We start from the raw sequence: 64517 nt of genomic DNA, 5'->3' as shown, positions 1-64517 counted from the left end.
CGTGCACTCCTACTCTTTGCTTCCGGTCTGCCAACCAATTTTCTATCCATGTCAACACCCTACCCCCAATACCATGTGCTCTAATTTTAGTCACCAGTCTCCCGTGCGCGACCTTGTAAAAGGCTTTCTGAAAGTCTAGATACACTAGATCCACTGGCTCCCCTTCATCCATTTTACTTGTCACATCCTCAAAAAATTCCAGAAGATTAGTCAAGCATGATTTCCCTTCCATAAATCCATGTTGACTTGGACTAATCCTTTTACTGCTATCCAAATGCCCCATTATTATCTCTTTAATAATTGGCTCCAGCATCTTTCCCACCACCGAAGTCAGGCTAACTGGTCTGTAATTCCCCGTTTTCTCTCTCGCTCCTTTCTTGAAAAATGGAATAACATTAGCTATCCTCCAATCCACAGGAACTGATCCTGAATCTATTGAACATTGGAAAATGATCACCAATGTGTCCACTATTTCTAGAGCCACCTCCCTGAGGACCCTGAGATGGAGACCATCAGGCCCAGGGGATTTATCATCCTTCAGTCCCATTAGCCTACCAAATACTATTTCTCGCCTAATGAAAATTTATTTCAGTTCCTCTACCCCCTTAGATCCTCTGTCCTCCAGCACATCTGGGAGATTGTTTGTGTCTTCCTTAGTGAAGTAAACATACAACATGGAGTGGATGAGGGTTGCATCGATGAGAAGGTGTTGCTTGGGCGATGAAGCCCTTTCATGGACATAGACAAGGTGGTAATGTAGTGGGAGAATGCAAAATCCTGGAACATGAATTGGACAAAATTGCTTGCCAGAGATAAAATTTAAATCGTGAAGCAATTGGTTACAAAAAAAAGGTTGTTTCAATGGGATCATCTAACTGCACTGATTATTTGATCGAGATTCTTAGTTCTTGTTTCCATTGTTGATCCTTTCTGCTCTAAAGCTTCCCTTGTTCTCACTGCCCCTAGGTTTGAGATAAATAGTCACTTCCAAAATACCAGCCAGCAGCTTGTGTGGATCAGTGAGTCATAACTGACATGGACTTGTTTGTAACACTGGACACAGGCAGGTAATATATTTTTCGTAGATAGACATATATGCTGGAGCAACTCAGCGGGCCGGGCAGCGTCTCTGGAGAAAATGGATAGGTAAAGTTTTGGGTTGGGAACCTTCAGTCTGAAGAAGGGTCCTGACCCAGAATGTCACCTATCCACTTTCTCCAGAGATGCTGCCTGACCCACTGAGTTACTCCAGCATTTTGAGTCTATCTTCAGTATGAAACCACCATCTGCAGTTCATTTTTTTATTATATTTAAAATATTTTTCATTTGTATCCGTTTCAGAAACTTGAAATGAGAATATCCAGTCATTGTAACTGATTTCGGCTTTCATTTTATAAATTTGAGTCCTCATAAAACAACAAAATCAGACTGTTCAAAGAGGGTCAAAAGTTATAATCTACAGGTGAAGTTTCAAATAAGTGATTAATATTGTCGCGTGTAATCCAGATCTCACAGTCAAAATCCAATTGTGACTTGGAACTTTATGAATACACTTTCAAATGCAAGAGCGTTTCTGGAGTATTATGTCAACGGTCTGTGGTATATCTACATGTTTCTGAAAACTACTGTTAAACTGAAGGTTGGCATTAATTGGCATAAAATTCCTTGCATGCAAAATTTCCTTTAAATGTTTTTGATGCCATATTTGCTGCATAAATGTATTTTAATGTATTTAGTAACGGTGACATTAAGTGGCAGATCTGAGCTGGGAAGGAGCTCCATCTTCAGCTGATCCAAAGACTCAGCCACTTAGTCTATTGCCAAATCACGTGTTGCTGTCTGAAACAGTGAGAAGTGTGTTTATATTATGAATATTGAATATGAATATTCCAGTGATTAATATGCCAAAAAAAAACCTTCCTGAATGAGATTGGAGGAATAATAGTGAAAATAGTCTAAAATACTTTGTAGAATCATGTAATGTTTAAGGTAGTACAAATAAAACCTGTTCTCTGTTAAGTCAATTTAGTGCATAATGAAGCTCATTTCCATCAGAATTCTTTAACATGTATAATATTTAGTATATACTTTGAAATATTTCAGATAATTGTACTTGCTTTAAACGAACATGTGATGTTTCAGAATTACTTGGCCATCATCTAATTAGCCCCCAAGGAAGGAAAAATCATGCAAGCAAAGTCTGAGTTTAAATGTAATTCTCTGCGATGCTGGCGAATAGTCATTCGAAATTCAGTTTTCTTCACTGCATAACAACTCCAATAGAAACACCAGGAGCGACATCAACATTTTACCTCCCCGTAAAAACTCAGACTTGTTATCTGAGTGCAACCGTGGAGCATCATTCTCAAATTTGCTAGAAATACATCTGCATCTTGCATCTGCTGCGACGAACATTTTGACCAGAGGATGCACAACAAACCCAAGTTCAGTGATGGCTTGTGTCAAGTCCCAACACTTTTTTTCAGTTTACCAAGCCAGAATATCACCTACAACAAGTTTTGCCACTGGAATTTAGCTAATTTGCAGGACAAATAGTACCATTCCAGCACCAAATCACATGATCTTCAGTATACAAATGACCCCAAAGGATTCTTCAAATCCACTGGCAAGATTATGTAACCAACATCAGAGTCTACTCCAAGGCCCCAAGTTCACTCACTCCAAATATCACTCGCATGCTTGGCACCAGATTCCTCAGACATTCCAAACTCTCACAAGTATGAGAATACCAGAGTAGTCAGTGGAAACAATTAAATTATCTGAAACGCCTTCCTGGAAACACCAATTCGTGCAGATCCCTGGCTTGTGACTGTTTTAAAATAAAGAAGCATTTAGGTTGGCATTGGGCATCTCAAGTCTATTCATCATGTCATACAGAAGTCATTGTAATGGTGGAAGGAGCGCACCACCTCCCCAAACACCATCTGCCCTTCCTGTGGCAAAGTCTGCATGAACCAGATTGGTTTCATCATTCACCTTAGAACCTACAGATATAGTGAAAGAAAGTCATGGGATCTCCTGACAATGTTGTAAATATTGAGCATTGTGGCTATGATTAGTTTGATAAAGGTACGACACTAAAGCCACACAATCTGTATGTTCTTGACTCCCAGCATGTCTGACCAGTTGTTGACATTTAAAAATGTATTACAGTTTTAACACCCCAAACTACAGTATTGTCATTATTTTTTTAAGTTAAAATTGAAAATGAGAATACTTGCTCTTATATGATGCCATTTCAATCTATTAGCTGATTACTTTAGAAAAATGTCACTATTTGCTAAGTTAGCCGTCATCGTATTTTTCATAGACCAAAAGGTAGCAGTAAGTCTGCTTCAGGTGGTGTCGATTCTTACCATATTGAGGAGATTTTATTTCATGGAAAAGCAAAAGACCATTGAACTTTTCAATGAAAGGTCGTGTTTGAGATCATGGTCTTTCGCTCCAGGTGCTGCATTTTCCATATTTTATTTCCTTTTGTCATAAGATTGTTTTACACCCACTTTAATAAGGATATGTGGCCACATTGTTCTATGTACAAGTTTCATGTGCCTTGGTCTGCGATTCTCAACAAATCTTTCTATTCCTCTTCAATACCATCATAAAAACACACCACTTTGAGAAAATGCATTTTTTTTAAGAGAGCAACAAATAAAATGTCAACAAATAAAAATTAGGTTTACAATGGGTATTATAATTATATCTTAATTCCATACAATAATTATATAATACAATCCCCCTGGCTAAGTTCTAAGTAAAGCTGTCCTAACCAGTTAGTCTGCCGAGCATGTTCACAACAGTGACTCCTGCATTTGTTTCTCATCAACTCCTCTATTTCCTCAACAACTCCGACAACAGAGGTAATTGATGATAATATAAATTGACCATCCAGCACAAATTTGTAACGATGGAATCTGCAGTATTGGAGGGGACTCACATGGTCACTGGGCTAATGTGAATTCCATATAGACAGCATGGCCGATCATGAATGAGGTCCGCAAGATAACAGTACTACCTACTGGAATAGAATGTAGAAACAAGGAAATGCAGATTACAAATCTACTTTGACACAACTGATTAAAAATAAATCACAGTGGTGTGGGAAAGGTGTCACACTTGAACCATATTGGCTGAAGCCAGGAGACTTCCCCAAAGAATATGACATTGCAGTTTCATTGCTATTCATTTTTTTTTAAATGGACCAAATTTTCAAACTTAAATGATGAAAGTAAAATTGGTGCAATGTAACCAACACACTTTAGAGTCCATATGTGTAATAAATGATACCATATTTTCATTTTTATCATTTTAATGTTAACAGACTTGCATGTTTACAGCAGTGATGGTTACTCAGTAAAAATTAGGAGTGCGTACAAGTACAACTTCGAAAATGAATAAAGAGTGTTCTCTGAGGGTGTGGATAACATAAATATTTCCCAATGACTGATAACCAATCAATCCTTTGTTATTCCCAATACCAATATAGGATCTGGGATCTTTCAGATATCTCCAAATTGCTAATTTGTCTTGACTTTAAATTCATAATTCAATGGGATTGGAGTGTACAGAGTTGCCAAATATTCCCAAGCAGCCAAGTCAATCTAAAGCTTGGCTGTTGACAATGAAATGTGCACAATGAATGAACTATATTTGTACATTAATGGGTCTGGGCAAGTTGATCACACGTAACACTTTTGACTGATCCACATGAAGTGATCATTATTGACATTCCCATTAACAACTGAGAAATCATGTTCCTCTAACTTAATTATTTCTTCATCTCTGAGAGTGAGAGCATGTTCTGTAATATAACATTGCTGTTTGGAAATGAAAAAGAGTATTGAAGGTCCTCACATAAGGTGTATAACACTGACTTTTAAATCTTATAAAATTGGTACAATTGTGGCTCAAATATACGTGGGAATTCACGTACATCGTTCATTAAAACACCATTGACAGGTACAAGATTATAATCAAAAGCCTAATTAAATGCTGGCCTTAATATCACACTCAAAGAGCGTTTCTGCTCACTACATGTTAAGGACAGATATACTGGCCTCTGGTATCGTTCCAATATATCACGCCGCACTTTCCCAATGTATTAATCACAAAGATATTAGATAAACTCAGGCAGATTTTTAAAAATTTAGAAAACATATTACAAGACAGTGCCTCATATTAGACAAAATGTCTGAAGAAGGGTTTCGGCCTGAAACGTTGCCCATTTCCTTCGCTCCATAGATGCTGCCGCACCCGCTGAGTTTCTCCAGCATCTTTTGTCTAGCCTCAATATTAGAACTGTTTTCACAAAATTTAAAGTATTGCAGAAATTGGAAAACCTTTCGACAAACAGCAACTGGTTCTGTCATCTATTTACTTTAATCTGATTAGACCGATAGCTTTTTATTATGTGATATGGATATTATGCGAGTGTATGCAATTGGGTCACAATCATGATTTCCACCTCAAGGGAATAAATGGCATTTGCATCATGTCAACCTTGCATTCTTCATTATTCTTGAGATGAATGTCCTTGTCACTTGATACATGTTACCTGAAGTACCATAAGATAGATATAATTTCTGGATTCAAACGTGAACAAATAATGCTTTTTCCACTCTTATTTGCTTATAATTGCAATTCAATTGCAAATTATTGATGATTTAAATTCAAATCTTGATGGACAATTTGATTTAAGTAATTCCAAAATAATTTACATTTAATTTCTTTGAGATTCACTGAGATAAGAACCATTTCTACCAGTGTGCTCATTGACAAATCTGCTTCTAGTTACAGTGCGAGTTCATTCGGCATCGGCTCTCCCTTCAGACCAGCCAGGATGTTTTTTGCTGTCAGTACAGACATGGTGTTTCGAGTTGCATAGGTGGCACTTCCAATGTGCGGCAGTATAACTGAAAGAATCACAAAATTGAATTTTCACTTTTCATAGAAGCAGTGAAATATATACAACAGAATGATGCCTTTGATCTTACCATGTCCATGACAGTAGAAAAAAAACATTGGTTAATCCTACTTTGTATGTTGTGGCACATCATGTGGTCCTCCAAGAACTTAAAACGATGAGGGTTTCTGCATCCACTCACCATTTGGGAGTTTTAAACCTCTACCACCCTCTTGATGAAAGAAATTCTTCACAATTGCTCTCTGATCATTCTACTAATGACTATATTATTGACCCCTCTGCTGGACTCTATGTCAGGAGCCTCCAAACTTTTCAGCATGAGGCCCACATTTTTGCGGGCAAGAAATGTCAATTTTGCTGTACGGACTCGATCTTGGAGGGAATATTCCAGTTCCGATGCATAAACGGGTAGTGGATAGACAAGGTAGACGATGCCGTCCGCGGGCTTGGAATGGACTTTGGTCACTTTGAATCGGAGATAGAATCGGCGAGAAAGCAAAGGGAAGAGTCGGGGCTCGAGCAGATGAAAGTGGGAGCTGGTTGGAAACTGGCAGTGAGGGAGATGAAGCGTTAAAGCGGTTAACGAGAGCAGGAAGCAGCACCGATACAGACATGATGTACCTGAGGGAGAGGTGAGGGAGTGGATTGTGGCGACTGAAACAAGGAATGATCTACGTATTCTACAGGGAGAGAGACAGAGCCTGAGCACAACGGGCTCCCACCTGGAACCGGGAATTCGGTTTGAACCCATTCTTCCAAAGATCCGTTCCGAAGAAAACAAATCTGTTGCGTGGAAAGCCAATGCGGCAAACACGCTACAAATTCTCTGTCGCTGGACTTTAGGACCCGGGGGAGCCTGGAGCTCAGAGCTTGCTGCGGGCTGGGTAAAATCTCGTGGCGGGCCGGATGTGGCCCGCGGGCCATAGTTTGGAGACCCCTGCTCTATGTTATACACCTCAATTAAACTTTCCTGCAGCCTCCTTTTGTCCAGACCTGTAAATTAGCCCTGGGAGAGGTTAGTGGCAGGAGGATCAGATTGGACTTAATATATAGGTTATAGTGATGGAAAGGGATTGGCTGAGAGCTAGCTTAGACTTGATGGTCTGAATGGTCTTGTATCAAGAAAATAAGAGAAATATTATTTTCCTTTATTGATTGACATGGAATATTTCTCTTATTTTCTTATGATACACTTTCTTTACACCGTATCCACGTCCTGTCTTAAGGCAAATATACACAAACATACATATTCCTCTGTACTTTGCACTTCTCAACATCTTGGTATTTATTGTGGTTCCCTTGCCTCATTGACCAGCATAAATGAACTACCTCACATTTCTCTAGACTGAAATTCAATTGCTACTTTTCTGCCCAGCAGTCAACCCATTGATATGTTTCTGCAGGTTGCAGCTTACTGCCTATCACGCACATTGCTCAATCACGGCCTCTACAGCAAAGGAAATGTAGAAGAAAAATATTATGGAACAATGGCCACTATTTGAAAACAGCTTTTTCCTAATTAAGACCACCTTTAAGTCGGTGGCTCTGCAACGTGAATTAACGTGAGTTATAACTTACCACAGTTTTTCAGTGACAATAGAGGGTGGTCAGTGGGCAAGGGCTCAGGAACGGTGACGTCCAGTCCTGCTGCGGCGATCTGACCAGTGGTCAGAGCCTTGTAGAGGTCATCCTGGTTCACCATTGCACCTCTGAGAGAAATCATCAGAAACAGGATCAGCTTCAAGAATACATTTCATCTTGGCCAAACTTGCATATAGGCTGCTCAAACTCCATGGTTTTCAGCCAAAATATTTAGCATTCTATTTTATCCAAGATCTTGCCACTCACTAATGGTTTAGTGGTTGTATCTCAAGACATATCATTTAACTTTAATCACTCACTTTGCCCAAGTACCAAGTACTGACCTACACTCTCTGCTACTGTCTTTCTGATAACAGTTGTTGTCAGGCCGTAGAAAACATTAAAGCAGAGTCTGGTCTTAATCACGTCCATATTCTGTAGCAGGTGTTTTTTAGCAGCTATTCCTGGCTGAATTTACCCCGTCTCCAGCATTCTTTTTTTCCAGCAACACCCTCACCTGTACCAATAGCAGCCACTTCAGGACATGAGAGTTAGAGGAGTATCAACACCAGTGCCATTCTGTATGCATTTCTGCTTTAAAAAGGCATCAATTATACCGGTGCCCAAGAAGAGCAAGGTGACGTGCCTCAATGACTATCGACCAGTGGCACTAACGTCGGAGGTGATGAAGTGCTTTGAGAGGATGATCATGGCGCAAATCAACTCCTACCTCGACAAAAACCTGGACCCACTGCAGTTCGCCTACCACCACAACAGATCAACGGTGGATGCGATCTCGCTGGCTCTCCACTCCACTCTAGACCACTTAGACAACAAAAACTCATATGTCAGGCTGTTATTCATTGATTACAGCTCGGCATTTAATACTATCATCCCCTCCAAGCTGGTTACCAAACTCGCAGAACCGGGTCTCTGCGCATCCCTCTGCAATTGGGATCTAAGAGGGGATCTATCGCAGTCGCTGCCTCAAAAAGGCTGGCAGCATCATCAAGGACTCACACCATCCTGGCCACACACTCATCTCCCCGCTACCTTCGGGTAGAAGGTACAGGAGCCTGAAGACTGCAACAACCAGGTTCAGGAATAGCTACTTCCCCACAGCCATCAAGCTATTAAACTTGGCTCGGACAAAACTCTGAACATTAATAGCCCATTATCTGTTTATTTGCACTTTATCAGTTTATTTATTCATGTGTGTATATATTTATATAATGGTATATGGACACACTGATCTGTTCTGTATTCATGCCTACTATGTTCTGGTGTGCTGAAGCAAAGCAAGAATTTCATTGTCCTATCAGGGACACATGACAATAAACTCTCTTGAACTCTTGAAATTAAGCAACATTTGTCAATAATTCTTTCCATCAATATAACCCCCGTCTTCTGTTTATATATTGTGAACAATCAACTTCTAATTTAATAAACTAATAACTAAAAAGTAAATAATGAAATTTGAAAACTAGAAATTTAGTTATTAACTTTTTTGAGGTGCTGGTACTGTCACAAAAAAGCACGGGTTAATTTTGAACTGGAAACTTAGAGATCAACGGATCCAGTCCCAACATGGAATGTTCTGAGATTTGAGAAGACCAAAACAGAGTCATTTACAGGGTACGGATATCTTTGGCAAGAGTTACTCCAGCTTTTTTATGTCTATCTTCAGTTTAAACCAGCATCTGCAATTCTGTCCTACATATTCCTTCTCTCCAGAGATGCTGCCTGTCCCACCGAGTTACTCCAGCTTTTTGTGCCTCTCTCTGGCAAGTGTTTGCTAAATTGGATGCCAAAAACCCAGTCCCTGTGGCTATATTTACGAGTCACTGTCCTGCAGCAAAAGAGCATGTTGCATACAATATCACAGAATCAGAGTAATTCATGGCACGGGAGAAGGCCATTCAGCCCACTATGGTATGCTGGCCAAAATGACTCCACCAGGAAGGACTCAAGGCTATCCGGTTCTACCTTGAACAGAGACCCAATCCATTTCCCTCTAATAACACTCTGCCTGGCAGAACTTGTCCTCACCCTCAACAACTTTCCTTTTGACTTCACTCTCTTTCTTCAAGTTAAAGGTGTAGCCATGGGCACTCCCATGGGCCCCAGCTATGCCTGCCTTTTTATTGGTTACGTTGAACAGTCCAGACGTATACCAGCATCATCCCCTTAACTCTTTTTACGCTACATTGATGACTGGATCGGGGCTTCCACCTGCATCCATGCATTACGATAACGTAACCACTGTTCCTGTACTACCTCCCTCATCTTCATCCACTGGCTTAACTTTCACACTTCTAATTCACACTTCTATCCTATCTCACACCTTGCCATCTCTGGCCTTTATCCAACCATCTGCCTATTGAAACTGCCACTGACCTGTGTCCATCTATTGCGCGACAGGCTCTATCTTGCCCTTCCTCTTCCAGCTTCTCCCCCCCTCCCCCCTCCACCCCCACCACAATCAGTCTGAATGGTCCCAATCCAAAAGGTCACCTATCCATGTTCTCCAGAGATACTGCCTGACCCAGAGTTACTCCAGCACTTCGTGTGTTTTTTGTAACCAACATCTGCAGGTAATCTCACTTATGAACTCTTGCCTTTTAACGTTGTAGGTTTTTATCTAGACGGCTTTTAACTCTCCATTCTTTAACCCATTCCTTCTCTCCAGTGATGCTGTCCCGTTGAGTTACTCCAGTATTTTGTATCTACCTTCGGCTTTTAACTCTCACTATTCTACTGTGCTTCATTGTGTTTATTAACATGGTGAGGGTTTCCATCTCCACCACCCTTTCAAGCAGTCAGTTTGAGACTGCACTACTCACTGATTGAAAATAAATTTACCCCAACTCCAATCTAATCCTACCACCAATTATTTTGAATCTCTGTCCCTTGTTATCATTCCCTCTGCAAAGGGAACTGTGCCTGAGCTTTCAGTTTTATACATCTCAGTTAAATCCCCCACAGTGGCACAGCTACTGTTTCACAGTGCTATAGTCCCAGGTTTGGGTGCTAATTGTTTAGAGTTTGCACATTCTCTCTGGGAACTCTGGTTTCCTCACACCCCAAAGTCATGCAGGTTTATAGGTTAATTGGACTCTGAAAATTGTCCGTAGTTTGTAGGTAGTGGATGAGAAAGTGGGATAACATAGAACTAGTGTATACGTGCAATCGATGATCAGCATGGACTCGATGGGCTGACCCATTTTGTATCTCTAAACTGAACAGTTTTGTTTGTCCCAAAGAAAACTATTCCATCCTAGCCAGTCACTTTACATAATCATAATTCACAGCCCTGGCAACACCCATGCTACACTCATCTATGTCATCTCCAAGTCCTTTCTGTGTGTTGACCAGAACTGGATGCAGTACTCCAGCCATGGCCTAACTAATGCCTTGTGCAGTCCTGCATGACACTCCCTAGTACTGGCTTAGTCACAGCACTACCTCACTTCTCGGGCTGCATTCTCTTTACTATGTTTTTTTGTACCTACCCGATGAGTCCATTGATATCTTCCTACAGCACAGGATTTTGTTCTTCACTATCAACCACATTGCCAGTTCTGATATCATCAGCACACTTTTTAATAGTGGTTCCTGCACTGGAGTAAGTCAATTATAAATACCGATTCCTTAATCTCCATGCACTGGCAACACCTTTATACAAAGTAAGCTGTCTCAAGTAGGTTGATACGTTTAGAATCAGAGCTATACAGCACAGAAACAGGCCCCTTCGACCCAACTCACCCATACCTGCACCTGGCTCACAACCCTTTAAACTTTTGTATCCATGTACCTGTCTAAATGTATTTTTAAATGCCATATTTGTACTTGCCTCCATCACTTCCTGTGACATATTCCATGTACACACCATCGTCTGTGAGAAAAACTCTGATCTTGTACATGTGTACATATGTATGTCTTTACATCTTCGCAAAAAAACTACGTGGTAACGATAAATTTTTTACATATTCCGGTTGACATATTTCCCGTCGAGGCCAGGTCACCTTATCTGAACATTTCATGCTTTATTTCTCGACATTACTGAAAATGTTTAAAAATATCCAAAGACTTTGAATTTAAAACGAGGAGCTTTTGCTGATGACGTCACAATGGGTCTGCTCGGTGCCGTCTCACACAGAATCTTCCACGCACTTCAAGTGACGTCACCCCCTCCCCCACCCGGGTTATTCAAAAGACGCCAAACTCGCAGTCCTCAGGTCGACGCCCACCCGCCTCCTCGCACGGGGTCCTCAGGTCGACGCCTGCCCGCGGCCTCGCTTGGGTCGACGATTGCCCGCAGCCTCGCTTGGTCCGGCGCCTGGTGGGGAGGCTGTTGCTCTACAACCTGGGTAGGTGCTGCCTCTACCCCCTCCCCCTCCCACTCTACCCCTCCCCCTCCCCCCCTCTCACTCTCTACCCCCTCCCCCTCGCTCTCTACCCCCTCCCCCTCCCTCTCTACCCCCTCCCCTTCTACCACCTCCCCCTCTGCCCTCCCTTCATCTCTGTGCCCCTCTCTGCTCCCCTCCCTCTCTGCCTCCCTCCCCGCTCCCTCTCTCCCCCCCTCTCTGCTCCCCCTCCCTCCCTTTGCCCCTCCCTTCCTCTCTGCCCCCCCCCGCCCTCTCTACCCCCCCTCCCTCTCTAGGGAGTGGTGAGTATTGGGACCTATGGGTAAGTGGTGGAGTATTGCGTTCGGGAACCAGACCTCCCCTGTGACTCGGCGCACCCCCCCCACCCCTCAATCTCTACCCTTTTTACCCCCCTCACCCCCTCCCACTCTACCCCCCTCACCCTCTCCTCTCTACCCCCCCCCTCTCTAGCCACGCCTGCGCAGTTGGGGGCTATGCGTGAGTGGATAGGGCGGGGGATGGGGTAAAAGGAGCGAATGAATAATATTAATACAATATTGGGGGGGGGGGGTTATTATGTGTGTGTGTGTGTGTGTGGGGGGGGTGGTTAGTGTGTGTAAACGCCACTGGCCGCCCCCTTCCCGCAATCGCGTGTTGAGGGGACGGGACCCAACTGGTCCCACTTAGTCTAGTAATCCTTTTAAATCTTCCGCGTCCAACTTTAAACCTAAGCCCACTAGCTTTAGACTCCCCTTCCCTTGGGATCGGGCTGTGGTTATTCACATTACCTATGCCCCTCAAGATATTATAGTCACCCCTCAGCCTTCTATGCTCCAGTAACATAGCTGAAAAACTTTTCCTGCACCCTTTCCAGTTTATTGCCATCCTTCCTATATCAGGAAGAACAGAACTGTCCAGAATATTCCAAACGTAGCCTTACCAAAGTCTTGCACAGTTATAACATGACATTCCAACTCCTGTACTCAATAATCTGACTGATGAAGGCAAGCATGCTGAATGCCCCTTGACCATTCTGTTCACCTGTGCCACCAACTTCATGGAACTACGCACCTATTCAAGAACACTCCCCGGGGTTCTACTATTGACTGTGCCAGTCTGCCCTGCTTTGTCCTATCATCTCATCTTTAGCCAAATTAGACTCCATTGCCATTCCTCGACCAACTAGCTAAATTGATCAAAATCCTGTTGTGATTGCAAATAACCATCTTTATTGTTCATTATACCTTGAATTTTAGTGTCATCCACAAATTTGCTAACCATTCAGTCTACTTACACATCCAAATCGTTACTATCAATAATGGACAACAGTGGACACAGCAATAATCGCTGGGGTATATACCACTAGATACAGGTCTCCAGTCTGAAAAACAACTCTTGACCACCATCCAACTGTTTACCATCTTCAAGCCAAATTGTATATCCATTGGATAACTCACCCTGGATCGCAGTTGACCCGCCCTCACATGTGTACCATGTTAAAGGCCTTGCTAAAATCCACATTGACATTGCCGCATCAATCTTCTTGATCACCTCTTCAAAATTTTCAAACGGATTTGTCAGACGCGATTTCCCGGGCACAAGCCATTCTGGCCATCTGTAATCAGTCCTTGCCTTTCTAAATGCACGTAGATCCTATCTGGATCTGGATGTAGTACACTGAAAAGCTCTAGGTAGAGCATCACTCAGCCCTTTTTTAACACTATCCCAAACCCACTAGGGACACATTTTACATTTACCAAGCAAATTAACCTACAAACCTGCACGTCTTTGGAGTGTGGGAGGAAACTGAAGATCTCGGAGAAAACCCACGCAGGTCACGGGGAGAACGTGCAAACTCCGTACAGACAGCATCCGTAGTCGGAATCGAACCCGGGTTTCCTGGCGCTGCATTCGCTGTGAGGCAGCAACTCTACCGCTGCACCACCGTGCCGCCCTCTCTCAGATTCCCCTTCAATAACTTACCCAACAATGTTACAAGGACACATGAAGACAGACACAGGAAGCTGGAGTAATTCAGCGGGTCAGGCAGCATCTCTGGAGAAAAGATCTGAAGAAGGGTCTCTACCCAAAATGTCACCTACTCCTTTTCTCCAGTGACCCTTCTTCAGATCTTTTCTCCAGAGATGCTGCCTGACCCGCTGAGTTATTCCAGTTTTCTGTGTCTCTTTAGTTTAAATCACCATCTGCAGTTCCTCCCTACTCACTGATGCAAGGCTCACTGGTATGTATTTCCCAGGCTTTTCCTCGCAGCCTTTGTTAACTACAGCTACCCTCCAGTCTTCCAGCACCTCACCCATTGCTATTGATAATACAAATATCTCTGCCCTTCAATTTCATCCCTGCTTCCTGCAATGTTCTAGGATGCACTTGATCAAGTCCCAGTGATTTATTTATCTACTTAATACGTTGTAAATCCACCTGCATCCATCTTCTACAGTGGACTCTCCCCAAGACATCACAATTAACTTCCCCGAGTTCCCCATCATCCACATATTTCTCCACTATAAAGACAGACGAGAAATATTTGTTTAACATCTTGCTTATCTCCTGCAGCCCCACATAGATTACCTTCCGAGACAATATTACTGATGCTAGATAAAAACATTAAAAAAAAAGATCAAAGTCTGTCCAGCTGGATTTCTATAGAAACATAGAAAATAGGTGCAGGGGTAGGCCATTCGGCCCTTCGAGCCAGCACCTCCATTCAATATGATCATGGCTGATCATCCAAAGTCACTACTCCGTTCCTGCTTTCTCCCCATATCCCTTGATTCCATTACCCCTAAGAGCTAAATCTAACTCTCTCTTGAATACATCCAGTGAATTGACCTCCACTGCCTTCTGTGACAGAGAATCCCAGATTTACAACTCTCTGGGTGAAAACGTTTTTCCTCATATCAGTCCTAAATGGTCTACCCTTTATTCTTAAACTGTGACCCCTGGTTCTGGACCCCAACATCGGGAATATTATTCCTGCTTCTAGCCTGTCAAATCCCTTAAGAATTTTATATGTTTCTATCATTTGTACAATTGTAGAAAATGTTGACTAACGATGGCAAAGAATTTATCAATTATCCTGCATCGATCCAGATGTAAAAAGGCGAGGGCTGGAGACTTTGGGAGCCACCCACTGAATGAGATAATGTTTGTACAGGTTAACATTGAACAGGTCCCATGAAAATTACATGTACACAGCTCTGTAAAGATGACTTAAAATTGGCTTCTGTGATACATAAATTGAGACGAATTTACAGGACTGCACAATGATGTCACTCACCTGCTTGTGTTGATAAATATTGCTGTCTTCTTCATTTTGGAAAACAAGTCCCCGTTAAACATTCCCTTGGTTTCAGGACTGAAGGAACACGATACGGAAATGAAGTCTGATTCTTCAGCCAATTCATTCAAAGTCACTGTGTAAGATGGGAACACACTGATTTGTGGATAAAATAGAAAAAGAAAGCCTGACAGACACTGACATGGAAAATAAGTAGCTTTCTATTACAAATAAAAACCATGGAGACATGTGATACAGAGGTTGGACATGAGGCTGTTAGCAATTTCCTAATTTTCTCTTCTTACCGTATTCACCCTGTATCTTGGCAGCAGCTTCTGGCCTGGGCTGTCGTCCAGTGTACAGGAATCGCTTCACTCCAAATGGCTTCAGTCGCTGAGCAATTGCAAGGCCTACAAAACAGCAGAGTGCTTAAAAAAACTACAAAATAAATATTGTGCATGTCAACTCTCACATCCTCAGCACCTCACTATAAGATGTAGTATCTGTAATGCAGGCACCCGTAGTAGCCAGGTTATGCAGAGGAAGTTCATTAATAGCAATATAAAAAGCATTATAGTTTCAGGCTTTTGTATAGTTTTGCATTAATATTGCTTTTTTTTAAATTAAATAATCTTTGTTAGTTTGTAATGTTATCTATTGAGGACTGTGTTTACAGAGCTGTTATGCTGCTGCAAGTAAGAATTTCATTGTTCTGCACGTGACACTTAAACACTCTCGACTCTTGAACCAACAGCCAGCGCTTGTGTCACAGGCTACACGATCTACTCAAGTCCTGAACCCAGGATCATCTTTGTTAAGCAAATGCCTCGTGAAGAATCACATTAATTGGAAGAAGGACATGATCATACCGATGACTCTCTGTATCACTGTTCTAACAACAGGATTTACATAACTCACCAATGATCCTGTTGCACAGAAAGGAGGACACGGGTGAAAATCAGAGACTGCAGCTTGCTCACAGGACCTGGTTACCCAATGGAATTGGCAGAGGCGAGGGATGAGGGAAAGCTAGGCCAGAAAGAGCTTGTCATTCTGTAACACAGACTTGTTTTGTATCACAGTGACTGTCTGTACTTTGTTGATAAGGAGGCAGCTCACCAAAAAATGATTATTGTTGGAGGTGATTCCTCCTGCAACCTCTTTGCAAAAGCAGTCAGCAGTTACAGTCGGCGTTGAAACCAACGGACAGGCACTTTAATCGTCTTCCTTAATGCACAGATGCTGAACATTTCCAGCATTTTCTAGCACTGTCCAGGGCTGTTTATCCTTTAAAATTCATCTGAAGTAACAACTCTTTAGAAATACTATTTTGCTACCGCCGTACAACCCAAACTAATAACAATCATAAAACAAAATGCTACCAATTCTGTAAATTCAGGGACATCACTTGTAAATTCTTTGGTTATTTAATAAGTGAAGTCTAGGCCAGGCAAATAAAGCAATTGGACTTTCACTTGATATGAGCAGCACAGATATGAGAAACTAACTGAGCCATGAAATGGCTTTGCTCAAAGATGAAGAATTCTGCATTTTTATTTTCTTGTCACAAGGTTCAAACAGTTGCCCGCTTCCTCTGGCTGTACCTATTCTTCCCAGGCCCACAATTCCCACGGTGCTCCCAGCCAATCCATAGCCGCACATCCAAAGGGGTTTCCAGGCAGTCCATCCTCCACTGAAACAGACAAACAAGATGGTGACCCGCTGAAACTAGCCGACTTTTCAACAACTTTGCACTTCCTCTGATCGCCACCTACTTTTTCGCCTCTTCCGCTGCTTCCATCAGTCGTCGAGATGTTGCAAGGAGTAAACCCACAGCGAGTTCAGCAGTGGCATCGGTCAGAGCATCAGGAGTGTAGCCCACACGGATCCCCCTTCAAACATAGGAACACATTCGACTGTTAAAGTAATGCATGTGGGAGCGTGGAATCACCAGAGAACACTATCTAATGATAAGGGTGCAGCACTTGCTCTTAAACTGTTTTCAAAGCAGAAATAAGTTTTCAAACTCAGACATAAGTTAAAAAGAATCAGACACACCACTGACAATGACAACATAGAGAGTGACTATGCACCATGTAGAGATAACAGGTCAGAACAGCCAATGAAAGGGAGTAGTACAGGAACAAAAGGAGAGAGAACAGGAAATAGATCTCAGGTTCCAGTGACTCTGTCAAGTTTACATTACTAAAACAGTTGTTTCAAAAAATAAAATTGGTATTTTAGTTGAATGCTACCTGATAACAAATTAAATGTGTGGCCTGCTTCTCTACACCTAGTTTCAGCACAATCATGGAATCACGGAGTTACCATGGCTGTTTGATGGTTCGTGAGTGGAGGAGATGTTTCTGTACTATATCGCTATATCACTCCATAGATAAATATTTATTAAGTAGCTTATCAGAACTTTTAATGCAATCTCCTAATTTCTTCTATTATCTATGACATGGGCAATTGAGAAGCAATTAAAATGAATAAAAGCATTCAGAAAGATGAAAGGATTTTGGAGCAAGATATTGAAAAGTGCGAGAATTTCAACAAAGGGTATTCCAAGGTTGGCATTAGAGAATACTATGTTGAATAGAAGAAAATATAATATATCTATTCCCATAAAGCAATTGTCCTTTAATTATCGCATAGAACCATGCAAGGAGAACATTAGTTTGCATCCATCCTGTGTTTTATCTATTCTGGGAATGTTTAAGACAGGGTTCGGCAACCTACGGCTCCCGGGCTGAATGCGGCCTGTAACCCGAAATCTTCCGGCCCGCAAGCGTATTTTTTCCCCCGTAATCATCTGGCCCGCCGACTTCCTTCATCTCCGGTACCTCCCGGGCTCGAGGCCGCGGCGTCCATGCGCGGTGACGCAAGGATGCAAGAAGGCCTGCGCTGGTGGCAGCAATGGCGGAGCGCTGAGCAGTGCCGAACTGCCGAGCAGCTGAGCAGCGCTGAGGAGCACCAAGCTCTGGCCGTACCGCATCCTGCGCAAAGCCGCCGGCACTGCCGCGCACCTTCTGTGTCTGTGCTTCACTGTCGGGATCGGAGGTTGACAAAAAGCTGGAGAAACTCAGCGGGTGAGGCGGCATCTATGGAGCAAAGGAAATAGGCGAAGTTTCAGGTCGAGACCCTTCTTCAGAAGCGGTTGATGCTGCTCTGAGACTAGTCTGAAGAAGGGTCTTGACCCGAAATGTCGCCTATTCCTTCACTCCATAGATGCCGTCTCACCCGCTGAGTTTCTCCAGCTTTTTTGTCCGCCGTCGATTTTTCCAGCATCTGCAATGTCGGGATCGGGGTTGTCAATAGGCTGGGGACGAGTGAGTAGGAGTATTTGAGCCACCGCCTTCAGGACAGAGCCAAGGCAATGGTCCGTAGGTGCGCCATGTTCGTGAATGCCCGTAACCATCGTTGCCTGTAACTAGGGGCCAGTGCTCCGGGTGGCGTGTTAAAAGTGAACACGTTATTTGATGCCTGCCATCCGGGGCGTGATCCATGTGCACACGTGATAGATGTGGCTCACCATCCACTCACAGACATGCATCCCGGCCCCTATGCAGCACAAGGTTGCCGACCCCTGGTTTAAGAGGTGGCCATTTGACAAGACAGAAAGAGCATCCCACTTCTTGCCCACGTCCAATTCCAAAGCAGGAATGAGGCAGTCGCACTGCGTAGCTGATGTGAAGGCAGCAACAGCCTTGTCCATCTTAACCTTAAACAGTAATAAGTTGTTTTACCGGTTTTTAATTTCTCCCAGTGAAAGATGGTCGAATCCCACAGACAAGGTGCTGATGACTTTCAAACACGGCCCTGGAACAGAGCAAGAACAAACAACTCAGATGTGCAGCACTGCTCCTGCCATCCATCCACTGACACCTGCAGGAATATCTCTGGCAAGGAGCTGGCTGCCCCAGCTCACGGTAGCGGGTAAACAGAGCAGAGCCATGTGTACAGTCGTTCCCTCTCACCCTCACCTTTTCATCAGGAATATACAGAGCAGCCCTGGAAATGCTGCAGCATAGCTCTGCTCCTCAACAAAAGGAAAACAAACATTGTTGGATTATATGTCTCCATTTCTATTCCACTGGAGATGCAAAATTAATTACTGCCATTTCATGGAAAATTAAGGTGCAAAGAAATAAATACTACTCTCCTGTACAAATCGGGAGTTCATCTCTGTGACACTGTCTGTGACATTTTACTAAAAACATACTAAACATCAGTGGCCTACCTGCCGCTTGCAAAACCTCACTGTCGATCTTATCCGTTAGCATACAGTAGAGGCCCTGAGCTCCCGCAACTCCCTTCAGCAGCTCTTCCTTAGGAACTGGCTCCTCAGAGTCCCATTGCTCAACGTTGCAACTGAAACACAACAGAAGTGGGCAGTGTGTGAGGTGCTTTAAAAGGTCGCTGGTAAACAAAGAATTAAACAATATAAAAATGGGCTAAATGCAGGGTGACACAGTGGTGTCGCCTTGTGTTGCCATGACAGTGCCAACCCTCAGCTGGAGCCAGCGACTGTGCACGGTGGAGGTACCACGCCGGGTGGGAGACATGGCCGTGCACTACGCATCGATTGCCTCACTAGCTGCTCAGGAGTTCCAACAGGTAAGGATGGAGGGGGAGGGGGGGTGTGACAGTTGGGTGCTGGATATTATTAGATATTAGATAAGAGGACAAGATTATTTGACTTAACAAGTTCTTTGTACTTTCTACAGCTTTTTCAACGAGTGAAAAAAAAAATCGACATTCTGCATAGATAGATGCTTATATAAACCAAAGATAAACAAAAAAAGCAGCATCTCTGGAATAAAGTAAAGGCAGATTAGACTATTTTGTATTGTTAAAAGATATGAAAAACTGTCAGGACATTTGGTGCCCAACCAGAGAACAGCACAAAAAGCAGAGCCTTGCCTAATTTTTGGATAAAGTTACCATAAATTACCAGAGCAGGCGAATAGGACCGTGGCAACAGCTCTTTCGAGCTGTGGCTAGATAGGCAGAATGATCTACTTTGATAAACTGCCGTGTGTGTGTGTATAATCATATCTGCTCGAAAAAACGAAGCCCTAACGGTAACATTTTTACGTATTCCGATGGATATTTATCCCGTGGACTCCGAAATTGCCTCATCTGAAAAATTAATGCATTATTTTACAAGTTATTAATTAAAATGTTCAAAAATCTGAAATAACGTAAAATTAAATAAAACTGCTGGCTTTGGCTGGAGATGTGATGACATTACAATAGCTACACGTTATGGTCACGCGCTGCGAGTGGCGTCGCCCGGCCGTGCCGCTCGCAAGCCCAGCCCGAGTGTTCACAAATCCCGCTGTCTTCTTGCTCGCGCTGCGAGTGACGTCACCCCCCGACCACTCCCCCCGTTCTCGGGCCCTGCCTGGAGTCGGCAGCGAGGAAGTATTGTGTTCGGAAACTAGCCCTCCCCTCTGACAACGCGTCCCCCCACCCCTCAAACTCTACCCCCCCTCCCTCTCTAACCGCGCCTGCGAGTTGGGGGCTATGCGTCAGTGGATAGTGCGGGGGATGGGGGTAAAAGGAGCGAATGAATAATATTAATATATCAATGGGGGTGGTTAGTGTGTGTGTGGAGTTGGTTAGTGTGTGTGTGTGGGGGGGGGGGGGGGGGTTTGGTTTTTAGTGTGTGTGTGTGTGATGCCGCAGGCCTCCCCCTCCCCCTGCAACCGTGCGTTGATGGGACAGGCCCACTTGGTCTAGTTAATTATATAATTGGAACATTTAAACATTGATGTTTTGGGATTATGTTTGTAGAATACTCATTGAAACAGTGCTTTCAGAATGAATAATACTTCCCAGTTTTTTTATAACCTTCAACAAATGCAGAAGCCACTGGAAGACACTAAGCAGGTTAAGCTGCATCAATGAAAACAGTGTCAATGATCTACTTACATCATCCATTGAATGACCTCAATGTGAAATACTGACTCTTGTTCCACCAGCTCGATTTTCTGCCCAGATTTCAAAGTCACATGGACTGGTGGGTCAACTTGTTCCCAGTGTGTTGGTGAATGGTAAAATTGTGGGGGAGTTGATGGAATGTAGATACATTTCAATGGGAATGATCGGGGTTGGCGTAAGTAAGTGGTTGATGTAAGCAAGTGGGCCAATGGTCTGCTTCCATTCTACATGATTCTGACTTCAATTGGAATATCAATTCCTGTAATCTCCTTTAAACTTTCCCCCTCTCCTTAAACTTGTGCCCCCTGGTCTTTGATAATTCCAACCTGAGAAACATGACTCCAACAATCTACCCTGCTGTGCCTCTCAAAATTTTATCAACTTCTATCTCCAGCGCTCCAGAGAAAACAATAATAGTTTGTCAAACCACTCCTTATAGCTCATGCTCTCCAATCCAGGAAACATCTTATTGAACCACTTCTTCACCCTCCATAAAATTTCCACATCCTTCCCATACAGGCCATCTCTAGGTTATGACTGTCCTGCGATACGGATATCACTAATAATGAACAAGCTTCCATAATGTTATTAAATGCAAAAGTCCGGTAGGATAGTTCCCATGTACACAAAACTAGTTTTCTTTCTCCCTCCATTTTTAGTAATTGTTATTTTAATCAGGCTCTGATGTATTTATGTCAAATTAAAGTCTCTGGTGCCATTCATAACAACACAGTAGAGGAATAGGTGATTTTGTGCATTTTCCAGCCTGAGGACATAACGGATAGATGGAAAACGGACAGAGGTAAAAACGGAATCCATCCTTTACCTGGGAATGGCCTGCAGTGCGGCAACCGGAACTGCACACAATACTCCAAATGGCCTGACCAAACTGTTATACGGCTACAAAATAACTTCCCAACCTTTGTACCCAATGCCATGAATGATTAAGGTAAGCATTCCTTCTTTACCACCCAAGCCACTTGTGGTCTTTCACCTGTAGATTAATATTCCAAAGGGTCCTCTTACATTGCACATTCCAAATGCAACATCTCAAACTTGCCCAATAAATTTCAACCGCCTTTCTCCACCAACATTTTCGACTGAAATATGTTCTGCTGTATCCTTTGACAACCTTCCTCGCCACTGTTAGGTCTCCTCTCTCATTAAATACAGACGAAACACATGACAAGGCACATGATGCAGCACATCAGTTGCTTAAACGAGCAGAATATTAATGCTGTAAAGAGGCCACTTTTGCAGAGGTGCTGCAGTAGTACACTACCCATAGTAAGTACAGTCATTGCAATATCTCAGCATAGATAGAGTGTATTATTGTTCAACAGGGCCTACTCTCCCTAAAGCAGTGTTCAATGCTGGACAAACCCACTGCCAGTAAATGCGGTGCATGCATTCACACCAGAACTGCTGTATTAATGCAACGTGTTTCCCTCCCAGCAAGAACACGAAGTTGCCCCAGTTCCACGATTAAACTTTGTCCTTCCCGCGGGAACCGCGATGAACCTGATTCGCGCTTTAGCCGCCAATATGTCCTCACATTCCGGACTCGGTCAATGTCCTCAACCCGTCCTGCGGGATCCGCCGGGTCACGAACACCTTCATTAGTTTCTGCGTGGCCTTCATCGCTGCCGGAGCTCGGTGATCTTTGCTGGAGAGCGCGGCTCAGGGCTGGGGAGAGGAGGCGCTGCAACAGCGAGCGAGGCTCAAGGCCACCCCCTGCTGGGGAGGGGAGGCGCTGCAACAGCGAGCGAGGCTCAAGGCCACCCCCTGCTGGGGAGGGGAGGCGCTGCAGCAGAGAGCGCGGCTCAAGGCTACCCCCTGCTGGGGAGGGGAGGCGTTGCAGCAACGAGCCTGGCCTGTGCCACCCTCTGCTGGGGAGGGGAGGCGCTGCAGCAGAGAGCGAGGCTCAAGGCCACCCCCTGCTGGGGAGGGGAGGCGCTGCAGCAGAGAGCGAGGCTCAGGGCCACCCCCTCCTGAGGAAGGGAGGCGCTGTAGCAAGCCTGAAACCTGAAAATGTTTGAGAAGCTCAGCAGTGTAGATTGCATCTCTTACAAGAGAAATAGTTAACATTTCTGAACTGAGACCCTTCACCCAAACCCTTCCATCACCTACAGATTTTCATGTTCATAAGTTATAGGAGCAGAATTAGGCCATTCAGCCCATCAAGTTTACTCTGCCAAATGCCAGGTGCGTCTGGTGTGGTTGGAACATCTTGGTCAGCATGGGACAATTGGGGCAAAGGCCTATTCTCTGCCGTATGACTCTATGACACACAACCACAATTATTGAGTCTGAAGAAGGGACTCGACCCGAAACGTCACTTATTCCTTCTCTCCTGTCCTGCTGCCTGTCCTGCTGAGTTACTCCAGCTTTTTGTGTCCATCTATCCCAAATATTACTTGCATGTTTGGCACCAGATTCTCCAAACAGCCATTCCTAGCTTAGTTTTTTAGTTTTAATAAAACAGCGTGGAAACAGGTCCTTTGGCCCACTGAGTCCATGCTGACCAAATTTACCCTTACACTAGTTCCATCCTACACACTGGGGACAATTTACAGAAGCCAATTATCCTACAAACCTGCATGTCTTTGTATTGTGGGAGGAAACTGGAGCGCCCGGAGAGAACCCATGTGGTCACAGGGAAAACGTACAAACTTTGTACAGACAGTACCTCTTGTCAGGATTGAACCTGGGTCTCTGGCACTGTAAGGCAGCAAGTCTACCAATGTGCTGCCCTGCAAAAGCTCTGTGCTAAACCTAATGTTTATTTGAAAATTATTAACGAATAAACAATAGATTTACCACAGATATTATAATTAAAATTAACTCCATGTAATAAATATATGGTACAATCTCCCCGCAGAGTTCATCTTAAGGACATACTAACCAGTTGGTCTGCCAGGCATGTTCACAGCAGTGTCTCCTCTAGGGCTTGTTTCTAATTTCTATCAACTCCTCAACTAAGCACCTACAGCAAAAGTAATGTATAGTATAATTGACCAACCAGTGCAGATTTGGAATGTAGATGGATGTATAAAGGAACCACAGTATTGGGGGAAATCCATGTGGTTACAAGGAAAACATGTGAATTCCACCTAGTTGGAGAATGAAATTGGCTGCTGGAACTTGAGGTACTACCTACTAGACTACCAGTGTCTGAGTAGCCTTTATTTTTCTTATCTGTCTGCAGAATCATTGTCTGAACAGATGTCCCTATATTCCCCTGCAAATATATTCTAAACCCACAAGAGCATGCAAAGGGTCGCTGGGCCGCAGTCCAACTAGGTTTGTCCAATCAGGAATGTAGTTTATTCACTGTCCAAGTTTCATTTTGGTGAGAATCCACCTTGGAATGGTATTTTTGATATTTTTCTAATCTGGAATCTCTACCATAAAAATCAAGTTCTCTGTTAAAAAGCAGCCTCTTAACGCCACGGAATGCATGCTTTATTTTTTACCCTTTCCTTTAGCAGTGCCATGTACAAACTACATGGGTCAAAAGCAACATTGAAATGGATTTTGAGATTGTGTCAGTCAGGGCAGGAATTTATTGCTCATTCGTTCCCGCCTGTAGAAAGTAATATCTTCCTTTTTAAACCACTAGTATCAGTTTGACACTACATGTGTATGTGTGTACGTATGTGTGTGTGTATATATATATATATGTGTATTTGTGAGTATGTGTATACTGTATATACACACACATTGAACTTTTTTTTCTCGTTTATTATATTGTTTACAGTGTACTATGTTTACATATTCTGTTGTGCTGCAGCCAGTAAGAATGTCATTGGTTTATCTGTGATGACAATAAAGCACTCTTGACTCTCTTGATTGGTTTGTTAAGTCAGTTCAGTAATGTGTTAAAAATACACCACATGGTGTGGGACTGGTGCCACACTTGAACCAGATTGGCTAAAGGCAGTTGACATCTCCACAGTATGTGACATTGCAACAGTTTCATTTCTGTTCGTTAACAATAAAAAACATATTATATAGTCAATTTTTCAAACTGAAATGGTGGAAGTAGAATTGATATAATGTAGCACCTAAATGTGCAATAGTGTCCCTGCAACAAATGACACTAGTTTTTCTTTTTTATCTTTTTAATGTTAACAAACTTGCATGTTACCTTTTCAATGTTAACAAACTGAACACTGATGGTTACTCAGTAAAATGAATTAGTAGGAGTGTGCGTGCAAGTACAACTTCCACAAAAGAATACAAAGAGTGCCCTCTGAGGACGTGGATAACATAAATATTTCCCAATGATTGATGACCAATCAATCCTTTCTTGTTCCCAATAACAATGTAGGATCTGGTGATCTTTCCGATATCTCCAAATTGCTCATTTGTATTGACTTTAAATTCATAATTTGATGGGATCTGGGCACTGTAAAGCCCAAGATTGTAGTGTACATATGTTATGCGCTCCCTCTGCTGGTGTTATATGGTACTCACCTGTTTCTCTGTTTTCTCCCGAGTGCAGGCCTCGTGGCTGTGAGTCAGGAATCACGGGGTTAAAGGCTCCTGGTGTGAGCTGTGGGGGTTCTGGCCACATGGCATAGGAGTTTATGTATCTTCCTCTGTACATGTTAACAAATATTGACTTGGGACGGATGAGGGTTGGCTTCACTGTTTTCGTGTGTTTGTTTCAGGATTACATATCTTTTAGGCAGGTTTAGAGTCTCCGGTCCGACGGCCCATCGCGTGGCTGGCTGGAGCAACTGTTAAAATTGTTAGTCAGTCCATTCACCTTCCTGACTGTGTTGTTGGAATCAGGTTTGGGTTTTTGTCCTCAAGTGAAGTAATTAAACTCTTTTTGAACTTAAACCTGGTTGTTGACTTATGTTACTCGGCTCTAGGGGCGCTGCACTGGCAGCAGCCTCTACCTACAGCCTGTCTGTATTTCTATCTTTTTTTTTTTTTTTAGTTAGTCCAATGTCTGTTTTGGGGGGAAACTTTTACTTTTCTATGTGGGGGAGGGGGGCAGGGTAAGGGGGAAACCGTTTCCCAGTCTCTTCCTGGCGGGGACGCGACTATTTCTCCGAGTCGCGTCCTCGCCCCCCACCTCGCGGCCTACCAGCTGGATCGGAGCGGCCTTTCCTACCGGGGACCGGGAACCGGATCAGGGCTGCTACAGCGGTGGCGCAGCGCTGGAGTCACCGTGGAGCGGGCGATGCCTACCTGGGTCGCCGTTTGGAGCTCCGGAGCGTTGGGCCGTTGCTCCAACATCGTGGAGCTCTGGTGCGGAGAGCTTCCAACGCGGGCGGCGCTGACCGTCATCGTGGAGTCCTGGGGCGCCTTGCAGAGGGCCTCCAGCAGCAGTCTCCACCCGGCGCAGTCTGCGGACTTTGGAAGCCGCCGACTCCGGTAGGAGGGGGCCGACTCTGGTGTCCACGCCGCTGAGGACGTCCCGCAGCCCCGACGTCGGACTTACAACACCCCAGCGAGCGGTCCTGGACATCGGGCCGCCCGTAGCGGCAACTGCGGAGGGCACGGGGAGGCCCTGACCATGGGGAACAGTGGAGGAAGAGACTGACTTTGGTGCCTTTCCACACAGTGGGAAACTCTGATTCTGCTGTGTGGGGATGTTTTATGTCAAACCCTATAGTGTGTTGTGTCCCTTATTTTATTGTATGGCTGTATGGGAATTTCATTTCACTGTGTCATCTGGCACATGTGATGAATAAATCTATCTTGTATCTTGTATCTTGAAGTACCTGCTTTCGGGAGTCGTAACAACATATAGTTGCCAAATGTTCCCCAGCAGCCAAGTCAATATGAAGCTTGGCTGTTACAATGAAACTTGGACAATGAATGAACTACATTTGTGTGTTAATGGGTCTGGGCCTAGTTTGCTTTCAAACTGATCACATGAATTGATCATTATTGACACTCCCATTAACAACTGTGATGCCATGTCCCGCTAACTGAATTATTTATTCATCTCTTTGAGAGTGAGAACACATTCTGTAATATGACATTGCTGTTTGGAAAATGAAGAGTATCAAAGCTCCTCACACGAGACTTAATATTTGTATGTAGGTGCATAAAACTGAGTTTTATATCTTATAAAGTTTGGTACAGTGGAAGATCAAATATATTTGGGAATTCATGTACATAGCTCATTAAAATGCCAGTTGCTGGTACAAAATATAATCAAAACCGAATGAAATGCTGGCCTTGATATTACACTCGGAGTGCAGTACTGCTCACTACATGTTTGGGACAGATATACTGGCAACTGAGTTCAGGTATCGTACCGCACTTTCTCAAAGTAGTAATTACAAAGATATTACATAAACTCAGGCTGATTTCCTGAAAGTTAGAAAATACACTCGTAGACAATGTCTCAATATTAGAATTGTTTCTCAGGATGCAAAATATAGATATTGGAAGACCCTTCCACAAACGGCAACTGGTTCTGGGTCATCTATTTACTTTAATCTGATTAGACTGATAGCTTTTTATTATTATATGATATGGATATTATGCGAGTGTATGCAATTGGGTCACAACCACCTCAAGGGACTAAATGGCATTTGCATCATGTCAACCTTGCATTCTTCCTTGTTCTTGATGAGACAAATGTCCTTGTTACTTGATACAAGTTACATGAAGCACCATAAAATAGATCTAATTTCTGGATTCAAACATGAACAAAGAATGCTTTTTCAACTTGCTTATAATTGCAATGTTTTTTAAATGTTGTTATAGTACCCGCCTCAATTACTTCCTATGGCAGCTCGTTCCATATATACACCACCCTCTGTGTGAAAAAGTTGCCCCTCAGGTTTTATTAAAAAATCTTTCGCCTCTCATCTTAAACTGTGCCCTCTGGTTCGTGATTCCTCTTCTGTGGGTAAAAGACTGCGCCTTCACCCTACCTATTCAAACAGAGAGAGCTGCAGATCAGCTATCACAATATTCAGCCTTGGATGTAACATTACAATGCTTACTTTGCATGTAAGCCTAGTAAACCTTATTTCACCCACACCCACAATCTATTTGTTATGATTATCTTATGCATCTTAGCTAATACACTTCAATATCTCGAGTTATAGAATCATGGAAATTGTTATCTATTAATTCTATACATTTCTACCATTTGGTCAAGTCTTCATCTTACCTTTGGGTACTTTTCACAATTCAGAAGGAACTTTAATATGAACTGAATAACAATATGTGAAGAGACAATATGTGAAGCTCTGCCCATGTTGGCCCTTCCAAAGAATGTTAAGGTGACTGCATTACTTGATAGCCCTGGATGGTCTACTTCTGGCAACTGGCACTCCTGCTTGTTGCAAGGGTATAAACAGATTTCCGAGCACAGGAACATTTATAATATCGCAGACTGATTGAATACACTTTTTAACCTGCATCTCTTTGCATGCTTGTGGTGATGGACATTCAGCTGTTGCTCGTGGTCCAGTGTGAGCAGATGCCCACTTTCAGCTGCCTCTCCAATTTTGCAGTCAAGGAGCATCCTGGACCTATGACAAGAGATTATTCAGCCCATTGACTTCATGCTGATAGAGCAATCTATTCAGTCCTATTCCACACTATTTCTACATTGCCCTGTAAATTATCTAAAACTTCTGTCTATTTCCACTTTTGAAGCTCTAATCATTTCTCTTTCTATCGCATTTGTTGGCTCAGAGTTCCTGAAACCCAACCTAAGACCAGGGACAGCAGTGCTGACAATGGGCTGGGCTTCATCGCTATTGAGTGTGGACCTTTGTGTGAATTTTTGATACAACTGAGAGACTTGCTCAGCCTATTTTGGAGAACAGTTGAATATCAATCACATTGTTGCAGGTGTGGATTGGAGAGATTATCAATACTTGCCATTTATGTGGCTTTAACAAAACAAACATGAACCACAAATGGAGACCAATATGTACAACATTTGTGTCTTTGAGACTTGGTCAAGGTGCTTAGATTGAGGAAGGGTTGGAGGTGGTAAGGGAAGGACATTATGTATTTAACCCAGGCAACTCCAGATAAAGGCAGCGTTAAAAGGAAGAGTACCCTCACTAAATCATGAGAAACATTCCCAACCTCTCTCTATTAACATGCGTATTATTGTGAGTACAATATAAAGAAAAGGACATAAAGTGCTGGAGTTACTCAAAGGGTCAGGCAGCATCTGTGGAGAACATGGATAGGTGGTCAATACACAAAGGGATCCCCCGAGTTTCTCCAGCATTCTTGTGTTTTCACCACCAATCCATGTTCTCCAGAGATGCTGCCTGACCCACTCAGTTATTCCAGCAGTTTGTGTCCTTTTGTGTATCAACCAGCATCTGCGGTTCTTTGTTTCGACACTCTCTAATATTAAAAAATCTGGGACAGGATTGAAAAGCAACGGGAGATTTAGAATAGATGCCACAGGAGTGATCGGTACTTGGTAAGCTTCCAGGCCTGGGCTGTCGTCCAGTGTACAGGAATCGCTTCACTCCAAATGGCTTCAGTCGCTGAGCAATTGCAAGGCCTACAAAACAGCAGAGTAAGCTTCCAGGTGGATTCATTGAGGTTACATTTATCTCAATTTTTGTGAGATTGGTAGTGAAATGTCAAAGGCAGAGGGACTGATGTTGGAGTGGTGCAAGCTGATATGATTTTGGTTTATTTTGGTCGTTACTTGGCTCGGGAAATTCACAATATCTTTAAGCGGCCTTTTCACGGGGCGAGTTGACGCAAGATGTCACAAGAGTGAAGAGGTCGTGGTCCAGCACGAGTCTCGCACGATATAACGGGGATAGATAAAGAGTTCCCACGGTACTCGGCATTTATGTTATGTGTGCGAGTGACTTGGCCGTTTCCCGAGCTTTCGCGTTAAATCTTGAATGAACATCGTGAACTACACGTGACACAAATGATGTAACTTTTTTTTCACACACTATAAATATCCTCCCTTGGTTGAATTGGCTCATTTGGAGACATATTTTACTGTGTATGTGGGAGACACAGATGGACTGAGCACAGTACCTCGGTCTTACTGTGTGTGGGAGAGGGGGAGAAAGAGACGTACACTCACAGAGGCAGAGTCTCTCAGCCTGTGTAAGAGGGAGGGAGAGAGAGAGAGAGGCACACACAAGGTGGATGTGAAATCTCACCTGCCTGTTTCAGTGACAGACACCCGCCGCCAGTAAATGAAGACACCCCCATCTGTCTCCCCCTCCTCTCCCTCGACTCTTCCACCTTTCGCTCCCAACTCCAGTCCCGTCCCGGCCCCCTGGGAAACTGAATAGAGCTACAATATAGATATAGAAACTGAAACAATATAGAAACTGAATAGCGCAACATGGCAAAAACATCTCTGACACGCTTTACCCCTTTCTTTGAGATTTTCTGGGAGCCATCTCTGCAAGTGTTCCTGTTAAAAAGATTATCCAACAATGACAATTAGGTGGGACGTCCTCGAAGGACACATGTTCCCTTGTCGATATTTTTACTCACCTTCTGTCCCCTCTGTCCAGCTTCCGGGTTCACCGTTCGCAGGAGTTCCCACGGTACCCGCAAGAGTTATTACGGATATCGCACTGGCCACTACGTCCATATAATGTTGCAATACTCAACCACAAGTGTACAAGTCAATCTTGGAGAAATTCAAACTTTCTTGAATTTTCTCCCGAGTGACCAAGTTACACGATGACCTGCCGTTAGCGCTACGGTGGTCCATGGTGGTCCACGAATGCCGTACTGTTACCGCACGAGGTTCCCACGATGTTAAACTCCGGTTAACTCTTGCGTCAAGTCGCCCCGTGAAAAGGCCGCTTTACTTGTCAGAGGACTGCAGTTTAGAATTTAGAAAAATGTACTCAAGCAAAAGTAAACAAAAAGGGGAAAAGTGTGCTTTTTAAATGTGAAAATTCACTCACTGTCACTCTCACCAATAACGTGATAACTGCAAGATCGGAACAGCTTGCGGATGAGTTTCACAATGGCTGTTCCAGGGTATTCAGCATTGCTATTAAAATATTTGGTGAAAATTTATATCGTACAAAACATAAATTTTGGTGACCGTTGAATAAATTAATTGACGTTATTTGATTAGATATTTGTTTCTGCACAACAACTAAACAGACATTGCACTTTCAACATTGTACTTTAATCATACAACCCATGGGAGTCCAAGATGCATGACCAGGTCTGGGACAGAAGCACCTCTAGCAGCTAAATGGTTCCTTGCACATTATAGGATCAGCTCTTTAGGCATGGGTTGATCTTTGAGACCAGCCAGGAGGTTATTGGCTGTCAGCTCAGCCATGGCGGTCCGAGTGGCGATTGTGGCACTCGCAACGTGTGGTAGAATGACTGCAGTATAAAATAAATAGCTATTAGACAGTGGTCATCATTCACTTTAAACAATTTCTAAATTGTGTAGAAACCTGAGAAATTTAACTTAATTGATGTTTTGATGTTGCAACGAATCAGAATCAAAACAGCACAGCAGTCTGGTTGCCCCATCTGGAAGGATGTGGACGTTTTGGAGAGGGTGCAGAATTAGGGGGTATTAGCTTTCAGGAGAGGTTGGACAGACTTGAATTGATTACTCTTCAGCATTGGAAGATGACGGGAGATCTGATTGAAGTTTATAAAATTATGAGAAGCATAGATAAGGTAAAACGGTCAGAATCTTTCTCCCAGTGTAGAGATGTCAGTGTGGAGACCAGAAGGCATAACTTTAAAGGGGCGTAGCTTTTACGTGAAAGTTTAAAGGAGAAGTGCAGGGTTTTTGTTATAACACAGAGAATGGTGGGTGCCTGTAATATGCTTCCAGTGGTGGTGGTGGAGGCAGATATGATAGTGGCATTAAAGAGGCTTTCAGATAAGCACATGGATATGCAGGGAAGGGAGGGATATGGATTATGTGCAGGCCGTTGAGATTCATTTAATTTGGCATCATGTTCGACGCAGTCATTGTGGGCGAAGAGTCTGTTCCTGTGTTGTACTGTTCGCCATTCCAAAGCATTACTGAACCCGCTGTTTGTGGGTCCACTAGTCACTTACCACAGTTTTTCAGTGAAAATAGAGGGTGGTCAGTGGGCAAGGGCTCGGGAACGGTGACATCCAGTCCTGCTGCGGCAATCTGACCAGTGGTCAGAGCAGTGTAGAGGTCATCCTGGTTCACCACTGCTCCTCTGTGGAAGACCAGGTGACATGTTTAATTTCAGCACTGCCAACGTGAGCTGAATTATTAGGCCACTATTTTGTTTTACAATCTGAAAGCCAAGTCGAGTTTATTGTCCTATGCACAAGTACGGCGAGGAATGGGCACAATGATACATCTTGCTTGCAGCAGCACCACAGGCATATTGATTCAGAATTAATCAATTTAGATTAACAAATTAGACATAAATTACACAAAATAATAAGAAAAAAAGCAAGTCCGTTGCAATACAAGAGGTGGACCGATGTTTTCTGACATTGAGGTAGGATTGGGATTGTGCGGATTGGTTCAAGAACCTGATGGTTGTTCCTGAACCAGTTGCTGTGGAACTTCAGGCTTCTGTACCTCCTGCCTAATGTTAGCAGTGAGAAGAAGGCATGGCCCGAATGGTGGGGATCCTTGATGATAGACGCTTGGCTATGGCAGCTTTCGGCCTCGTGAGTGTTATTAATATTGACCTCGGTCAAAAAAGCTGAAACAGGGCAGGTGACATATTTAACAAAGCAAATTTGTATTTCCGTACGAAATATGGAAAATTAACGCGGGGCCCAATTGCGAGAAATCGGTCCAATCGGCTTAAGGCCGGCCCTGTTCATAAGGTTATAAGGTCACAAGTGATAGGAGTAGAATTAGGCCATTCGGCTCGTCACAGTTTCAGTTTCTCTCATCATCCAGGTCTTTTTACTCCCAGTTCATGTTCATAGGTCATAGGAGCAGAATTAGGCCATTCATCCCTTCGAGTCTACTCCGCCATTCAATCACGGCTGATTTATCTTTCCCTGCCAATCCCATTCTCATGTGCCATTTTGCCTTAACCCTTGACACCTTTACTAATCAAGAATCTGTCAACCACTGCTTATAAATACCCAATGACTTGGCCTCCAAATATATTGCTGCAGATCAGAACATTCCCTGTATAGGAAGCTCTTTATTCAAGGTATGGTTGGCTAGTTGCTCACAACTGGTGAAATGCATTCCTGTAAATGTATGGAAATATTATAACTTATCTCTAAAATAAAGAATGAAGGATTGTACTCAATTCATATGGATTTAAAACATCCACTCAGAAACTGATATAACATATAACATATAACAATTACAGTACGGAAACAGGCCATCTCGGCCCTTCTAGTCCGTGCCGAACACTTATTTTCCCCTAGTCCCATCTACCTGCACTCAGACCATAACCCTCCATTCCTTTCCCGTCCATATAACTATCCAATTTATTTTTAAATGATAAAAACGAACCTGCCTCCACCACCTTCACTGGAAGCTCATTCCACACAGTTACCACTCTCTGAGTAAAGAAGTTCCCCCTCATGTTACCCCTAAACTTCTGTCCCTTAATTCTCAAGTCATGTCCTCTTGTTTGAATCTTCCCTACTCTGTGGGAAAAGCTTATCCACGTCAACTCTGTCTATCCCTCTCATCATTTTAAAGACCTCTATCAAGTCCCCCCTTAACCTTCTGCGCTCCAAAGAATAAAGACCTAACTTGTTCAACCTATCTCTGTAACTTAGTTGCTGAAACCCAGGCAACATTCTAGTAAATCTCCTCTGTACTCTCTCTATTTTGTTGACATCCTTCCTATGTACACCATACTCCAGAATTGGCCTCACCAATGCCTTGTACAATTTTAACATTACATCCCAACTTCTATACTCAATGCTCTGATTTATAAAGGCCAGCACACCAAAAGCTTTCTTTACCACCCTATCTACATGAGATTCCACCTTCAGGGAACTGTGCACAGCTATTCCCAGATCCCTCTGTTCAACTGCATTCTTCAATTCCCTACCATTTACCATGTACGTCCTATTTTGATTTGTCCTGCCAAGATGTAGCACCTCACACTTATCAGCATTAAACTCCATCTGCCATCTTTCAGCCCACTCTTCCAACTGGCATAAATCTCTCTGTAGACTTTGAAAATCTACTTCATTATCCACAACACCACCTATCTTAGTATCATCTGCATACTTACTAATCCAATTTACCACACCATCATCCAGATCATTGATGTACATGACAATCAACAGTGGACCCAACACAGATCCCTGTGGCACCCCACTAGTCACTGGCCTCCAACCTGACAAACAGCCATCCACCATTACTCTCTGGCATCTCCCATTCAGCCACTGTTGAATCCATCTTGCTACTCCACCATTAATACCCAACAATTGAACCTTCTTAATCAACCTTCCATGAGGAACCTTGTCAAAGGCCTTACTGAAGTCCATATATACAACATCCACTGCTTTACCCTCATCAATTTCCCGAGTAACCTCTTCAAAAAATTCAAGAAGATTAGTCAAACATGACCTTCCAGGCACAAATCCATGTTGACTGTTCCTAATCAGACCCTGTTTATCCAGATGCTTATATATATTATCTCTAAGTATCCTTTCCATTAATTTGCCCACCACTGACGTCAAACTAACAGGTCTATAATTGCTAGGTTTACTCTTAGAACCCTTTTTAAACAATGGAACAACATGCGCAGTACGCCAATCCTCCGGCACTATTCCCGTTTCTAATGACATTTGAAATATTTCTGTCATAGCCCCTGCTATTTTTACACTAACTTCCCTCAATGTCCTAGGGAATATCCTGTCCGGACCTGGAGACTTATCCACTTTTATATTTCTCAAAAGTGTCAGTACTTCCTCTTCTTTGAATCTCATAGTTTCCATAGCTACTCTACTTGTTTCCCCTACCTCACATAATTCAATATCCTTCTCCTTGGTGAATACCGAAGAAAATAAATTGTTCAATATCTCCCCCATCTCTTTTGGCTCTGCAGATAGCTGTCCACTCTGACTCTCTAAATGACCAATTTTATCCCTCGTTATCCTTTTGCTATTAATATAGCTGTAGAAACCCTTTGGATTTACTTTCACCTTATTTGCCAAAGCAACCTAATATCTTCTTTTAGCTTTTCTAATTTCTTTCTTAAGATTCTTTTTACATTCTTTATACTCCTCAAGCACCTCATTTACACCATGCTGCCTATAATTATTGTAGATCTCTCTCTTTTTCCGAACCAAGTGTCCAATTTCCCTTGAAAACCATGGCTCTTTCCAATTTTTACTATTTCCTTTCAACCGAACAGGGACATAAAGATTCTGTACTCTTAAAATTTCACCTTTAAATGTCCTCCATTTCTCTTCCACATCTTTCCCATAAAACAAAATGTCCCAATTTACTCCTTTTAAATCCTTTCGCATCTCCTCAAAGTTAGCCTTTCTCCAATCAAAAATCTCAACCCTAGGTCCAGTTCTGACCCTCTCCATAATTATATTGAAACTAATGGTATTGTGATCACTGGACCCGAACTGACAAACCATGGCATTAGTGGAATCCCCTCAGTACACGTCAGCACCCATGGACAGCACCTCAATAAACTGCTACATCTGTGATTGACTTGAAAATAATGTAATAAATTGCTGGATTCATTTCTTACCTGCTCGTGTTGATAAATACTGCTGTCTTTTTCATTTTGGAAAAAAGTTTTTTGTTGCACATGGCTTTGGTCTCAGGTGTCAAAGCACAATGCACTGTCACAAAGTCAGATTCCTCTGCCAGTTTATCCAAAGGCACTGCAATCAAAGAGCCAACATCAGTACATTGATTCACAGAAAAGGACTAACCCTAGCCAGGTTCAATCTTGACCTCAGGTGCTGTCTATGTGGAGCTTGCATGTTCTCTCTGTAACCGTGTGGGATTCCTCCGGGTGCTCCAGTTTCCTCACACTTCCCAAAGATCTGCAGGTTTCTAGGTTAATTGCCCTCTGTAAATTGTGCCAAATATGCAGAGAGTTGATGCAAAAGTGGATAAACATAGAACTTGTGGAATAGATGGTCAATTGAAGGAATGGACTAGGCGGTTCGAAGATGCTATATCTGTGAACTAAACTAAACTAGACTAACATTTGCAACATATTCCGTTGTCTATTTGACTCTTTGCCTTGTTCTTCCATCCAATGCAACTGTGCAGCTTTCATAATAACGTTGCCAGCACGGTAACCAGGATATTAATTTAACAAAGTTAGATTTAGCTCTTAGGGCTAATGGAATCAATGGATATGGGGGATATGGATATGGGGGAAAAGCAGCAACGATATTTGCATTTGTTGCCGCACATTTGGAGGGTTCCTGATCTCAGCAATGTACATTGTTAGGATAGTCAAAACCTATTTCCCAGGATGGAGAAATTAAATACGAGAGGGCTTAGCTTTACGTAGTGAGGGATAAAGTTTAAAGGAGATGTGTGGGGCAAGTTTTTTTTACACAGAGGACGGTGGGAGCCTGAAATGTGCTGCCAGATGTCGTTGGTTGAGGCAGATATGATTGTGGCATCTAAGAAATATTTTTTGAAAAGGCATATGTATATGCAGGGAATGGAGGGATATGGATTATGTGCAAGCAGCTAAGTGTTGGTCTTGGCATCATGTCTGGCACAGACTTTGTGGGTCAAAGGGCCTGTTTTGTACTGTACTGTCCTGTACATGTGCTTTCCTGTTCTATAGTCTACTGTATGTTCTATGTTTAATAATATTGCATTGTTGGTGAATGAGCCACAGTTGAGATAAACAAATAAGGAATTTTATTTTAAAATAGCAAGTAGGGGGGAAATCTTAATTCAAATTAAATATAAATATCTTGTGATGATTCAGAGGATTGTACTGGAAGATTCCATGCTCAATTCCTAATCTGTTTACATATCCTGTTGTGATGCAGCAAGCAAAAATGTAATTGTCCTATCTGGGACACATGACAATAAAACATTCTTGACTTGACTTGATGATTAACAATTCCCAGTCAAGACGGCTGTAAAGATGCTACTTCAGATTCCATAAAGCTGAGGGGTTGAAAACCCCTGAGGGCAGGATTGGCAACAGCTCTCCCGGGTTTGGCAAACCCTGGGCCAGACTCAATGCAGGAACAGCTACAAGAGCAGTCGCAAAGGGTGACCTTTTCCAAAATATGAACTCAGCAACATCGAGCAAAAGGGCATGTGGGAAAGCTGAAAGGATTTGAAGGAAAATTAAACATTAAAAAAACATTTTTGTTAAGAACCTATGGGTCTAATAATGGTCATATTCAGATTCAGATTCAGAAAACTTTATTGTCTGTCGTAACAGAAAATCTTCTTTGACGTGGCTCAACATACAACCAGGACAATGTACTGATAAGCAGTCATACAACACAGATTTCTGCGAGCACACACAGTGTGTATAGATCTTAAAAACAAGTATAAAGATTAGAAACTATAAAAATAGACAAGATAAAAATTGTGGATGCGTGTAAAGTAACAGTGCGTCAGGGTTAATTTGTCCCTTGTTCATTTTTTATTTAAGCTGTTTATGGCAATGGGTATGAATGAGTTTTTGTGGATGTTTTTCTTGGATAGGGGGACTTTATATCGGCGGCTTGATGGCAGAAGTTGGAAGGATTTGTGCAGGGGGTGGGTGGGATCCTGTGTAATGAGGTTGGCTTTCCTTTTAACTGCCTGGGTGTGGAGTACTGATAATTGATTTTGAGTTTTGCCAGTTATTTTGCTTGCTTGCTTGATGATCCGGGAAAGCTTTGATTTGTCTTTGACAGAGGTGAGGGTGAACCAGGATGTGATGTTAAAGGTGAGTACAGATTCTATAAGTGATTTATAGACAGCTGTTAAAATGTCCTGTCTGACATCAAAGCTCCTGAGTTTCCTCAGCAGGAACAGGCGTTGCTGTGCCTTCTTGTACACAGAGTCTGTGTGCTGGGAGAAGGACAGGCGGGTGTCAATCTCTGTGCCCAGGTATCTAAAGGCCTCTACCTGCTCAACTGTATGCCCATTCAGCCTCAGAGGTTCAAAGAGAGGTTGGGGGGAAGATGTTCGCCTCCCCCCACAACACAGCTCCTTGGTCTTGGAGATGTTAAGCTCCAGAGAGCTCTCTTTGATCCACAGCATCAGGGTGTTGACCTGCTGATATAATGCTGGCATGGACCATGAGACAAGAAACATTAAATCATTTCAATTTGGAATTTGATAGAACCTTATCATGGAATGAGATCAAGATGAAAAGTCCAAGCGTGGATGTTTGACTTTAGATCTCCTGCTGCCTGTACCTGTTGTAATTTTTTTAATAAAAATAATTTGTGTGAATTACTGATGGCATTTATGTACTACCAATCTCACACTGCACTTGACAAGGTAGTGTGGGTTGTTTTCTTGAACTTGACTTGAAATGGATTGCAAGGATGAAGCAAGACTATGGTCACAAAGGCCAGAAGGAGGATAATGTCCTTCCTTAAAGCACATTAGTAGATCAGTGGGTTTTACTGAAAGCCCAATTGATCCGTGTACTCTGAACACCCCCTGCAACAACCTTGTTTCACTACAACGGGCCTGTTGCCCACTATCACTGGAGCTCACCGTATTCAGCTTGTATCTCGGCAGCAATCTCTGGTTTTGGCTCAAAATCTGTGTACAGGAATTTCTTCACACCAAATGGCTTTAATCGCTGTGCAACAGCTAAGCCTACAAGGCAGACAAAATAAGCACAAGTGTTAGACACTTACACCCAGGCACTATACACACAGATTCTGTCATACTTCACCAACAAAATAATACTATTGAAATTAAATTATAAAGGAACCAGATCTGAAAATCTGTCCGTATCAATGACAAGGAACACATCCAAGTGCTGACTTAGCACAATATTGCAGTCTCTGAAATGACAATCGACATGAAGGGCCTCAACCTGAAACATCACCTATTCCTTTTTTCCAGAGATGCTGCCTGACCCACTGAGTTACTCCAGCATCTTGTGTACATATTCGCAAACAACTAGAATTGCATTGACTTGTGCGTGAAAAAATCAACGTGCAGAAAAGATGAGATTTAAGTTTGAGAGAGATCTGAGTTTGGACCTAGCAATTCATCTACACTTGCAGGTTGGTTGCTAGATACTGCTTGGAAATTCAGTGGTGCCCAAAGTGCAAGAAGCCAGGCATTACTGATTTGGCCTTGCATTTTTCTTCCATGCGTTGTAATAGTGTAAAGGACACAAAAGAAAGCAGATAAGTTGGGTCTGTGATGCAGGGTCAGAAAAGGCCAGAGATAGTTCAGTGCTATGAGAAGGAATAGCAATGGAACAAGAGGATCTACCCAAGTCACAACACCAGGAGGGACTATTCATAGACTGTGATGGCAAGAAGCAAGTAGTGCTAGTAAAATGTCGAGTCATAGAGCTGTACAGCATGGAAACAGGGCCTTCATTCCACCTAGTCAATACTGACCAAGATGGCCTTCCAGACAAGCCTACCATGTGGGACCTTGACAGAAATCTTGCTAAAGTCCATATAGACAATATCCAGTACCCCGCCCTCATCAATCCTTTTTGTGACCTCTTCAAAAAATTCTATCAGATTTGTGAGATACAATTTCCCCCTGCAAAAAGCCATGTTGCCTACCTCTAATGGGTCTGTGTCTATCCAAATGCCATCTCACCTTGCCCCTAAGAATTTCTTCCCACAACTTTCCCATCACTGACGTCAGGCTCATCGGCTTTAGTTCTCAGGCTTGTCATTGCTGCTCTTCTTACATAACATACAACATACGGCACCCTCCAAACCTTTACCTGTGGCTAAAATGGTGCAATTATCTCTGCAAGGAGCGAAGCAATTCCCTCCCTAGTTTCCCACAAAGTCCGTGGCTGTAGTTGGTCAGGCCTTGGGGATTTATCCACCTTAATGTGCTTTAACAGCACAAAGACCTCCTCTTTTGTAATTTGTTCATGATCTAAGACATCACAGCATACATCCCTTAATTCATTACCTTCCATGACCTTCTCCTCAGTAAAAATGGATGAGAAGTATCAATTTAAAATCTCCCCCATCTTTTATGGTTCTACACAAAGACAACAAATGCTGATCTTTTACGGGACTATAATTTCCTGAGCTACCCTTTTACTCTTAATGTCCCTGTGGAATCTCTTGGGATTTTCTTTAACTTTGCCTGACAGCTCCGTTTCATGTTCTCTTTTTGCTCGCTTTTGTTGGGCTGTAAGCACCCATATCAGGCACAGGAGGGATTAACATGGCCTAATTTCTCCCAGCGTTGATGTAAATGAATGTTACACGGAGAATAATAGATGAGGTGAAAATGGTTAAAGCGCAGCAGCACGATAGATGGCAGGAAGTGGATGGTGTCTCTCAGCTCAGGCAGTATGGTGACCATACTCCATCCCGGGAAACATTGTTTTATATACGTGTGTTACACGGCTGAGTTTCTAGACCACAAACTGTCCAAAGACTTTTATATTTAAACGCAGCCTTTTTCATCTCAAAGCTGTACAAAATCTCCAACATTCGCACTATCCCCTTTGTTACTTTAAACGTATATATTTCCAAAATATGAATTGTGTGCCATATTGAAATTCCAGTGGGTGTGGTGATTCCTTTCTAATTAAACATTTGGTTTTCACTTCCAGGCTTCTTCAAAGTGTAGAAAAATAGAAACATAGAAAATAGATGTAGGAGGAGGCCATTCGGCCCTTCGAGCCAGCACCGCCATTCATTGTGATCAGGGCTGATTGTCCCCTATCAATAACCCGTGCCTGCCTTCTCCCCATATCTCTTGACTCCACTAGCCCCTAGAGCTCTATCTAACTCTCTCTTAAATCCATCCAGAGATTTGGCCTTCTCTGCCCTCTGTGGCAGGGAATTCCATAAATTCACAACTCTCTGGGTGAAAAAAGTTTTTTCTCACCGCAGTCTTAAATGACCTCCCCTTTACTTGTAAAGTGTAATTGTGTTTTCTTCCCGAGCCGTACTATCCTTGCCCTGGGAATGACAGGGAGACTTATGTCCACTCTGCCCATGTCCATGAAAAGCTCAAAGTGACACCTTCACTTCCTTCCTCTCAAGGAAGATCTCTAGAAGGATAGATTAACGTTGGTTCAAATGGCTTTTCAATCCACAATTATTTTGAGACTTTAACAATGACTCACCTATTCTTCCCAGCCCCACAATCCCCACGGTGCTGTGAGACAGTCCAAAGCCACAAAGCCACAAGGGTTTCCATGTGCCCCAGCCGCCACTGGAAGTAGAGAAGTTTCAGACATTGAGACATTGAGCAGACAATGTTCTGCTATGAAAGATTCAGAAAAATTGGTTGCTCTGCCCATTGATATAATCCGACCATTCTCCTCATTCAAGAGGATGTTTCTTCAAAGCCTACTTCAAATGAAAATTCAGAATTGAATTGTTAACACTTCTGCCTGAAGATGGCCAAAAATAAAATTGTACTGAACGCAACTCCTGACAAAAACAATGTGGAGGAAAAGGTAAGTGGTAGCTACATTTTAAATGTATTCAGGGGATAAGGACATCACTGCCATAGGAACATTTTATTCCTTATTGATTGTTGCCCCAAGAAGGAATTGGTGAGCTTTCTTCTTAAACCATTTGAATCTGTGTAGAGTGATGAAGGTGCTCCCACGATGATGTTGGGCAGGGAGCTCCATGATTTTGTTCGGGTGACAATGAACGAATAAACATATATGTTGAAATTAGATTTTGCTCACAAATTTGCATACGTAATTCACGCAACCTGAACCAGAGTCCTAAATAAATATAAAATGTTTTGCTAAGGACAATACTTCAATACACTTGAGCTTTCAGGTGTTCAAATATTGCAAAATTTAATATTTAGTGTTTATCTCACATAAAAATCAAAGTGTACTGAAAGGCAGAATAAAATGTATCTCTCCTCTGGAGAGATACATGTTGACTTAGACACTGCTGACATGTAACTACACGTAGTTGACTGTAAACACCTTTACTTTAAATAAAAATGAACCATTTTAGGAAACAGTCAATCTTTTTGTGAAGAAACAGCAAACTTACTTCTTGGCTTCAGCAACAGCTTCCATCAATCGCCGAGATGTAGCCAAGAGCAAAGCCACAGTGAGCTCGGCTGTGGCATCGGTCAGGACATCAGGGGTGTAGCCCACGCGAATTCCCCTAAAAAACAAAGCAAGTATGAAATTAGTATTCTACCCTACAACAATGACAGCTGTCAAAATTAAAACATGTATGTTTTAAAAGTAAAGGAAGGGATTGTCTTCATGCCTGTAAAGTCAAGATAACTAGCAGGCACCAGCAATCAGCACAGCAACGCATCCTTCACTTTTTACCCTCAGTCAGTTTCGGTATCCGTTCTGCAATACATCTCTGACTGGATTTTACCCATAAGCTGAGTCAATAAGAGACAAACAGAATAACTCCGATTTTCACCCATATTGAACCTGTAATGATAGCTGGACTAGTGTTGAAGAAAAAAGTACAAACAGGGATGATTTTGTGTGGTGGGCAGACGGAGTGCTGCGTGAATGAACAAGGGGAAAAATAGACCAGGTGAAGAGTTTCCATGTTTATTTATAAATTAAAAACCAATTTATGGAAATAAAGGCAGCGTTCTGTTGAAGGTACAGTGAATCATTTAAAAAATTGTGCTTTATGTATGTTTAAGAAGGAACTGCAGATGCTGGAAAATCGAAGGTACACAAAAATGCTGGAGAAACTCAGCAGGTGCAGCAGCATCTATGGAGCGAAGGAAATAGGCAACGCTTCGGGCCGAAACCCTTCCTCAGACTGAGGATCAGTCTTTGTGTGCGTTATGTACGCTTCAGCTTGACTTGAATGAGTGGTATTGGGATTAATGTCATCTGGGACAACTAGGAATTAAACTTGCAATTTGGTTTGGGAAACAACAATCAGGGGAATCTAGTTTTTTGGAGAAATCTGATAAGATGCACCTTCAAAGTTGAAGGGGTCACAAGGCCGACAGTGACAATATAAAACAATTAAAAGTACAACCAAAAGAAATAGTAAAAAATCTTGTATTTTATATTGCCACCAAAAAAAACAAAAACTATCTAGGTGCACTTAAACATTTCAAAAATGAAAGTTGTACAGGGAGTATCAATTACTTTTCCATTGAATAATTATCACATTTTCATCGTTATATTTGAGCACAGACAACGAACCGATCCTGACAGCTAAAAATGAATACATTTATTATAACAATGAGCTGGCTGTGTGCTGGTCAGCTTGTTCTTGACTCCCTGAATTATGTCAGGAAATGAGAAACACATCTGACCTAATAGTCTGCTGTGGACAGAGCACAAATCTATTGAGCTGAAGTAATGGATGACGTTGCAGATATTTGATTCTTTCATTTACATAATATTTTCAATTAATTTCTAGCTGTCAATGGCTATTGGTGCAGTTTTAGGGCAGTTACAAGATCCACCTCCCAAGGAGTATGGGCCTGTCCCACTTAGGCGATTTTTTGGGTGACATGTTCACAAACATGTTGAAAATTATTCGGCGACAGTGACGATAATTTTTGCTGTCGTAGGTGCTGTCGTAGGTTGTCGCCAGGTGTCGTAGGTGAATTCTATTAAAACTACAGATGCTGGTTTACACTGAAGTCAGTTAACCTGTTCTCTGACTAGTCTGCCTGTCCTCCTGATTAAATTACATCTTTCTATGCTTTGTTGTCACCTTCTCCTAGTTAACAATGATCTATTCTACATTCTCCCTGAGCTTTGTCCCCTTTGTTCCGTCGCTTTCACACCTTACCCTTCCATATCTCTGTGTCTCCCTCTCCCCTGACTGTCAGTCTGAAGAAGGGTCTTGACCCGAAATGTCGCCCAATCCTTCTCTCCAGAGATGCTGCCTGTCCCGCTGAGTTGTCCAGCATTTAGTGTCTAGCTCAGTCACTACTGAGAGATCCCTTCACTCAGGATGGCCACAGTAGCAATGCTACACTCACGTGGACCTGGAGAACTGTAGAAAATGCAGCTATAGGGAAAGCACGGGGATGATTCATTATGATCACTATTTTGCATGTGATGATCATATCTATTTTATTATGGGTTAATTCCTTAAGAGGAAGGATGTAGATTAACCATATTAGTCTGCCTTTATTATATCTATCACCACACATATTATGCATGCTGCACAATCCATTTGGAGTCCAGTCCTGATCATTTACAGGCATTTACCTGGGCTGGAGCGTAGTGGAATCAACGTGCACGTCGAATGGCTTCTGTACCAGCCAAATTGAGGAGGATAGAGGCACGAATGTCTGGTGCCGCAGCATGATGTGTTGCACAAATATATAGGGTGAAGTCCTCTCTGACTGGAGGCGTGGGTTCGGATCCCACTTCTGACACCATGTTGTGTAATGAGACCCATACACAGGAGTAATAACTCATAGACTTTATTGTAACACAAGCGGGGGGGAAATTACATGCTATCGTCTCCGTGGTCAGCATCTAGTCTGACAGTGAGACAGTGACGTGCTGTATTAATAGTCCAGGGTAGGGATGAAGATCTGGACTGGACTACATATGGAATGTGCAGCATGCACAATATGTGTGGTGATAGATATAGTAAAGGCAGACTAATATGGTTAATCTACAATCACTAAACAATCCGTGGTGATAATTGGTGAATGACCCATGTTTGCTGGTGTTCTTAATAACACACATGTGCTCATTTCTGTCTCCTAGATGCTGGGTCCCTTCATTCCTCAGAGGCAAACATCTGAGCCTCCCACCGAAGCAAGAATATTCAGTAATGAGAAAAATACAGATGGGGGAAAAAAATCACATGGTTTGTAATTAATAATTATTAGTTTATAACTAAGCTTATGATGCAGGAAATCATTTTAAAGGTTATTTGTAACAACTACATGAAATTGGGGATGTACCAACTGGATAACTTATTGAAATTAATATTTTACATTGATTGCATCAGACCCAGTGGTCAGGTTTCAAGATGATCACCAATTGGTTACCTTATTATTTGCTTTATCATTAAAGAAGCAAATATCTCTTGTGTATCTCTTCCAATTCCAAGCAACCAATATGAGCATGAACACCTCCATGTACATCACATGTTCGATACACAGTAACGACCATGTTACATTGTCCCAGCAATTGCTCTCAGGACACGTGCAGCACAGATTTGATATGAGCAAAGCTTCTTCTAAACTGTCTCAAAACTTCCGACTGCAGTATAGTTAGATGCAGAGAAAATCTTCTTCTACGCCATCCTAACATCATACTTGGATCTGAAGAATATCACATGCTGTACAAATCAAAAAAAAAATTGTTTCCCATACCACCCATTTTGAACCCATGTTTGTGCCCATGCTCTCCAGAAGCTCAATTCACAGAAGATTCCGACAGGGGAGAGCTAGGAAGTTCTTGTTCTCATTGGTTGTGGTGAATTTGAACCATGGTTCCCGAGTTGAAAATCTGGGATCTAATCCAATGTGTCACCTGATTCAAGATTACCATACCATGCTTACAAATAAACAATGTTCAGGCAATAAACGTTGCACACTACAACTTTCACCTCTTAAACAATGCAACATTTAGCCTATCACTAATGTATTTATAAAAAAGACATAAAGTGCTGGAGTACTCAGGAGGTCAGGCAGCAATTCTGGAGAACATGGATAGGTGACATTTTAGAACTCTTCTTTAAACAGTCTGAAGAGGTCCTGACCCGAAATGTCACTTATCAGAGTCTGAAGAAGGGTCCCAATACGAAACGTCACATATCCATGTGCTCCAGGCATGTTGCCTGACCCATTGAGTTCCTCTAGAACTTTGTATTTTTTTTTATAAAGCAGCACCTGCAGTTTCTTGTGTCTCCACATATTTAAATAACATTGTTCCATGGAGACTCTCGTGCAGAATCAATAATAATTATAATAAAATGCTTTACCTTTTTTTGATTTCTTCTGGAACGAGATGATCAAACCCCACTGACATGGTGCTGATAACTTTCAGGTTAGGTCCTTTATTGGGAACAATGTTAAAATATAAGCATTAACAATGTTTATATATAACTAGACTAAGTGCGACCCGTTGGGTCCCATGTTCACACGGGAGGGCTGGTCTCCCAACGCAATATTCCACCTCTCCACCAATTCCAAGATTCTTGAGGCGGCAGCTCAGTCATTCAAGCCTGATGTGCTGGCAGCTCACTCACGGCTGGTGGGCTGGCAGTTGACTCACGGCTATTCCTTGAAATTCCATATCAAGCAGGGTGCAAGGCCACCAAATTCAAGTGTAGTTTCTTACCACTTCAAGCAGTGTGCAAGGCCACTGAATTTAAGTGCAGTTTACGACCAATTCAAGCAGGGTGCAAGGCCATCAAATTCAAGTGCATTTTCATACCATTTCAAGCAGGGTGCAAGGCCAACAAATTCAAGTGCAGTTTCATACCACTTCAAGCAGGGTGCAAGACAACCAAACTCAAGTGCAGTTTCATACCATTTCAAGCAAGGTGAAACCACCATAAAACCACACAAAACCACATAAACACCACACTCACAGTTCAGTAGACATTCAGTGTGTTCAGTTGATTCGCAGCTCAGACAGTCGTAGCCTCTCCCTCCCCCATCTTGCAGAGATTCAGCCACACCCGCACTTCCAGGTTTTATAATCCCTCCCCCTCCCACCGGAAGGGGCATGGCCTTCATGGCGTGATTGACAGGAGAGAGATTCTCAACATTTTTTAAACATTTTATTTTTATTGATGAGCGGAGGGGGACTGAGTAAGATGGCCAAAAATCACAGCCGTAATTGGTAGCGTTTATCTAAAATCAATATACAGTGCAAACAGGAAGTTGTCAAGTTTAGACTTTTAATCATTTGCCATTTCAAAGCAACCACCACCAACAACCATTTGCAGTGCAGTATTTCAAAGCCGTTACCACCACCAACAACCATTTGCAGTGCAGTATTTCAAAGCAACCACCACCAACAACCATTTGTAGTGCAGTATTTCAACCCAACCACATTTTCATTTTCAAACCACATTAAGTGCACTCAAGGTCAGTTAAACCACATTCACAGTTTAGTAGACATGTGTTCAATGTTATTCACAGCTCAGACTGAGAGACGTGACCCTCTCTCTCCCCCATCTTGCAGAGACTGACTGAGGCACTCAACACTTCCGGGTTTTATAGTCTCTCCGGAAGGGGCGTAGCCTTCAGGAGAGAGAATCTCAACATTTTTTAAACACTAATAACTCTTTTATTTTTCATCTATGGGAAAAATCCTCTTGTCCTGCACAGCGGAGGGGGACTGAATAAGATGGCCAAAAATCACAGTTGTAAGTGGCAGCGTTTTTTCCAAAATCAATATACAGAACAACACGAAGTGGTCAAGATCAGACTTTTAGTAATATAGATGTCAACTTTAACTTCATATAAAAAGTTTTCATCTTCTATAAGACAGAACTTTATAAAAAACAATGGGAATTGTCATTAAGTCATAGAACTACGTTTTACTGAAACGGGCCCTTCAGGCCAGTTTGTTGACCAAGTTGACTTGCTAGTCTGGTGTTAATTGCCTGCATTTGGCCTACCACCTTCTAAACCTTTCCCATCCATATATATGTCCAAATGCCTTTTAAAAGTCAGAATTGTATCTGTTTCTACAGCTCCCTCTGGCAGCCTATTCCAGATATGACTACCTAAGAGAAAGACCTCCGAGGTCTTTCTTAAATATCTCCCCTCTACCTTAAGCCTGTGTGCCATGTAGTTTTAGAATCCTCCATCCTGGGAAAAAGACTGGGAGCATTCACTTTATCCATGCTCATCATGTACTTGTACTTCTCAAAAAAGGTCAGTTTTCTGCTTCTGATGCTCTGGAGAAAAATTCCTACCTATCCAACCACTCCCTATAATTCAAACCCCCTAGGCCAGATAATATCTCAATGCATTTCTCTTGCACCCTTTCCAACGTAATAACATTCTTCCTGCAGCTGGGTGACTAGAGTGCACACAGTACTCCAAGCGTGGTCTCACCAATGACTTGTACTGATGTATCATGATATCCCAACCTTTGTACTCAAAATATGTTGAGTATTGTAATAAAAAGATAGCTCAAGGCAGCTCAAGTTTTCAAATTTTAAACAAGCATGAAGCATCTTATTCATACCTGCAACATCTAAAAGTTCCTTGTCTATTTTCTCAGTCAATAAACAATACAGTCCGTGTGCTCCAGTAACTCCTTTGAGCAATTCTGAACGAGGAACAGGGTCATCAGAATCCCACTGCTTAATGTCACATCTGAGACAAAAGATAAAGAAAGATTTGGACCAATTAGCTATGTCAATTTTGCTTGGGTGTCAGAAGTTCATGGTTCAAACTTATCAACTCTATCAATTTTTCTTAACATTCTCTCCTCAAGGAAGGTTCCCTCAATAAACAACCAAACTCCTTCCCCTTCTGTCGTGGGGTAGACTGACTCTATCCCCCCCTCACCCTCCCCCCCTCACCCTCCCCCCTTCACCCCTCACCCTCCCCCCCCTCACCCCCCCCCTCACCCCGCCACCCCACCCCCCCCCTCACCCCCCCCCCTCACCCCCCCCCCCAATCTTTGCACAGATCCTTTCCAATCGTGACTGTAATTTCATGTTTCATGTATTTTGTGTTTAATGATTATTGGATTTAATGGAATAAATAAAGTTATATCGTATCGTATTGTATCATATTGTACCGTATCGTAGATCCTCCACGATTTCTACATAACTCAAGCATTTCATCCCTGGTACTGGTAAATCTCTTCTGCACATTCACCAGGGTCTTGAGATATTCCCTAAAGGATCATACCCAGAATTGGGAACATTACTCCTAGCAAGACCTAGATTTAGCATTAACTTCCTTACCTTTGTGTACTATACAAATGTTTATAAAGTGAGGAGCCAATGATTTTTTAAACTGTTTTCTTGACTTACCTTGCCACATAAAAAAAATATTTATCTGCATCCTTGTGAATTTGTACTTGGACCCATCTTAAAATTGAGCCATTTAGTTTATGTTGCCCCTCCTTCAATGAAAACTCATCTCTTCACACATTTAATATCGTGTACCATAAGTCTGCACATTTTAATCCATCCAGGTTTTTCTGGTCCACTCATTTATCCCTGTTCGTTAATTCTGACCAAAGATATCTGACCTGGAATGTTGGCTGTTTCACATTCCATAAATCCAGCATAACCTACTGAGTGTTCAAAAGGGAACTGCAGATGCTGGAATATCGAAGGTACACAAAATTGCTGGGGAAACTCAGCGGGTGCAGCAGCATCTATGGAGCGAAGGAAATAGGCGACGTTTCGGGCCGAAACCCTTCTTCAGACTGAGTGTTCGTAGCATTTTCTGCTTTTATTTCAGCTTCCCAACATGTGCTTAATTTTCTTTATCTGCCATGTTATTATCCTTATTCTGAGTTCTGTATCATCTGAAAATTTTGAAATTATGTCCAGTAAATCCAAATGCAAGTTGTTAATATTTAGCAAAAGAGCAATGATGATAATACTGATCCCTATGAGACATAACATTTTTATCCAAGCACTCATCATTGCTTTCAACTCGATGAGGTTTATCAATCCTAACAAATTCATTTTGGGGTATTTTATCAAAATCATTTTTAACTCAACAGATTCCACATAAATAGTTTTACTCTGATATAACACCGTTAAATGTGTCCAATAAATCTACGCTGATTTTTGCTAGTCCATGCTTTAATATTTCAGCCATTACTTTTGTCCCCACAAAAACATGTCCATTGTAGTATTTGACAAGAACCACTCTTCCTTTGTCAATCCTTTTTCAAGAACAAGACATAAGAACAGGACGAGGTTGTACCAAGCCTTCTCTACCATTCAATGACTGATCCTATACCTCCAAGGCAATTTTGCTGCCATTTGATTTCTTTAATATGCAGAAACCTAACAATGTCTGTTTTGAATCACTAAATCTCGAAATCCTTCCCAGGTAGATATTTGAACATCGACTTCTGTTTTTCCTACCGATGTGGATAACTTCAGAATTTATTTATTCAATAATGTTGTTGCCCACTCACTTAGCTCGTCTACATCCTTTGAAACCTCTTTGCATCTTCATCACAATTCCCATTCTCATTTTGTTTTTGTGTTTGAGTTCAGATTCACATTAGTTTACTGCCATTTACACAAGGTTGCAATGAAACTCTCTGCGCATGAAGCTCATCGAGTACACGATACATAATAATAGACAAAACAATAAATATAGCAACAATGCAAACAACAGAATGGTGCAAATGTTGTAGTGCAATATTAAATAGTGTAAAAAACATTAAAGTGTAATAACACGATAACTGAATGATGTAGAGTTAGGAGTAAGAGAGTGTGGCAGAACCTTAGGGAAGGGGATGTGAAAGAAGTGATTGGTTCAGGAATAGAGACATTGTTCTTGTCAAGATATCCCGCTTTCAAGATTCTGTATCCTCTCCCAGAAGGTCTTCTTCTTCTTGCGTATGGCGTGCACAGCCTAAAGTTGTATGACAGCTTGTTCTATTTGATCTTATTTGATTGTGCACGCCAGGTTGATTGCATTTGTCGAAACAGGGCGGACCACGTGAAGGTTGCAATCTCCCACCCCTCCCAGAAGGTAAAAGAGAGAAAAGGGAATGGCCAGGATGCCAGGCATCCTTGACGATACTTCGTCATCTTGAAGTAGCATACCATGACGATGGACTGGATGGAAGGAAATGACAAAGATTGTGTTCACCACTCACTGCAGGTGCAGGCAGTCAAGATCAGAGCAGCTGTCATACCAGGCGAGATGCATCCCATCTAAATACTTTCGATAGGGCATCGCTAGAAGTTCATGAGAATCCTTGTGGACATGCTGCATCTTCTCTGGCGCCCAAGAAGGTAATTACTCTGCTGTGGTTTTTGATCATCACATCAGCACGAGTGGACTATGTTAGGTTGCTGGCAGTGGCGGACTGGGTCTAAAAATATTGGTTGCCAGGAGACAAAGGGGGCCCACTTCATCAGGGGCCAACTTGATATAGGGGCCCACTTCATCAGGGGCCCACTTGCCATTGGGCAAGCTGACACCCTGGCCAGTCCGCCACTGGTTGCTGGTAATATGGATGCTAAGGAACTTGAAGCTGCCAACCATCTCTAAAGCAGCTCTGTTACTTAAGGCAGGGTTGTGTTCTCCTCCCTCCTTCCATTCATCATCTTGTTGATGTTACAGGCTAGGAAATGGCAAGGGGGATGATGATGTCAAACATAAAATACTGCATTTGGTCCCATTAGAGTTTTTAAAAGTCTACAAAAAGTAGTAGACCAGCATAGACAATCTGGGTCCTTACACACGTATTTATATCCTCCTCACTATTCACAAAATATTATGTTTCAAGATGTTCTGCTATTACATGTTATCCCATATTACTACATATTCTGTTATTACATATTCTGTTATTACACATTGTAGATTCTAGCCTCGTGCAGCTGCGGTTCCCCTTTTTTCTCTTCCTCCTATTAGTCACATTAGTTACTCTCCAATCCAAAGGATGAATTCCAGAATCAAATAAAATTTTGAAAGCTGATAACTAGAGCATACAATATTTCTATAACCACCTGCTATTTATTAGAAATAGTTGATATGCAGTTGGTCTAGCTATGTGGTGCTTCCATGGTCACTGCATGGTTTTAGTAAAATAAACTATAGTTACAGAATTACTTATTTATTTTTATGGTTAAAGTTCAGATGCTAGAACTAAATGAAATCAAGCATTGATTTTGTACGTTCATGAACAAAATTAACCCTTTGGATGTTGATTGATGAATGGAATGGTTTATGTCTATCGAGGTTTAATATCTCTTCCAAATGATGGAATCATTTACAGCAGCAGTCCACTTTGAGAGAAGGATCAAAGTTCACTCAAATAAAATAATTGTATAACCTGTCAAACAAATTGTATCATTGATAAACAATGATAATGGGAGTGGGGAATTGCTTATGAAAACTAGTAGCACTGCTTGAAGGTGGCGCCAGCACTCTAATAAAATTGCAAGGTTTAATGGGAAATTTTATAGCTTTTTTGGAAAATTTTATTTTTATTTTTTCCCTTAAAAGAATGCAAGAAAAAATGTCACCTCTGTCAGTCTGTCCAGGGTACTCATGTAAGAGGGGTGACATAGTCACTACTGTTTGTGATATAGGGTATGTGCAAAATGGCTGCTGCATTTGCCCACACACCGAGTAAGTGGATAATTCATTAAATTTGAACTAAGTGGAGATAGCTGAGATCTGATATGGCTCTGTAGGAATATGCAATTTTGTAAAAAAATTGTCAAATGTAATACTGTTTTGTGGAAATTCAGCTTTCCATGAAGTAAGAATTCAGGTGAGGACATACCAAAGATCCGTACAAATGATAAACTATGCACATTCCCTCATCTAAAGAAGAGTCTCGACCCGAAACATCACCCATTCCTTCTCTCCAGCTGCCTGTCCCGCTGAGTTACTCCATCTCCAGCATTTTGTGTCTAAACTTTGGTGTAATCCAGCATCTGCAGTTCCTTCCTCCTATAGTATACCTTGACTATACTAATGCATCATGGCAACAGTATGTACAGTCTCTGAGATGTAGTGACTCACCATCTGCTTCTTAGGCACTCATTCAGGATTTAGGATAACTTACTTCCACTCTGGTTTTGTGAGTTCTTAAGTGGCTAATGAGGTGAAGATGGGAACTGCAGACTGGTCCACAGATGGGGCAGATGGTGACCATGAACATGGTGTGTGAATAATTTGTGAGGTCGTCCACTCCTTCTGCCACTTTTTCTGGGCCTCTGTGTGGCGGAAGAAGTGGACTACTTCTCAAACTATTCACTCGTCCACATTTTCAGTCCCATTAGCCCCATCTGCGGAAGAGTTTGTAGTTCCCATCTTCACGTATTGTGTAATGCTATTTACTAAATTCCACATCAGTGCTGCTTTGGCTCATAACTCATAGAGTCCACCAGTTATTTTTTAATTAACGACACAGAGAACGGGTTGTGAGTGAATTGGTAATTAAGTTTACCTTTATCTCTTATGGCAAATGATCAAAGTGTGACAGCCATAAGATGGACAAGACTGATTTAAATAGCCCGCACAACAAGTATGTAAAAACATATAATGGTGTATGGGGAATGAAAGATCTTTTCAAAGGGACTATCTGACACTGTATCACATTTTGGAACAGATCCACTGAGATTTTGAATAGTGAAGGCTATGCATTTGTTTCCCATAATTTCCTGCAGTGGTACTATTTAAACTGACGAGAGACTAAGATTTGTGATTACATTGTCAGCATATATCGTGGTGGGGGATTCAAAATCTGTAAACAGCTGCTCTTCAAAGGCAGGATAAGAGTTCAGAGATAACAAAAAGGGAATGGTTTGCATTAAAATTCATTTGCACAGTATGAAGGATTTTGTGAAGACCTTCAGCCAAATTATTTCGGGATCTTGCCTCTCTTATCGTGGACAGATTTTTAATCTGTTGTGGGTGACTGTTTTGTGGGAATTATTTACTAAAGCGAACAAAGTCTGAATACATCTCCAAACATACCTGGTCACATGCTCTCTCAGCAGTGTTCAAAATCACACACCTTGTTTTCTATCTAATCCACTAAGAACAAGCTACTCACCTCACTCTTTTTCTTCTTCAGTCTATCGCTCTTCATACAATAAGGAGACTTTTGAAAGTAACCACTAACTTACTTGGATGCATGAGAACTGCAGACGCTGGGACGTGGTGCAGAAGTATAGGCTTCCTCCACAACTTCTTCTTTCACACATAACTTCCCACCCAAACCACCCCCTCCCTGGATACTTTCCCCTTGCAACCACTGGAGATGTAATACCTGTCCCTCTACTTCCTCCCTTATATCTATCTATTTACACTAACCGTTTAGAGATACAGTGTGGAAACGGGCCCACCGTATCCACGTTATCTGTGATCACCCATAGACTAGTTTTATCCGACACACTAGGGACAATTTACAGATGCCAATTAACCTACAAACCAGCACATCTTTGGAACGTGGGGGGAAAAGCAGAGCACCTGGAGAAAACCCACGTGGTCACAGGGAGAATGTAGAAACCCTGTTCAGACAGCACCCATAGTCAAGATTGAACCCTGTCTCTGGCGCTGTAAGGCAGCAACACCGTGCCGCTCTCCAGGAACCCCAGCAGTCCTCCCACGTGAGACAGAGGTTCACATGAACTTCCTCTAACCTCATCTACTGCATTCGGTGCTCCCGATACGGCTTCCTTTACATTGGCGAGTCCAATGATAGAGTAGACATTGTTTTGCCAAACACTTGCGCTCAGTCCGCCAAGGCCAGCTGGATCTCCTGGTTGCTAACCATTTTAACTCCCCTTCCTATTCCCATACTGACCTTTCTGGCTTGGGCCTCCTCCATTGCTAGATTGAGACCATATGCAAACCAGAGGAATAGCACCACTTGGGTAGCGGAAAACCCAACAGTGAGAGGGGATCTTATAGAAACTTACAAAATTCTTAAGGGGTTGGACAGGCTAGATGCAGGAAGATTGTTCCCGATGTTGGGGAAGTCCAGAACAAGGGGTCACAGTTTAAAGATAAGGGGGAAATATTTTAGGACCGAGATGAGGAAAACATTTTTCACAGAGAGTGGTGAATCTCTGGAATTCTCTGCCACAGAAAGTAGTTGGGCCTTGTGGCTAAAGGGATCAGGGGGTATGGAGAGAAGGCAGGTACAGGATACTGAGTTGGATGATCAGCCATGATCATATTGCATGGCGGTGCAGGCTCGAAGGGCCGATTGGCCTACTCCTGCACCTATTTTCTATGTTTCTATGTTAGTATGAATATCGAATTGTCCAATTTAAGTTAAACAAAGCCCTCCTATTCTCCCCCTTTTCCCTCCTCTTTTCCCTGTGCCCCATCTGGATGTGCACCTGTTTCTCCTTTACCCCTAATCCTATCTCCTTCCTCATATATTGGTTCCTCCGGCTTCACATCTCATGCCTTTTTTTTATCCTTATCTCATTTTTTTTGTCTTTTCATCTCCAGCCTTTTGTCCAATCATCTGCCAATCCAAACGCCCACTCAAGGGGCTGTCCCACTGCGGCAACCTAATTGGCTAGTTTAGAAGAGTTTAGGAGAGTTTGAAAAAATGTCATGTTGAAGACCTCCTTCGACCTCCTTCGACTATGTTGATGACTAGCTTCAACTAGCTTTCGTTAGCTTCGGGAAAATTGGACACCGAATAGTGGAGAGTGAAGACGACCTCCTTCGATCTCCCTTCGACCTCCCTTCGACCTCCCTTCGACTATGATGAAGACTATCTACGACTACCTTCAACTACCCTCGATTACCTACGAATAACATGCCGAACTTCTACGCCCTACTTCGACTAAACCTAGGAGTAAAAAAAGTATAGGATTTTTCCATGGTGACCTTTTTTTACTCGCGGGCATTTTCCAACTTATTGAAAAATATGCCGCGACCTAGCTGAGGCATCGAGTACGCGGGGACTACTCTCGAGCATCGAGAGTTACAAAGACCTCCCAGGACCTCATGTCGTGCATGCTGCGAGTATGAGCCGACGGCAAACTCGTCTGAACTCGCGGATTAGGTCGCCGCAGTGGGACAGCCCCTTTATTTGTCTCCACTTATCACTCACCAGGCTCTGTCCCGCCCTCACCTCTCCTCCAGTTTTCTCCCCTACTTCAAACGGTCTGAGGAAGGGTCCCGTCCCAAAATCTATCCATATCTTTCAGAGAACCTCTTGACTCCCTGAGTTACACCAGCACTTTTGTTTCATTTTTGCTCCACATAGTACCTTTGCATATCAATCGGAAATACATTTAAGCATTTCTAATGGTTTATTGTGAAGGTATCATCTAGGCAAATCTGGACAGCATTCAATAGTTGGTATTGAACATTTTGGAACACGGATTGATTCTCCATTATATTATTTTAAAATTACAATTCAAATAAATAATTACAGGTTCGTTGTATTTTTCAATATTACTCTATGTTTCCCCTGAACATCTTCACAAAGCAATTGGGATGAAAATCGAAAATTACTTGATCAGAAACATGATATAAATACACATTGAAGGAGATATTTGGCCAGATCATCTTTGAGAAATGGTGAATGCTAAACCAATTGGGCAGAATGATTCAAAAGAGGGCCGACAAAGTAACTAAAAACTATTTCCTCATTCCCAAAACCTTCTACAGGTAGAATAAGATCATCGCTGGAAATCGGCTTGCACTATATATACAGTCTCGAAAAGATTTATGATTTTCTCTCACTGCTGAATGTATTGATTTTTCTAACAGAAGGGGGGACTAAATAATTTAACGAAAACAAAAGTACAGAAAACTAACGGATTTTCTGCAATGGGTTGAAATACAGAACATCGTTCAAATGTGAAGAGTTTAACAACGAGATATGCTTCTCTTCTTATTTTCGCCCAATTTGCTTAGCTGATCGCTATGCATTATCCGACTGATCAAATACTTCCAATGCAAAGTTTATTTTGAACTACAAGTCCCACATTCACGGTCTCTGGACGATTACAGGAGGCAGAATAATTATTTCGACAAATGAAATTTACAAAATTGTGGTTTTGCTCCTTATTCTGTCGTAATTCAGCGCGATTGCAGCTGGAATATAGACACATTGCCCCGTCAGCTGTCTCTTAGTTCACGTTTTGCCACTTACATGCCCGAGTCTCGGAGCACCTGTAGCCCCTTCTGTGGGACCCGGCGTGTCACATAGACCCGGCGCGGCTGCTGCTTGCTCTGCATGTCGTGTGCCGCCTCACTGCTCACAGCCCGGCTCAGCTCCGGCACCCAACAGCACCTAATGCCCCTCGCACTGTTCCTCAACCACATCCCGCCAATATGCATCACCTATGCAAACACGGACGTTTGATAGCTGCTCTTCTGCCCAAAGATCACAGAGCTGCCCTCCTGCCCTCCTGCCCTCCCAGGGGATTTCTGAGTTCATTCCAACAAGGGGAGTCGCGCAAAGTGACCAATATTTGACGGAGCCGGCGCCGTCACGGGACACGGGTTAACTTTGTAATCGATTTGGAAAGGACTCTGGTCAAACAGAAGCACTTGGCCATTCCTCTCTTCCCGATTCGCCCAAGAAAACACCCGCCTTTCGGCGTTAACTGTGTAGAGAGCGAAAAATAAATCGCGTACTAAAGGCTTTTAAAATTTGAGGGGAAAACATTTCTGCAATGAAACTGGCCTTTTGCTGTAACAGTCATCCCTTATATGTCACCTTTACAGGAACAAAAATGGTCATGGATGGCAGGCCTCTCAATTCCAACTGTATCTTTTCCCCACAAACCTACTCTCATTCCCTCTCCCCCCAACCCCGCAGCAATTATGAAATTATCTTCACTTTCCATTCCAATAGCTTCCACCTTCAACGGATCACCCGTCCAAATTTACAACAAACACCTTTTCTAACCCCACCCTTTCAATGGAACTCCCCTTCGCTCTGCACTTTTCATTGTAATTGCATTGAATGATTGCTGATCAGAAAGAGACATACTATCAAATAGGGTGGTACACACAATTGCTGGGGAAACTCAGCGGGTGCAGCAGCATCTATGGAGCGAAGGAAATAGGCGACGTTTCGGGCCGAAACCCTTCTTCAGACTGATGGGGGGTGGGGAAAGAAAGAAGGAAAAGGGGAGGAGGAGGAGGAGCCCGAGGGCGGGCGGATGGGAGGGTGGGAGGAGACAGCTAGAGGGTTAAGGAAGGGGAGGAGACAGCACGGGCTAGCCAAATTGGGAGAATTCAATGTTGATGCCGTAAGGACGCAAGGACCCCAGACGGAATATGAGGTGCTGTTCCTCCAATTTCCGCTGTTGCTCACTCTGGCAATGGAGGAGACCCAGGACAGAGAGGTCGGATTGGGAATGGGAGGGGGAGTTGAAGTGCTGTTAGAGAGGAGGTTATGAAACTGTCTCCGGAGAGAGGAGGAGAACTTCTTCAAAGTAGGCATACCTTGAGGAGATATCGCAGTGGAGTAGACAAAGTGTTCAAAAGGGAACTGCAGATGCTGGAATATCGAAGGTACACACAATTGCTGGGGAAACTCAGCGGGTGCAGCAGCATCTATGGAGCGAAGGAAACATACTATCAAATAGTATTGGGTACATTCAGGAGAGAGTACTGACAGGTATTTACTTCAGGACTAATCAAGTCCTTCCCCCCCATTGACGAACTGTACACTGCAAGGGCCAGGAAGCGAGCGGGTAAGATCATCTCTGACCCCTCGCACCCTGGCCACAAACTCTTTGAACCACTTCCCTCTGGATGGCGATTCTGGACTGTCAAAGCTGCCAGAGCCAGACATAAAAACAGCTTTTTTTTCCACGAGCAGTAGCTCTACTCAATAACCAAAGGTCTGTAGCCTCCTTTTGCTCTGGTATTTTATTTCATTCACATGTTTAAACTATAATGTTTTATTCTTAATGTTTTAATGTTTTATGTTTTATTCTTAATGGTTTACTGTATGTCATGTTGTTACTTGCGAGCGGAGCACCAAGGCAAATTCCTTGTATGTGTACATACTTGGCCAATAAACTTATTCATTCATTCATTCTTTCCACAAGGCATTTATTATTTCTGGAGTTCTCCAACCTTGGGAAGAGGGATTTATTCACTCACTTCTCAGTTTTCTGTTGAAAACCTCTGTCACTTTCTGGTGGCAAGATGAAATAAATAAAACACTAAATGTGACTTCCAAAAGCCTTTGACTTCATCAGTTGGGAAGAACTGAGGGACATCCCTCTCAAATTCAGTTGTCCACAAACGTTGCCTCTATCGTCCATTTGTTCCAAAATAATGTGCAAGGCATGAGACTATCTAATGGGGAAATGACAGAACCAATCTCAGTGAAAGCAAACACTGGTCCAATACTCAATTCATTTTTTCTTGTTACAATGTTACACCTCTTCTCTGACAGATTTCCTGCAGGAATGGAATTAATCTTCAGAACTGATGGAAAACTGCTAAATGGACATAGGTTTAAGGTGAGGGGGGAAAGATTTAATAGCAACCTGAGGGGTAACTTTTTTACACAAAGGATGGTGGGGTTATAGAATGAGCTGCTGGAGGAATTAGTTGTGGCAGGTACTATTGCAACATTTAAGAAGCAATCAGACAGGTACATGGATAGGAAGGTTTAGAGGGATATGGACCAAATGCTGGCAGGTGGGGCTAGTGTAGGTGGGCCATGTTAGTCGCCATTGGAAAGTTGGGCCGAAGGGCCTGTTTCCACACTGTATACCTCTTTGGTGACTTAACTTCAGAATAAAGGTCACCAAATCTCAGTAGCCGAGCAGCGGAATGCAACCAAAGCATCTGTGCTTGCTTGCACGATGAACTCTGGGGCAACTATGACTTATTCATCAAAGCAAATGAGAGGGTAGTCCTCTCCCAACTTGCTCTTCCCACACCTCCAACAATGAAGGTTTATAGAGAGATCCTGGAAAATGTGAACCACTTCCCACATCTCTTGAGTTATCCCTCGATGATGAAATTGACCCCTGTCAGGTGCTTGTGATGATAACGGTCCATTGAGCAAAAGGATATTTGAAGATCAGTTCCCGAGACCCTGCATGAAACCAGACAATGGTTATTCCTGTACTCCTGTATGTTTTGGAGACCTGGACTATCCACAGTAGGCATCTCGAGGTACTGGAAAACTACCACCAATTCTGCTGTCACAAATCCTTCCAAATTCACTGGATGGCTAAGTGAAACAATGTCAGTATCTTCACCCAGCACCGAGGCTCCAGTCACTCTCAAATGGCCAATGTTATTTATATCCCAACAATAGACTCCTGCGATTGACACTCTGTTCCAACCACTGTTGTGGGAGATTAGGAAACCATACTAAAAAAAGGTCCAAGGATGTGCTCAAATCTACTATTTTGGAAGTTTGCATTTACTCCCTTCATTCCATTTCTACTTTATGACATATTATACTGAGATAATAAAACTAAGTGGTAATCGATAAGATGAGTTAAACGTTTGATTGAGAAAGAGGGCACAGATTAAATCGTGCACTTAGCTTGCACTTGCCTCCGTTACATAGTAATGTCCTGCTGTTTCTCGACATTGGTCTGGGGTTATGCAAACACACAACCTGCCCAAATTTAACTTTGATTAATCAATAACTTTATTGTCAATAGAATGTTGGTATTCTGCCCTGTAACATTTTGGCTGCATTACACAATTATACTTTGATGGCGTGACTGTCATGCTGAGAGAATGGAGCGGCTGGGCTTGTATACTCTGGAATTTAGAAGGATGAGAGACGATCTTATTGAAACATATAAGATTATTAAGGGTTTGGACACGCTAGAGGCAGGAAACATGTTCCTGATGTTGGAGGAGTTCAGAACCAGGGGCCACAGTTTAAGAATAAGGGGTAAGGCATTTAGAACAGAGATGAGGAAACACGTTTTCCACACAGAGAGTTGTGAGTCTGTGGAATTCTCTGCCTCAGAGGGAGGTGGAGGCTGGTTCTCTGGATACTTTCAAGAGAGAGCTTGATAGGGCTCTTAAAGATAGCGGTCAGGGGATATGGGGAGAAGGCAGGAATGGGGTACAGATTGTGGATGATCAGCCATGATCACATTGAATGGCGGTGCTGGCTCATAGGGCCGAATGGCCTGTAGTGGCCATTTGGCTTCTTTTGTGTGTCATTAATTATGGCATTTGTCATTAAATTTTAGACTGCCCGTTATTATGTGGGTGGGATTTATTACGTAGTCAAGGGCGTGTTTGGTGCTGGGTTTCTTGCGCAGAAGTTTAGTTTTTAGTTTAGCTCGGAGTTACATAGGGAAGGAATACCCTTCGACCATATGAAGTTTAACCGAGACACGGGGAGTTTTCCAACGTTTAAAAGCGATATGCTGTAGTTTGACCAAGATTAAAGTGTACGAGTCAGAGGAGAAGATCGGATGTATATCTTATCGTTTTTCTTCAACAATAAAGAAACTATTTATCAAAAGACTGTGTTATGAAGATTTCTCTGTGAAGAAGCTCTGAAGGTCTCACGGAGAGCTCACATGCACATTACGACATTCTCCTAAAACCATGTAGTCTCTTTAGTGGCTAGAGGGAGTAATCTCTTGAAATATATAAAAATCTGCCATTACATGGCCTACTCCCACAGATTTAACAAAACGGTTCTTTTATTGGCTGTTTTTCCCCCCTCTGTGTCTAGTTTAGTTTAGGGATATAGTATGGAAACAGGCCATTCGGCTCATCAAGCATGCCAACCATTGATCCATTCATACTAATTCTACGATATCCCTCTTTCACATGCACTCCTCTCAACACACTAGGGGCAATTTACGGAGGACAGTTAACCTACAAATCTGTACGTCTTTGGAATGTGTGTCAAACGGGAGAGCATGCAAACCTCACACACACCACACCCAAGGTCTAGATCAAACGCGTGTGTCTGGCACTGGGAGGCAGTAGCTCCAGCAGCTGTGCCACTGTGTTCCTAACGTTGGCCTGTAAGAATGTTTAAAGACCTCACCTTAAGACCAACTTGCTGAAGGTGCAATTTAACTGTAAGAAACTATACAATATCCCTTTCTTCATCACCTCAGATAGAACATTTGACAGGTGCCCTGGATTCAAGCCAACAATTTGATGACTTTGAAGCAGATGAGTGTGAATGACAGCACACCACACAAATTGATCTGACAACCATTTAGTTGTGAGTCAAGAACTTAGCTGCTTGAGTTATCAGGCCACCCTATTTTCATTGTTACAAGTACAGCAAGATTTCCAAGGTTAATTCCTCTTCTAAATATTACACTCATAGTCAGGAAATGGCACTGAAACACTCAGCAGCGATGAATCCCCTGGGAGCTCCCACATCATATTTGACATTGAAATCAAAAGGACCTTTTGTGTTCAAAAGTTTACTTCCTGGCCACACTGAATGAAAGAATCATCACCATTTCAGCTCAGAACTCCATCTAATATTTCCCCATTTGGTTGCCTCTCTTCAACTTGAAAACCAGGACAACCTGAAGAAACAAACAATATATTTGTCACAAAAAAAGACACTGAGTGCTGGAGCAACTGAACAGGTCAGGCAGCATCTCTGGAGAACATAAATAGGTGGTTTCTGCATATTTGTCACAGATTGATTGAATAGTCTACCTTTGAGCCAAGTAGAAAAAAACAACAAATAAAATCACTCCGCAAAATAATATTATTACTGTTGGTGTTCTGGGTATTTACAAACTCTGCTAAAGGATTATTGCTTTCCAGTTTCTTCTCATATCCTGAACATGTGCTGGTAGATTAAGCTACCCCTAAGTAAAGGCAGGTGCCAAACAAATCAAAGGGGGGTTGATGGGGGTGTGAGAGAAAATAAATTGCAAGGAGATTAAAAGAGGGTCAGAGGGGTAGGGGGAAGGGGGTGGTGGTAGAGAGGGAAGGGGGGTGGGGGAGAGAGGGGAAGAGAGAGGGGTGGGGGAGGGAGAGGCGTCGGGTAAGGGGATAGAAGTGGAAGAGTGGGGAGGGAGGGGTAGGGGGAGTGGTGAAAGAGGGACAGAGGGGTAGGGGGAAGGGGGTGGTGGTAGAGAGGGAAGGGGGGTGGGGGAGAGAGGGATGGGTGGGAGAGGGAGAGGGAAACATAGAACCATTGAAATTAAGTGCAGGAGTAGGCCGTTCGGCCCTTCGAGCCTGCACCACCATTCAATATGATCGTGGCTGATCATCCAACTCAGTATCCTGTACCTGCCTTCTCTCCATACCCCCTGATCCCTTTAGCCACAAGGGCCACATCTAACTCCCTCTTAAATACAGCCAATGAACAGGCCTCAACTACCTTCTGTGCCAGTGAATTCCAGAGATTCACCACTCTCTGTGTGAAAAATGTTTTTCTCATCTCGGTCCTAAAAGATTTACCCCTTATCCTTAAACTGTGACCCCTTGTTCTGGACTTCCCCAACATCTGGAACAATTTTCCTGCATCTAGCCTGTCCAACCCCTTAAGAATTTTGTACGTTTCTATAAGATCCGCCCTCAATCTTCTAAATTCTAGCGTGTACAAGTCGAGTCTATCCAGTCTTTCTTCATATGAAAGTCCTGACATCCCAGAAATCAGTCTGGTGAACCTTCTCTGTACTCCCTCTATGGCAACAATGTATTTGAACATTGGGCATTGTGACATCACACAATGGAACGTTCACGAAGTGCTTGTGCTCCTGCAAAGGCATATGTAAATGTATCCATTCCGATTGGACATCTTTGAGCATCGGGCATTGTGACATCACACGATGGAACGTTCACCAGGGGCTGGGGCTGGTGCTGCTTCTATGGGTGAGAAGCCAGTTTATTTTTGAAATATTGGGGGGGGGGGGGGGGGATTTGATTAAAAACGTGCACTTAAACAGGACGAAATGTAATGAGGAGCGGATACTTAGAAAGAAAAGTGAAATCTATTCCAAAATGGAAAAGATGTCGGCGATTCTGTTTTCCCCCTTATCCTTAAACTTTGACCACTTGTTCTGGTCTTACCCAACATCCGGAACAATCTTTCTGCATCTAGCCTGTCCAACCCCTTAAGAATTTTATACGTTTCTATAAGATACCCCCTTAATCTTCTAAAATCTAGCGAGTACAAGGCGAGTCTATCCAGTCTTTCTTCATATGAAAGTAATGACATTCCAGGAATCAGTCTGGTGAACCTTCTCTGTACTCCCTCTCTATGGCAACGATGTCTTTGAGCATTGGGCATTGTGACATCACACGATGGAACGTTCACCATTGGCTGGGGCTCCTGCATAGGCATATGTAAATGAATCCATTCCGATTGGACATATGTGAACATCGGGCATTGTGACATCACACGATGGAACGTTCACCAGGGGCTGGGGCTGGTGCTGGTGCAGCTTGTATGGGTGAGAAGCCAGTTTAGTTTTGAAATTTTGGGGGGGGGGGGGGGGAGGGGGAAGGATTTGATTAAAAACGTGTACTTAAACACGACGAAATGTAATGAGGTGCGGATACTTAGAAAGAAAAGTGAAATCTCTACCGAAATGGAAAAGATGTCGGCGAATCTGCGTCTGGTTTCGGAGTTGCTGGGAATCAAAGGATCCATTCCGATTGGACGTCTGCGAGCGTCGGGCATTGCGATTGGACGTCTGCGAGCATCGGGCATTGTGACATCGCACGGCGGGAACGAATCGAAAGGCAGAAAGGCAGCCGGAC

The 64517-nt window shown here is 42.7% G+C and overlaps 2 protein-coding genes across 3 annotated transcripts; both read right to left on the bottom strand.

The window, feature by feature from the left end:
• Nucleotides 1–4300: 4300 nt before the first annotated feature.
• Nucleotides 4301–22888, bottom strand: LOC116971068 (glyoxylate reductase/hydroxypyruvate reductase-like). Its single transcript, XM_033017885.1, has 9 exons — nt 22695–22888; nt 19434–19564; nt 18940–19012; nt 16966–17082; nt 16795–16883; nt 15496–15600; nt 15191–15326; nt 7523–7653; nt 4301–5933 (listed from the first exon to the last, which is right to left on the bottom strand). Exons 1-9 carry the CDS (start codon nt 22778–22780, stop codon nt 5812–5814), a joined length of 990 nt encoding a protein of 329 aa, XP_032873776.1. The 5' UTR covers nt 22781–22888; the 3' UTR covers nt 4301–5811.
• Nucleotides 22889–31194: 8306 nt separating this feature from the next.
• On the bottom strand, nt 31195–57276 carry LOC116971065 (glyoxylate reductase/hydroxypyruvate reductase-like). Of its 2 annotated transcripts, none has more exons than XM_033017881.1 (9): nt 56965–57276; nt 48358–48488; nt 46133–46205; nt 42233–42349; nt 41335–41423; nt 38757–38861; nt 35800–35935; nt 32177–32307; nt 31195–31480 (listed from the first exon to the last, which is right to left on the bottom strand). In XM_033017881.1, exons 1-9 carry the CDS (start codon nt 57150–57152, stop codon nt 31359–31361), a joined length of 1092 nt encoding a protein of 363 aa, XP_032873772.1. In that variant the 5' UTR covers nt 57153–57276; the 3' UTR covers nt 31195–31358. The 2 variants fall into 2 exon arrangements, with proteins under 2 accessions (XP_032873772.1, XP_032873773.1); XM_033017882.1 differs by lacking the exon at nt 56965–57276 and adding an exon at nt 53966–53990.
• Between the last annotated feature and the right edge of the window lie 7241 nt (nt 57277–64517).

Source organism: Amblyraja radiata, chromosome 3, assembly GCF_010909765.2.
Source record: "Amblyraja radiata isolate CabotCenter1 chromosome 3, sAmbRad1.1.pri, whole genome shotgun sequence".
Taxonomy (NCBI): Eukaryota; Metazoa; Chordata; class Chondrichthyes; order Rajiformes; family Rajidae; genus Amblyraja; species Amblyraja radiata.
This window is presented reverse-complemented; position numbering and strand designations above follow the sequence as displayed.

Coding starts and splice junctions, on each gene's coding strand:
- LOC116971065 (XM_033017881.1), bottom strand. CDS start 57,152: ATGCATATTGGCGGGATGTGGTTGAGGAACAGTGCGAGGGGCATTAGG. Junction 48,489..56,964: donor GTGCTCCGAGACTCGGGCAT/GTAAGTGGCAAA, acceptor CTTTTGTCTCAG/ATGTGACATTAAGCAGTGGG. Junction 46,206..48,357: donor GGAACTTTTAGATGTTGCAG/GTATGAATAAGA, acceptor TTCCCAATAAAG/GACCTAACCTGAAAGTTATC.
- LOC116971068 (XM_033017885.1), bottom strand. CDS start 22,780: ATGAAGGCCACGCAGAAACTAATGAAGGTGTTCGTGACCCGGCGGATC. Junction 19,565..22,694: donor ACATTGACCGAGTCCGGAAT/GTGAGGACATAT, acceptor GTTGTGTTTCAG/TTGCAACGTTGAGCAATGGG. Junction 5,934..7,522: donor ATTGTCACTGAAAAACTGTG/GTAAGTTATAAC, acceptor TGATTCTTTCAG/TTATACTGCCGCACATTGGA.